Source organism: Neomonachus schauinslandi, chromosome 14, assembly GCF_002201575.2.
Source record: "Neomonachus schauinslandi chromosome 14, ASM220157v2, whole genome shotgun sequence".
In the NCBI taxonomy this organism is placed as follows: Eukaryota; Metazoa; Chordata; class Mammalia; order Carnivora; family Phocidae; genus Neomonachus; species Neomonachus schauinslandi.
The window spans coordinates 81,734,718-81,806,530 of record NC_058416.1 but is presented as its reverse complement, the minus strand read 5'-3'; positions in this window follow the sequence as shown (position 1 = coordinate 81,806,530).

Below are 71,813 nucleotides of genomic sequence, written 5' to 3'. Positions count from 1 at the left end.
GTACAGATGGGGAAACTGAGGTTCACAGGGGCGGTACAGTGATTAGAGGCCCCGCCCTGCCCTATTCCTGGAGTCAATATTCATAAAAAGAACTCGGCTGTCTAAGTGTGACCTCTAGCATCCTGGGGGCATTCTTGGCCCCAGCTAGGCCAGTGCCCTGGGTCTCCGCGGCAGGCAGGGCCCCCAGCAAGCCCGGCCTCTAGTCTTGGGGCCTGCTCTGCAGGGACCCCAGCTCCCCATCACCTGCCCAGCTGTTGATGCCTCCCTGACTGGCCCTGCCCTTCTGCTGTGATGGGCCCCCCCTCCCCTGCCTCCTACTGCACTAGAGGGGGGCGGGGGCGGGGGCGGGGGTGCGCTGGCCAGGAGAGAGCTGCCCAGCTTCTTCCCCCTGGAGAGAGGCGGCCCCCAGCCAGGCCTGCTGCAGGTTAGATAAGGAGGCAAAGCCACACAGCTAAGCTCATCCTCTTTTTTGTAATCTCCTCCTCTACCACTGCCCCTCCCCAGCACCGACTCCCCCACTTTTTTTTTTATATCATCTTTATGGCTTTGGAATTATCTGGGCTGACACTGCATTCATTTAGCCAAGGGCAGGTGGGGTCGCAGGAGACAAGTTACTCCTATGTGTATATATTCTCTGCGACCCCCCACCCCCACTCCCTGGGGGGGGGGGCTCGGGAAGAGGGAATAAGGAAGCCGGATAGGGGGGGGGATGGGGACGCAAGTGACAACCAGTCCAGGGCAGACAAGAGGGCCAGAAACTCCGTAGTGGCAGAGGCCAGTTCTCCGGCAGCCGTGACTGATCGGCTCCCCTTCTCCCTGCCCTTGGTTCAGGAGAATCATCTAAGGTCTACGGAGGCATTGAATGGCGAAAGAATTGAGTTGTGTCTCTAAATACGCCTTTCTTCTTTTCTTTCCTCAAAATAGACCTTGAATTTCAGAACGTGTGTTTAATCGCCACCTCGTTTGAGTCCTGGCTTCTGCAGGCTGTGTGACACCAGGTAAGTGGTTTCGCCTCCCTGAGCCTCAGTTTCCCCAGCTGTCAAATGGGACAACAATAAAGCCCACTTCCTTCCATATTATGAGGATTAAATAAAAAATTAATGGAAGTCCTTGGCACGTTGCTGAGGATGTAGCAGGAGTGGAATCATTGCTGTCCTTAAAAAATAAGAGTTCTTGCTTGTATTATTTGTTGCGTGCTTACGGTGTGCGGGTGGGACCCAGAGATGGCTCACACAGCCTCTGCCCCCAAAGGTGCTCACTGACATGAAACAGTGGCCCTCATCAGCAACTGCGGGTTAGGTTTTTAAAATAGTGTTTTATTTCTAGAAGGGGATAGAGATGAGCTCACAGGGCTTAAAAGTGATACGGAACTTATGAACCAGATAAATTAGGGGTGATTCTTTTCATCACAAAAGGATACACTAGAAGCATTCTTTAAGTGGGGAGTCCTCGAATACTGAAAGCTGAAGCCTCGGCTGGAGCTCTCTGCCCACAACCTCTCTTTATGGTGTGCCATGAAAGGAGTTCTGAGCCTGGAGTTCTGGGTTTGCACCTCCCCGGTGACTGGCTGGGCAGCCTGAGGCAGGTGGCTTCCCCCCTCTGAGGCTAGTGCCCGTAGGACTGGACTGGGTCACATCCTGCAGTGCCCCACATCCACCCGAGGCCAGGACTCCTGCATGGTTGCCCCAGGTCCTTATCTTGGCCTTCGAGGCTCTGCATGACCTGGCCCAGCTCATCTCATCTCCTCCCACTCCCTGTCTTGTTTACTCAGCTCCATCCACTCCAGTTCGCTTCTACCTCAGGGCCTTTGCACTTGTTGGTCTTGATTGGACCACGTGATCCCAGGCCACCGTGGATCTTTCTTATCCCCATCTCATGACCACTGATCTACTAGACCTTGAATACTCACTGTACCCTCTTCGTCTTATCTTTATTATCTTACATCTGCTTCACACTATCCGATATGAATTCATATCTCTGCTTGTTTAGTGTGTCCCTCCTACCACATTGTCAGCCAAGAACAGGACTGGGTCTATCTTGTTCAGCTGGCGTCTCAGCACCTCATACCAGGACTGGTGCATGGTAGGGGCTCAGTAAGTATTTGTCAGATTAGTCATCGTGACACACTCATCTGCACGCCTTTGAGGTTATTCACAGCTGACTGGGAGTTTCCTGACTTTTGAAAAATAAAATGTGAATCCAGACATGTAGGACAATCTCACTGAGCACCTCCTTGCAGGCTGCGTGCCATTCCCAACCAGCCCTGAGGTGACAGGCGACCCTCAGCCCAGCCCACTCTGCCACAGCTCCAGGAAACATTCACGGGGGTCCTGTTGCTAGAGATCTTGGTGACAAGTTTTCGTTTGCCTTCGCAGAATCTGAGCCTACCTACCACGAGTACCATGCTGGAAAAGGAACTCCAGCAACTGGCCTGAACCATTCCCGCCAAGTTCTATGAATGAAGGTGCAGAATGAAAACAGGCTCTCAGAGGGGCTCCTGGGCAGTTCTGCGGGGCCAGGGAGGAGGCGGGGGAGATTCTGATGGGAAAATCTGGAAGGAGGAGGCTCTGATGAGATGGGGAATCGGTAGGCAGAGATCGGGTGCATCAGTGCCTTGTCTGAGGAGGTTAGACTGGGTCTTTGCTTTCTGGAGTCCTCTTGTTTTGAATTGATTCTGAGACTCTTAGGTGTTCCTGATCACCTTGAAATGATTATATTGAAGTAGGTGCCAGACGGATCAATATTTATTGGGGACCTACTATGCCCTGGACCCACATAAAATATCATACCTAAGAACTAGTCTTCACAACAGTCAATGCCAGCCAAGTCATGGTATCTGCATCTCAGGGACGAGGACACAAAGGCTCAGAGAGGTTAAGTGACTTTTTAAGGACACACAGCTAGAAGGTGAAGCTGGGAGTCGAACCCATCCGTCTGATTTCAGAGCCAGTGCTTGTGTTTGTCTTTACATCAGGTGTGTCCTAAGCTCAGGGTTGGAGATGAGGGAGATGTTGGGAGGGGAGGAGGAAAGGAGGAAGAGTGACCCTGGGCGGTGCGCTAGCTGATGAGATTTAGGAGCAGAAGGTACGCTGGAGGAGGGCAGGATGGAGGAGGGGCTGGGCCCCGAGAAGACGTCCTGCATCCGCGTTCTGTGCCCCGCGCCATCAGTCCTCTCTGCCCCAGCCCGGAGCCTCCGGTGGGGGAGGTGGGGAGGGGAGCTAAGCATCATGTAATTGCCCTGGCTCTTCTGTGAAATTTGTTTCGGGACACATTAGTTCCAGTGAATTTAGCTGAACAGCGGGGAGCCCTGAGAAATGATTTGCAATTAGCCGCAGCCCCATGGCCCCCCGTTGGGATGCCAGGCTTGGGCACCGAGTGGGGAATGGCCAGGGGGTGGGGCCGCCGCCCAGTGCCCGTGGAAACGCTCGCAGGGGTGGCTGAACTTGAGCATCTGGGGCCCGGCTCGTCTCGGAGCCTGGCGGGGCATGACTGGGGCTGAGGCAGGGGCCAGAGGGGCATCAGGGATGGTCCGATCCCACCTTCTCCTTGGCAGAGGGGGTGCCGCATGGGCAACCCCCCGCCCGGCTCTCCAGCCATCGCACACCCTCTCTCTGGGAGGACAGCGACTAGAGCACCTCTTTGCCATTGCCGTGCCCCTCGGTGTCCTTGGCACTGTGCTGGCGGCTTCCCCTCTGATCGTAAATCCTCCCTAATGGAGGCAGGTAAGGAAATGGGCACACGGAGAGGTTAAGGGATTCTTTTTTTTTTTTTTTAAAGATTTTATTTATTTATTTGAGAGAGAGAACACATGAGAGGGGGGAGGGTCAGAGGGAGAAGCAGACTCCCTGCCGAGCAGGGAGCCCGAAGCGGGACTTGATCCAGGGACTCCAGGATCATGACCTGAGCCAAAGGCAGTCGCTTAACCAACTGAGCCACCCAGGCGCCCAAGGTTAAGGGATTCTTGCAAGGTCCCCAGGATGTGGGAGGAGGAGGAGTCAAACCCTGGCCCGTTGGACCCTCGTCACTGCCTCGTCACAGGAGGGGGCCAGAGCGTATGGGGACCAGGACTCTGGAGTCAGGCACATCATCTGGTGTGGGCCCCCGCTCTGCCACTCTCCGGGCTGTGTCGCCCCTGCTGGGTCACTTCTGCTCTCTGAGACTCAGTTTCCTCATCTAAAAAAATGAGACTACCACTGTCCATGTCATGGTGGCGTTTCGAGGATTCAATCATAATATTAAGGATTAGGTCAGCAGAAAGGACTCCAATGATAGATATTATTATTATTGTTTTTGATGTTGTTGTTATTGTTGTATTCCCATCGAGCTTGACTGGAGAGGAGAGAAGAAAGTGGGGAGGGGTCCTGTGGGTCCCTGGGTAGGGTGGGGGGCTGCTTGTCTGCAAACATGTACCCCCCCCAGCACACTCAGCCCGTCGCCTCTGCCTTCTGCCCCTGACGTCCCCCTCGAGTGGGTGTGGACGTAACCAAGGCAGTCCTGGCCTCACAGGAATGCTCCCTAATGCTTCTGGAATGAGCCAGGCAGGAGGAGCTGTGACCCTTCATGGCACACAGAGGTCTTTGTGAGCCGGGGTGGTCAGGGAGGGCTTCTGGGAGGAGGTAACGTTGATCCAGAGTCGCCTCTGTTATGGTTGGGGGATCCACACTGCACAACCCCGCGGGGCGCCCTTTGCATTGTGTTCCATGTCAGACAACAGGGCGGCTCTAATTTGATAAAACTGGCAAATGGTCGCCCCGTGCCAGGCGTCGTTCTAAGTGCCTTACAAATATCAGCGAATTCGGCTCCTCGCAGTCCTCGAACGAGATAGGCCCTATGATAACCTCACTTCTCAATGAAGAGGAAAATTAAGTACTTTCTAAGCACTTAAGAATTTCCTTAGGGGGGCGCCTGGGTGGCTCAGTTGGTTGGGCGACTGCCTTCGGCTCAGGTCATGATCCTGGAGTCCCGGGATCGAGTCCCGCATCGGGCTCCCTGCTCGGCAGGGAGTCTGCTTCTCCCTCTGACCCTCCCCCCTCTCATGTGCTCTCTCTCTCTCTCATTCTCTCTGTCTCAAATAAATAAATAAAATCTTAAAAAAAAAAAAAAAGAATTTCCTTAGGAAATGCTAGTGTCCTCCCTTCACCTTAAGGAAAGCTTACGTACTTTCTTCTTCCCTGGCCACACAGCCGAAGGTGCTGCTGGGGTTCAACCCTGGGTGGCTGGTTCTTGGGCCCCTGCTGACTTCCCCACTGCCTTTCTCGCTCCTTCTAAAGCAGTCAGAACAAGCATGTCATTCCGGCCGCCCACATGCCCCGAGGACCCTGGGTAGTGACTCAGGAGTGGCGGCGACCCCATCCTGGAGTCTGACCTCAAAGCCAGCCTGCTTCCTGTTTGGGGTGGGGGTGTGTGACCAGGCATTTGGCCAAGGGGGCCTAGGACCCTGAGGCTGCGTCGGGATTCTCAGGGGCAGAGGAGGCTTCTGGCTGTCAGCTGTCCTTCTCCCGGGCCTCCTGGCACAGTGCCCGGCACACAGTAGGCCTTCAGTGACGTGAACTTGGCGATGGGAGGAAAAACATTTCCCACTTAACGCGGGCATCTCAGCGGCTTGGCCAGCCCTGGCTGGTAGCAGGGAGAGGAAGCTCGTGATTTCAAAGCAGAGGTGATGGGAGGACACGAGCATTTCTTAAACCACCTCTTCTGAGTCACTCGGTTCTAGAAGAAACAGGCAGTTTCTTCTAGGAGCTGAGGGCCTTTGCGGCACACGGAGGTCTCTGTGAGCTGGGGTGGTCAGGGAGGGCTTCTGGGAGGTGGTGGCCTTGATCTGGAATTGTCCTTCTTGTGATGGGGGCGGGGGGGCTCTGCACTGCATGACTCCAAGGGGCTTTCCCTTCCTTCCCCCCCATGCCAGTGAGGTAGGTCAGTTCTCCAGATGAGGAAACTGAGCACCAGCTGGGGTCCAAAGTCATGCGGCTCCCACGTAAGATGGCCAACCTTCCTGACTTGCCTGAGACCGCCCGGTTTTAGCACTGAAACTCCCGCATCGCAGGCAACCCCTCAGTCCTGGCAAACCGGGTGGGTGGGTCACCCTCACTCCTAGCGACGGGGCTGGGATTTGAACCCAAGACCGCTGCCCCCATGTCTCCCCCAGCAACATCTCGCATTTTCCATCTGTTCCTCCTGAATTCATCAGCTCGGAGGTCCCCATGGTCCCCAGAGTCCTGCCCTGTCCCACGCCTTCTGCGGATTTCCCCAATGCCCGGGGCTGTGCTTTCTCTCCCTCTGGCTTCTTATCTTGCCTTGTCTTCTTGTGGAAGAAGAGATAAAAGTAATTCTTATATGGCCGCTTCTCCAGCGGCGGCGGCGGCCGGCCTGTCCCCGTCCTGCAGTATTTCCCTGGCCCGGCCAGATAAAGGGTTAGGCCTAAGCACATGTCATTTTCTTTGTGTGAAATCAATATTCAGCAAAGTTTATCTGCCCGACATAGCAGGAAGTGCTAATTTCATCCGTGTCAATTATTTTGATGAATGTTCATAATGCCCAGGGTGTGAGAAGAAGATAAAAGAATTACTGGAATAACGCACACGTACTCCACACACACACACACACACACACACACACACACACACACACACACGCACACTCACCCAGGAGTTCACACTGGGGCACACGCAGACCCGGCGAGGGGAAGGTGTTAACTCACAGCCGCCCCATCTGCCCTGGCCGCTGATGAGGCAAAGCATCTTGGGAAGAGGGAACAGGAGGGGGGTGCAGGGGGGGCTGTACCAGGAGTTATGGGTTCCTGATTTTTAGGCTAGAACAGTGTTTCTCAACTGGGGGTGATTTTTGACCCTTAGAGAATATTTGGCAAGGTCTGGAGACGTTTTTGGTGGTGGAGGGGAGATGCTCCTAGTCTCTAGGGGGTAGAGACCAGGGACGCTGCTCAGCACCCTGCCATGCACAGGACAGCCCCTGCTGCAAAGAATTCTCCAGCCCATGTGCCCATGGTGCTGAGGCTGAGAAATCCTGGAATCGAGTTCTTCTTAATTTTATTTTTAAAAGCGTTTCTCTGTAAATATATGTCTCTAATTTCTAGCAGTAATGGCAAGGAAATATGTGTGGGCTTGTACATAAATTTTTTAAAGACAGGATTAAGAAACAAAAAGATCAGATGCTCAAGAGTAAAAATACATACATATTTCAGTAATTCCACTTCTTGGTGAGTCCCTATGAAATTTTAAAGAATACAGTAAATAAAGACAAGTCTGTTTTTAAAATACTGGCCTGATAGAAATTCTCATGAGGGAGGCGGGCTGTAAGCCCCCACCCAAGCAATTGTCAACAGAGCGGAAATGCCTGGTACTCGCCAGGGTCCAACTCTGGAGGTTCTGAGAATCTTCCCAAAGTGCGTGTGAGGATGGTGGCCCGCACCTGGGTGCTCCTGTCACTCGAGTGGGTCATGTGTGGCTCTTGCACGTCTGCCATTGTGAGCCGGCCCTGCATAAAGACCCAGGGACGCTCTGCCTTCCACTTAGAAGCAGCTAAACCCCACCACCTCCTCAGCTGCAGCCTGGCTCAGCGGGTCTTGGGCGAGGCCTGAGCCTGTGCATTTCTGTCCAGCTCCCGGGCGAGCCAGGCGTCTGGAGGACGGCGCCTTTCACGGTGAGGGCAGAGGACGCACCACTTTGTCAATGTGGATTAGCTTCTCCAGTCACCTTTCGGTCTATCTTGGGGTGTAGTAAAAGTACACGGGGGTAAATATTTCTCAATCGTGCATGTCCGGGAGGTCTCGATTGCTAGCAGGCAGTGGGCCAGACACTTATGTCCCGAGTCAGGCTGCGTGGGCTCCCCCAGGGACCGCATCCTTGACTTGGGCATTGCTAATGTTTTCTGTTTGTTTTTTGTTGTTTGCTTCTCCCTGTAAGAATAGAATTCCCACACCAATAGGGATCTTTGTCCACTTTGTTTAGTTGCCATATCCCCAGCCCCCAAGATCATGTCTGCTGTGTGTAGGTCCCTAGTACCTGTTTATTGACTGGATCCATGTGCCTCAGTTTTCTTACCTGTAAAATGGGAAGGATAACAATCCCATTCATATCATAAGGTAGTTTAAGCAGTCCCTAAATGTGGATGGTGATTATTATTATCGTTGTCACTATTACTGTCCTCCTCTACCTGTCTACTCGGCCCAGTTACCTTTGCTGCCTAACTAAGTGGCCCCCAGGGTAATGACCTAACACAACCCCAGAATCTGTGGGCTGGCAATTCCAATAGGGCCCAGTGAGGATGGCTTGTGTCCGCTCCATGCTGTCTGGGACCTTGGCTGGGGTCACTGGAAGGCCGGTGATAACACAGCAGCCGGGGGCTGGAATCATCTGGAAGCATCTTCACTTGCACGTCTGGAACCCGGGCTGGAGTGCCTCGAGGGAGAGGCTTGTCAACTGGAGCGCCTACACGTGGGTGGCCTCCCTGTGTGGCTCGGGCTCCTTCACAGCACGGTGGCTTCAGACTTCTCGTGGCGGCCCAGCATCACCTCCTCGCGACTCGATGGGTCTTCACAGTCACAGGCCCACATAGAAGAGAAAGGACACAGACGCCTCCGCTCAGTGGAGAGACGTCCAAGAATTTTGGGACCACGTGTTCAAACATGCACACACAGTAACTGATAGGTACCCACTGCTTCACCAGCTTTCTTTTCACGGGGTTTGAGCACACGAAGGTATTTGCCATCTGTCCAGCCTAAACTCCGTGTCGTGGATGAGGAGCTACAGGCAATGTTGTGTTAGGGTCCTTCTAACTCCCTTCAAGCCAGCCTCCAGGACTGGTGGCAAACTCCCCACGGTCTAAGAAAAATCAGCAGTACCTTTTTTTTTTTTTTTAAGCAAATATATCTGAGGACGCTCCTTCTAAGAGGAAATGCTGAGTGTCGATCACATAATATATGATGTTGTGAGCAGATGTCATGATATTATATGATAAAATATTATGAGCAGATGATATGCTATTTATTATGAGCAGGTGATATATGACGCCGTATTACGATTATGGATGATGATGTATTGTGTATCCTGGCACACGCGGGAGATTATGTATTCACACACTCTGGCATGAAGAGTCTGATTTAAGAACTCCTTTCGACTTACCCACCTCTGGCTCTGCCAATCAAAGCCTCTTGCTGAGCGGGACGAAGGATCAAAACTCTTTAATCCTTGGGACTAAGCCATGTGTGGATTTGGGATTTCTGGAGACTTTCGGCCCATGGACCGTGAATTCTGAACATCTTACAATGTGCCCAGGGCTCTGGGTCTGGAAAAGTGGGTTCTTGGTTCTGTTTGTAGTAAGAGTACTATTGAGAACGAAATTGCCGTGGGCCGATGGCCTGGTCCAAGGTGTGTAAAGACAAAGCTGGCTATACTAATGATCTTGAAACTAAATTATAAGGAACAGAAATGGAATCAGGAGGGACTATGCCTGAGTGAGAACAGGAACCCTTCAGAGTGCATTTCATCAAAGCGACCATCACGTGAATACCAACGCAAATACTCTGCAGGTAAACAATCACTCCTGGCCAATTTGGAGCCAGGGAAGGAGCAAAGAGGAGATTGCATGAGTAGCAGGCCTGAAAACCAAACATCCCCCAATCAATACAAATCCATTTCCTTATATAAAATTCTAAATTAAGGTCTCGCATTTCTAAATGCAGAGATAAAAGTCACTGGTAAGTAACAGTTGTGGAGGACATAGGGCGCAGATGCCTTGGGGTGTGGGCCCTGGAGGCAGTTGGCCTAAGTTCAAATCCAGATTCTAACACTTCTGGGCTGGGGGACCTCAAGCAGGTTCCAGAAACCCTCTGGGCCTCAATTTGCATATCTGTCAAATGGGCACAATGGCAATTCCCATCCCACATTGTGGTTATGAGGATTTAAGAGATGTAGAGGGCTTAGGGCAGGATCTGGTGTGTAGGAAGCACTCAACAAATGCCTAGTTTCTGTATAATCACCAACGAACCTGGTGACTCAGCAATTAAAATGCTACATTCTTAAAAGAATTCCTCCTTTGAAATAGCTGAAACATGCTCCCAGAAATCTTGCCTCAACACCAGAACTGTGCCCAGTGCGCTGCTCTCATTTCTAGAGCGGAGGTAGCATTATCACAAATGGTAGAGTGAGTGGGGTCCTGGGTAACTCCAGTGTAAATGAAGCGCTTAAAACCTGTGGACATTAATCACGCTCCCCATTTATGAAACCTTCTTCTTTTTTTTTTTTTAATAACCTAAGAGCTAGCCTTCGAAACTCAGAAGAGAAACACTATAAGACAGTCTTATTATAGTGATTCTCACTAAAGTGGACATGACTGTCTTTGGTGAGACAGAGTAAGGACCTAAAAGACTGATCCCTTTTCATTCCCAAACACCCCCCCCCCCCCCCCCCCCCCCACACCCCCCAGGGGCTTGTCTTTCATCTAAAACAGGATTGCTCAACTTTGGGTCACATCATTCTTTGTTGTGAGGCGAACTTGTGCGTTACAGGATGCTTCATGGCATCCCTGGCCTCTACCCACTAGATGCCAGTCGCACCATCTCCTTAAGCTGTGACAACCAAAAATATCCTAGACATTGTCAAATGCCCCCTGGGGAGGCAAAATCGTCCCCAGTTGAGGACCGCTGATCTAAAGACTCCCAAGGTCCTCAGGGTCTCCAGCTGTCGTATTTGTGGGAACCAATATACTCTGAGACAGGCCTCCTGAGTGTTAGTCAAAGGAGGGGCAGATCCATAGTCCACGTTATCACCGAACCCATTGGAGTGGGAGGCTCCTAACACAGTGCTCCCAGTCTTTGATGGGTCAATTAGGTAGCAAAGAAAAAAGAGAGGGTCTGAATGAGGCAATTAATAAAGGTAAATGAAGGGAGGCAGAAAGTATGGTGAAGAGCAGGGAGATTCCGGAGGCAGACAGACTGGAGTTGAACCCTGGCTCTGTGAACCTCCCAGGTCTGAGTTTCCCTACGATCAAGTGTGCCTCTGGCAACGAACTATGATGCCGCAGACAAGCCTTTACTGCAGTGCCTGGCCCTCAGTAAGCGCTCCGCACTAAGCAGTGATTGTTACAGTGTTGTCTCTGTATCCCGCAGACGTTTGTGACTGTAGTGTCATCTACATCATGTGTATTTCGTGTCTGTCTCCCCACTGGACCCCAGTTGGACTTCCTGCAGTATCTTCACTCTTAGCACCAGCCTGGCCCATCACTGCAGTTCTGTGTTTGCTGAATGACTGCTCAACACTGTGTAAACATTCCGATGCGTCCTATGCCCCCAGGGAGCTCAGCTCCTGCAGGCAGGGGGATTTCCATTCCCGTGGAGGGCAACGTGGAGGTGTCTGCCGTGGTGATAAGCTCAGCCGCCTTTCATGAGCATTCGCTATGCACCAGGCTTAGAACTTGTGTCAGTTACCTGTGGCCACATAACTAATTCACTTAGGGGCTTCGGTCCACACATGTGTATTCTGTCATGGTTCTGGGGGCCAGGGGTCCGTCTGAGCATGGCTTAGCTGGGCAGAGTCTCCTACAAGGCTGTGATCAAGGTGCCAGTTGGTGCTGAGGTCTCATCCGGAGACTTCACTGGGGAAGGATCCACTTCCTAGCTCATGGACTTGGCTGTTGGCAGGATCCCTTTCCTTGTGGGCTGTTGGGCTGTGGGCCTCAGTGGTGCGGCTCACGGTTCCTTGCCACATTGGACCTCTCCATAGGGCAGTTCACAACATGGCAGCGGGCTTCACCAAAACCAGCAAGGGAGAGTCTGCGGGCAAGATGAGTTACAATCTTACGACATCTACCACCTTTGCCATATTCTATTGGTTAGAAGCGAGACACAGGTCCTGCCCACGCTCAAGGAGAGGAGATTATACAGGGTGAATCCCAGAAGGCTATGATTATTGCGGGGCATCTCATAATTTGTCCGCCACAGCACCTTAGAAGCATTAGCTTGTGGGGTGCCTGAGTGGCTCGGTCGGTTAAGCGGCTGCCTTCGGCTCAGGTCATGATCCCAGGGTCCTGGGATCGAGCCCCGCATTGGGCTCCCTGCTCGGCAGAGAGCCTGCTTCTCCCTCTCCCTCTGTCTGCTGCTCTGCCTACTTGTGCTCTCTCTCTATCTCTGTTAAATAAATAAATAAAAATCTTAAAAAAAAAAAAAAGCATTAGCTTGTGAAACCCTATGGGACAGGTCCTTTTAATGTCCCCATTTTACAGATAAGGAAAGGAGGGAAATTGTAGGTGTCACAATGACCCTCTGGCTCAGTCAACAGTGACCCAAGGGCACAGTGTTCCAACTGTGGTTTCTGTGCTCAGTTAACATCCTTAAATGAATGTTTTACTATTCATTCTCAATGTTAAACAGATCTTTACCAAACTGTTAACAATGACAAGCACTAGGTAGAGGGACTGCAAATGATTTTTTTTTTATTAACCTTGTCATATATTTGTTTTTAAAGTCATGCACACAAAAACATTATTTATAAAACAACAGAGATCAGTAAAGTAGAGGTCAAGGCTGGGTTGACCAGTGAAGTCAAGCCCGCAGCAATGGTGCCAAGGGCAGGGATCAAGGCTTGCCCTTCTGGAATCTTCCCAGTACCCGGTCAGTCTCACCCAATGGCCAGATTCTCACCCCAAATGTCAAATCTCTATTTGGGGGAGCCAGGAGCCATCACCCAATTTCCCCATAGACCCAAGAGAATCCTGAGAAATCCAAAGACCAGAGCATTTTCTTGTTAGTTTTGTTATTGTTGCTCAGTTTTTTCAAATAAGGGAATGACAAATATCATGCAAATTACACAACTAGTACAGAATGTAGTTTTAGCCCCCAAACACTTGAAGCCAACCAAAAAAAAAAAAAAAAGAGGAAGAAGAGAAGAAAGTCAACAGTCTACTGAAGAACAATTCCATTTAGCAGATAACTTAGAATTTCATAATTATTTTCTTAGTCTTCTCAAAACCAAAAAATGCTAACAGTGTTTCAAAGATCTTACTGCTGTTACTAACTAGGAAGAGTGTTTGCATTAATTAGCAATGTGGCTCTTAGCAAGAGCAGTATGTCCCTCTTATTTAGAAAGAGGGGAATGAATTCTCTGTGGTGTCTTGTTTGTTGATGTGGGTTTTTTAAGGCGTCACCACTAATATGTTGCTGGACTTGAGCCAGATCACGTAATATTTGGCAGGCATTTGGCGCAGGCAGGGAGGAGGATGTTTGGTAAAAGGCTGGATGGAATTCCCTTTATCTCTTGGCATTGGCTGATGAGGTCTTAGTTTCCCAAGTAGGTCTGGGTAATGCACTGGATCACGGACCGGGTTTGGGTTGAAATTCTGGGGGCACAGGAGGATTGATGGCTTTGGTGGATCTGGAGCTGGTCATTCTTTCATCACTGGTGTGAGGGGGCAGGGTCAATGCAGCAGAGAGCCTGAATGCTGCTTCTGATGTGCAGCCTTTGGGAAAAGGCGAGCCGGGGTGTATTAGTCAGCAGGGGCTAGGTCATGGTGTCATAACAAACAGCTCAGTGATCTCACAGTTTAAAATAATGGAGGTTCATTTCTCGCTCATCCCATTTGTCTAGTGCAGGTCATCTGGTGCACCCCTCTGCTCACCAAAGTCACTCAGGGACCCAACTGGAGGACCAGGCACCCTGATCTAAAACTGTCACATCAACTTACATTTCCACTATCCATGCAGTAGAGGAAGAACAGTAGAGGGCAAGCACGGGGAATTAAATGCTTTGGCCAGGAAGCAATGCAGTTACTTTTGCTTACATTTAATTGGCCCAAACCGTCATGTGACCACACCTGATTTCAAGGGACAGAGAACTTGTAACCCCCTGAACATCTGGAAGTAGAGACCTAGATATTGATGAATATTATTGATGTCTACCACACGGGGCTTGGAGTGTTGGCGGTGGGGGATCAGAGGTTTTGGGGGTCTGGGAAATCGGGTGCCCAAGAATGGTTTCTCCCAGGAACATTAAATGTATCAGCCCTTACTGGTCGCAACATTCCCACCACCATCCTTGTTGTGGTACCTCTTTATATTCTGTAGAGGGTAACCACAAATACCTTGCTTAATCTTTTCGATAATAAGAAGAACCGATGTGTATATTTTACCATTAACCATGTACCAGGTATTTTACATAAATTGCCTCACCTGATCCTCTGAGCACTGTAGTATATGAATCCCCATCTTACCGGCAGAACAATGGAAGCTCAGAGAAGTCAAGCGACTTGTCCCAAGTTGCACAGCCCCCAAGTGGCTGAGTTAGGATTTGAACCGAGATATTAAGCAGCCACGCTTCCAACTCTGGCCATGCCTTTCTCTTAAGGAGGGAAAAAAAAGAAGGTTGGACAGAAGAGACTGGTTGATTATGGGAAAGTGGACGCCGAAGTCAGCTGGAAAACCTCTGATTTGATGATCAAGCAGACTCAGTGACCACTTTGGGAAAAATCTTAATTTCTGAACAATTTACCTTTTTCCTTTTCCCACAGATATATCTTGATTTGTCTCTAAGACAGGCATTAAGAGACAGAGCAGGGTTCGGGTGGGTGTTCTGGGTGCCGGGGGGTGAGGAGGGGGAAGCGGCCTTGAGGGGTGTGGCACAGCCCCAACCTCAGGGAGTCAGCAGCGAGAGGGCCTTCCCTCCAAGGATCCTGAGGAGGGAGGGGCTCCTTGGTGAGTGCAAGGCCAGAGGTGGTGACCCATCTGCCTCATTGCGGCCTCAGCCCCATCTGTTTCTCTGTGGTCTCTGGAGGCTGCTGACCTGACCCCTTTCACCAGCACTTAGAGAAAGGAGTTTTGAAACATGCTTGCGTCACTGAGCCCCCCACACCCCCCGAATCAGAGGGAAATGCTTCCGAGCAGCGTTGTTCTGTGGAACTTTCCGCAACAATGGAAATGCCCTGCACTGTCCGATACGGTAGCCAGTAGCCACGTGTGGCTAAGGAGCCCTCGGAACATGGCTAGTGAGACTCAAGAACCGAATTTTTCAAGTTATTAAATTTAAATTAATCGAAAGGTAAATAGCCACATGTGCCGATGGCTAGCCTATTGGATAATACAGGGCCCCCTAAAGAACAGGACATGGCTATAAGTAGTTCACAGACACAGTTTTAAATAACCTTGAATCCCATGGTGAGAAATTATCCCTTTTCTCTTGTCTTTCTCTCTTCCTTTAACTGTGGGATTCCAGCAAGGAGAAAGTCTCCGTTGGTGCCGATAGATCTTTAACACCTTTTTAATGACTGCACACCTCCCCTTTTAACAAAGAGCTTAGAAATGGGTCTGGAACCTTCAGCAGGTAACAGCATTTGGCTTAAATTAATAGTTTCAGTTGTTGTTATTTGTATTTATTTGTATGGTGGCCATCAGCTTGTGGCAAGGGAAACTGGCTTTTCATTTATGATCATGATGTATGGTTTCATTTTAAAAGAAAAATTTAAAAGTAAAAAGAAAATGAGTTTAACAGCATGGTGACTAGAGTTAATAATATTGTAATGCATGCTTGAAAATTGCTATGAGAGTAGATCTTAAACGTTCTCACCGTAACAGCAACCACAAAATGGTAATTAGCTGGGGTGAAGGATGTGTTCACTGACCTTAATTGTGATGAACATTTCACAATATATACATGTATCAAATCATCACATTGTATACCTTACACTTGCAGCATGTTACCTGTCAATTGTATCTCAATAAATCTGGGAGGAGAAAAGAAACATACTGTAAAGTGGCAAAGCAAATTGTGTTTGTACATTTAAATTCTATACGGTATGGAGAATTAAAGCACCCACCTGAAGGAATCTCAACAACTGAATTCTAAACTAAAGAAATGACAAGGTTCATAAAATGCAATCAGAATGATTTCCTTCATGTAAGGGTCGAAAATAAGCAAAATCGCATGTTTTACATGCACTGCGGGTTACGTGCATTGTGATAATATACAGAGAAGGAAGGGATATTTTTAAAAATGTGGTGATATTTCTATGGGAAGAGAAGCAGGGGTTATGTATGGATAGAAGAAAGATAAAAAAGTTCTTCAGAATTGTTAATGCTCAATATGAAGTTATTGATGGGAGTTGGCTGGGAGGTACATTATACATAGACTTTAGAAAACTGTGCATATAGTCAATATATTCTCATTTGTTGCATTTGCATTGGTTATATGTAAACGAAGATTTCAAATAAAATAAAAAATGAGTACACTTCAATAAAAATAGTCCATGGAGAAGCAAACACATTGTGGATAGATATAAAAGGATTATGATGGACTGCTTTAATGGGCAAATTCCTTCCGAAGCCAGTTTTTTTTTGCTTTTTTAAAATAACTGTTTAGTTTTGTAATAACCTCAGATTTACAGAAAAATTGCGAAGGTAGTAGAGAGAGTTCCCAGAGACCCTTCACCCAGCTCCCCCTAATGTTACTACGTTGCTCATCAGGGCAGATTTGTTGCAACTAAGAAATTAACATTGGTAAAATACTGTTAATTAAGCTCCAGACTTTTTTTTTCTGGATTTCACCAGCTTTTCCACTAATGTCCCTTTTCTGTTCCAGGGTCCAATCCAGGGCACAGCATTGCCTTTAGCTAAGCCAGTCTCTTGGATTCGGGGCCTGTCTGGGGAGGAGATGCAGGACCCGGTCCAGATCCAGTTACTTCCCTGTACATTCCTACAGCCCTGCTCGGAATGTTGTCGTCATTGAGGATCTCATGGTACAGGGCAGGTTCACCGCCCTTTCAAGCCTGAAAGTGGGAATCTTTTGTCTTTGTTTATTCCCTGTGGGCGGCAATCTGGCCCCTTACCTGTCCCATTCCGACCAGGGGCCATTGGTTTGGTTTGGTTTTCTTTCTATTTTGGGAGCCATGTATTCTGTGGACTGTAAGCACAAGACTTGGCATTTATCCCTCCTATCTTTCACTTTGGTAGATTCAGCGTAAACACTCTAAAGAGAACCCCAGGAGTTTTTTGATTTCAGTGCGGGAGAGCTCGGCGTGGGAAAGACTAGTCAGGAAGCCTCTTGGGGAGAGTGAGCTGTGCCTTGAAAGTTGGTAGTTTCTGGGCTAGAAGAGAAAAGCTGACAGGGTTTTCCCTGGGGGTGAGGGAGGGTCCTGTGATGGAAATCTCCATTTTATGTAGTATTTCATCGCCACTGGAAGTTCATCCTCAATTTTTGCTTTCATGCCATCAGTAACAAGGAGATCACTCCCTTTCAAGACAACTCATCTCGTCTTTGGACAGCTCTGAATTGGATTCACAAGGTTCTCCGTGTCTCTCTGTGTCATTTGCTCATGCGCTTTCTTCCAAGGAACAGCCTTTTATTCTTTCAAGGCCATAGTACGTTCTCCAAAAGCCTTTCATTTCTCAGTAAGGTACACTTTCAGGATCTTGTCTCATGGCTGCTCTTTGCAGAACGAATTCTTTCCATTGTCTACTCCTCCTGAAGTTTGCCGTCCAGAAGGAAACAGAATATTCTGGATGTGGGGCCAAGGATGACGCCAAAGAGCCCACAATAACCAGGACAGGCCCCCACCACAAAGGATCATCTGGCCCCAAATGCCAACAGTGCCGTGGTTGGGAGATTCTGGAGTAGATGGTCCCAGTCCCCGCTTGTATGCTACCGTCAGTTGCCATCAGGCACATAGCTCCATGATTTGGGGTAAGTATGCTGTCAACTGAAAATCTTTTATTTTTTTCCTCACACAGATCAGGTCTGTGAAACAGCTGGTCTACCCCAAAGCTGAGCAAACCCAGGGCAAAGAGAGGCCAAGGGCCAACAGACTCTCCAAGAGTGCCTGTGCCCTCCGCTCCCCCTGCATTGTCACCCTAATGCAAGCACCTAATGGGCTCTGGCCTGAATCACTAGCAACATGCTAATAGGGAACGAGCAGATACCACTTAAAACGCATACGGCGTTATTGCCCTAGTTGTTTACATATGCAGATTATTTTAAGCCTCAAAACAAACTCTACCAGGTGAGTATAATTGTCATCACGTCCATTTTATAGATGAGGACACTGAGGCCCCAACTTGTCAGGTGACTTGCCTAGGGTCACATGACTGGGAAGTAGAGAAGTCTTTAAACCCAGGTCCTCTGGCTCTGGAATCTGAGCTTTTGACACCACGTCAACCACTCAGGTTCTTCCAGCTTCCAGTGTGACCCGGTCTCCACCCAGCACCAGTGATCTGGTAAAAATGCAAATGCATCCTGTTTCTGTCACTTCCTTGCAAAAACCCTCCCATGGTGACTTCTGCATTCGGGATTTCATAAAGCTCTTACTACGGTCTACACCCCGCAGACCAGCCTGACCTCCAGAGCTTGCCCTTTGCACCTCTGCCCCTTCCCATCCAGTTCCTCTCTGCTCTTCAAACACACCAGCTCCTTTCCTCCCTGGGGGTCTCTGCATTGCTGGGCCCTCTGTCTGGAGACCCTTCCCCATGCCCTGCTCCTCCCAAGCTTGGCTCCTTCTCAGCCTTTGGGTTATACTTTGGGGACACTTCCTCAGGGATGTCTGCCCTGATTGCTCCATCATTGCAAGCCCTCCCTCCCTAGTCTCTACCACTTGTTAACCTCTGTCACCTTGCCCTCTTGATGTCTCTTATCTCAATCCCACCATCTGCCACCATTTTGTTTACTGGTTGATGTCCCTGGTCCCCACTAGCTTGAGAGTCCTGAGAGGGGGAGAGGGTCCATCCCTAGTGTCCAGCACAGAGCTTGGCCGATAGCAGGTAATTAAAAAACAACAAAAAAAAAGAATGAAGTACCTATTGCTATTTCTGATTCCTTCCCATTTTACAGATTAGAAAGTTGAGGTTCAGCCAGGTTTAAGGATCCCCCCTAAATATACATATGTAGTGTGTGTGTGTTGCAGGTGGTGGGGTGTGGACCCTGGAGGGGTCCGAAGTGAGGGTCCAAACTGCAGCTCTAATTCAGGACCACCTAATCTAGAACATTCCACCTTTACCTTATTCCCTAACACATCAGGAAAGCTGTGGCTAGGAAGAGATTGGGGCCAAGCAGAAAGATAGAAAGGCGCAAGAGAGAATTAGCAAAGACATAGAAAGAGAGGCCTGATTTGGAGCGTGGAGAGTGGATCGTGGGAGGGGATATGGCGGGGGGGGAGAGATTTTTCCCATCAATTAACACAGGCTTCATAGAAACGGAAAGTATTCCTGGCAGTCTTGCCCTCTTAATACATCATATCTCTAATCCGCATAGCCCTCTGACCTTACCCATAATCCCTTCTCTTTTGTACTGCTGCCTAAAACCTTCCTACCCCGGCCCAAGTGTTCCATCCCTGGTGGGGTCTGAGCAGAAGAAAGCCGGTAGCAGGGAGCGGGTGGGGGCGGGGGAGTGGAAGAATACATTCTCCCCAGTGTTTGACCAACAAAATCTAGCTAAATTCCCCAGCCCGCGCAGTAAACTGTTCTTCTGAAAGGCCCAGGAGCCTCACCCCGTCTCTTTGGAGCCTCCCCAGCCCCCTCCCCTTTCCTCCCTGCTCCCCTGCCGTCGCTGAGACACAAAGCTGGGCCCTGGATTATCTTAATTTCCATATGGAGAGCTGTGTAAGCCAGTTCAATGCATGGCCAGTCATTTTGTTCACAACTTTGCAGCAAGCAGGAGCAAAAGCCGCTGGGAAATTAGCCATTCATCCTATCTCACCTTGTGTGTGCATGCATAGATCAGTAAATACAGAGGCACGGGGAAATCGAGGCTCCTTTGTTAATTACCGCATCGGGCCCTGGCTCGCAGGGGCCGCTTCCCCTGACGTGCACCGTGACTCTTGATTTTAAAGGAAAAAAAAAAAAAATTATACACACACACACACACACACACACAGAGGCACACACATAGAGCATCTGCTTTTAAGCAGCATTGGGCAATAAGGCTTATGTATTTGTGTTTTCTGGAACTGAGCAACCAGGAGGAGTCCGGGTCTTCTCTTATCTGCCTCCCTTACACCGGGTGCAGACCAGCACCCCCTGCCCCTGCGCCCCACCCCCTACAAACACACACACACACACACACACTCATGGTCTACTCTTCCCCTCAAGCCCTCCCCAGTTGATGAAAACTCTGATTTAGGTAAAGCCATTTGGCTGAGAGATCTCTCATCTTCCCTGTGGCCCCTGGCTTCTCCCCACCCTGGAATCCTCCCAGGTCGCTGGTCCCCAAGGGCGTGGGCCTTCAGCCAGCCCCCACTGCCTCGGGGCCCGGGTTCGCAGCACCCCCTGCTGTCCCCAAGCCTCCCTGCACCTGCCTGCCCCTCCCGCTTCCTCAGAGCTGGAGGCCTCCCCAGGCACCTCCTTGACCTCAGGGAGGCTCCCCCACCCCCGACGCAGTGAGCCCAGGACCAGAGAGGTGGCGCTTCCCACCCCGCTCTGCACCTTCCCCAGGGTTGCTGCACGGAGCCACCTCACCCTGGCCCCACCGCCGAACGCAGAACCAGGAAGGTTCAAGTGCCCAGGAAGGGGAGAGAAGAGAGAGTAGCTGGGGGTCTCTGGGGAGAGCGGGAGAGAAAAGGGAAGAGGGCTAAAGAAATAAATCGCCCCAAGGACCCCAGGAAAAAACCTCCAGGAGGTACAGAGAGGCCCAGATGTAGAGGGAAATGGAGACAAAGAGAGGAGGGGGGACGGCTCAGACTTGGGTATTTGGGGTTGGCCCCTTACAGGGGATGAAACTCCAGGTCATCCCGTGTGGCGTCCTGGGGGGCGGGGTGGGGGTGCTCAGGCTCGATCCAGAGGCTGGAATGCAGCTGACAGCTGGTTCCACAGGCCTCCTGCATCCATCTGAGCTCCACTTACCTCATCTGAGCAATGGGCCAAGGCCAGGAACTACCTTGGCGGTTGCTGTGAGGCTTGAGAGAACAATTAGCCAGGGTAAGTGGCTGGTATAGTCGGCACCCTCCATGAACTGGGGAAGTAGAGGTGGCAGAATCTGGAATACAGTAGGTGCTCAATAAACCGTGGCAATTGACATCACTGTCACTACAACGCCGGCATCCAGCAGGTGCTTAAAAACTGAGCGTGGTTACTCTTGTGGCTGTTGGTGTTGTAATGCCCTAATACTCCTCCTCCTACTGTTACTAATTCTGCTATATTACAATGCCTGGAATGTACTAGGAATATACTAGGTGCTTAATAAATGGTAGCTAATATCAGACAATTAATTCAGAAACCTAGGGAAATGGCCCCGGCACAGGGTGCCCCGCCCAGGGAGAAATGACTCAGAGGGGGGCAGTTTTGACCACAAAAGCTTCCCGGGAGTGGGCATGTCCCGGTTGGGGGCTGCAGGAGGGATAGGAGCTGGCTGGCAAAGGGAGGCAGGGAGCCTCACTGATGTGTGGGACTAGGATGGGACAGGGTGAGGCCACTGGGAAGGTGGGAGGAGCTTCCAAGTGAGCTGGGAAGGAAGCCCCTGCCCAGCTCCCTAAAGGAAGCCCCCTAGACAAGAAGGGGCTTTGCAGCTGCTGAGAGTTTGGGCTCTAAAGTCAGACAGCTGGCAAGAGATTTTACCTCTCTGAGCCTCGTTTCCTCATCTGTAAAATGGGGATGATAATGCAGTCTGTCTTAGGAGGTCAGTGGGAGGAGATTGGTGGGAATGGGAATGGTGCTCGTAAAGCATGAAGCACAGTGTCTGAAACCAGGAAGCGGGCAAAGAATGGTGGGCATCATAACTTTGAAACTGACCAACTACCCCCCGAGATGATCTCATTTGAGATGGCTGTGTTGGCTTCATCATGAAGAGCTGGACCCTCCCTCTTCTGGTCATAGGTTTGTTGTCGAGCTGGTTTGTAAACCCCGACCTCTGCAGAGACCCTGTCTTCTTCCACCCTGCCTAACACCCTCAGCTCCATCCTCTTCCCGCTCCCAGGCTTTGCACGTGCTGGTGCCTCTGCCTGGAACACCATGCCTCCTCTCCTCTCTCTGGTTTGTTCCGTCCCATCTTGTGGGGCCCCTCAGAAGCGAAGAGGGTCTGAGCCCCTCCCGGGAGCCCCTGCAGTTCCCTCTGCTTTCCGCCAAGCACTTGTACTCTGTGTCATCACTCTCCCCTGCTTGCCTGTGAGCAATATATGACCAGGGAGCACATAGCAGGGGTCTGGCACACAGTAGGTGCTCAATAAGAAAAACTCTAGCTGCACAACTGATCCCTGGGGAACATTTCTGGGCCTCCTCCAGCAGAGCCCTCATGGTGAGTTCAGATTAATGGCCAAAAGGTCTTGGTCTGAGTCCTGTCCAGCTAAATAACATGCTCCAGAGTGCCCATACCTGACTTAGGCATCATCTCCGTGGGTCCCCATTCAGCGCCCACTCCACCTCCAGGAAGCCTTCCCTGATACTCTCAGTGGTGTGTGCTTGAGTTCTCCTCTGATCTGCCAGAGCCTGTTGGGGTGGCTATTTCCATTTGGGGGGTGGTACTAATTCTTCACACCCTAATTAGGGGCTTCCACAGCTGACACTCCACTCCCACACTCTTTATGGACTCTGGGACATTCTACTAGTTACTTAACGTCTCAGAGCCTCAGTGTTCTCATCTGTAAAATGGGGATGATGGCACCCCCCCCCCCAGGGTTGCCAGAGGATTGACTGGATTCCTGCATTTAACTGTTTAGCAGAGAGAAGCCTCCTCGCAAAGCCAGTTGCTGCATAAAGCCATGCTTTTGTAGCTCTTAGAGCACCTACAACAAAGCCTAGCATACAGTAGGTGCTCAGTTAATGCCCAAAGGATGCATTATTTTGTTATTTTTTTTTAAAGTTTTTTTTTTAATTAATTTATTTGACAGAGAGATAGCACAAGTAGGCAGAGCGGCAGGCAGAAGGAAAGGGAGAAGCAGGCTCTCTGTGGAGCAGGGAGCCCGATGCGGGGCTCCATCCCAGGACCCTGGGATCATGACCTGAGCTGAAGGCAGCCGCTTAACTGACTGAGCCACCCAGGCACCCCAGGATGCATTATTTTGATAGCTGGATGATCTTGGGCAAGGTTCTGAGCCTCAGTGTCTGCATCGGTAAAATGGGAATAAAATTGTACTTACCTCTGTTGGGTTTGGTGTTGGGGTATATGGTATAATGTAAAAAACCATGAGGCCCCAAGCAGGACCAGATGGATAGAAATATGTAATACTTATATGATCCGTCCTAAGTGCCAGGCCCTTCGATGAGGCACTGAATCCTCCCAGCAATCCCAGGAGGGAGGAGCTGCCATTATTCCAGATTAGGGAACTCCAGCACAGAGGGGTGAAGCTAACTGACCCAAGTCACACAGCTTCGGTGGTAGAGCTGGGGGCTCAACTCTACTCTCTTGCCTACCGTGATAAGTATTCCTTTCTACTGCCCCCCATTTTCCCATTAGCCCATCAACTCCAGGGTGGAGTAGGGGGGATGGCTGGTAATGTCTCTTAGTGTGTGCTCAGTGTCTAGAACATGGTCCTGCAGCCCGGACCACCATTCCGTGGCCCAAACATGCACCTCACTTCACTGTCCTGCAAAAGCAGGTTCTGGGAAATAGCATCACCTGGTATTTAAGACCACAGGCTTCGGAGCAGACGGACCCGGGTTCGTGGCCCGGCTCAGCCCCTACTGTGCTGTGTGACCAGGGGCAAATGACTTCCCCTCTCTGAGCCCATTTCACACCTGCAAAATGGGGGGTTTGAAGCCGCCCTCCTGGAGAGAGCTGGAGTGTAGGTGACACGAGCCAGAGCCACGACCGGCTGACGCCCCGCAACCCGTGCCCTTCTGGCGGCAGCTAGAGGCCGGGTCACCTCCTCCCCGGGCCTGGTCCTGCGCAGAAGGCCAGGGCGGAGATTCCGAGAGTGGCCCAGCGGGCTTTCCGGCTGCCGCCCGCGTGGTGTCAGGCGGCGGGTGATGGATCGGCTCGGACACACACCACAATAGCCCGCAGACACTCTATTACCCGGTGATTGTCTGCCCGGCGGCCCCGCTCGGGCCGCGCGGCCACACATAATGGCCCAGAACAAAGATGGCAGCTGCTTTGTAGGGGAACAGATTTGTGGCAAGTTGAGATAAAATAAAGAGGAAGGAGAAAGGGGAGAGGAGCTGGCGGCGGGGTGGGGTGGGGGTGGGGGCAGAAACATAAAAGGGAGACGGAGGGAGCGAGGGGGAGAGAAGGGAGGGACAGAAGCCAAGATGTCTCGGGGAGAGAAGGGTGGTGGGGCTCAGGCTGCTGAAAGCAACCCGGAGGGCCGCCTTTGTCCAACAATAATGACGATAATGATGGCATAATAGTAATGAGGATAACGCGCCGCGAGTTCTTGGTGCTGTCCGTGGAAAGCGCCCCGACAACCTGGCCGAGATCATTCTCATCCTGGTCCTGACTCGCGAGGAGCCGGGGGGGGGGGGGGGCCCCGCCGCTCTCCTGGGGCCTCTGGAGGTGGGTGGGGGGCGGAGGAGGCGGGTTTCCAGCCTGCCACCCCGAGTCTAGGTTCCAAGAAGGTGGAAGGATGGAGAAGGTAAAGGCAGGCGCCCGCGTTCAGCCAGGACATCTCCTTTGGAGGAGCCTCCTGAGACCCCCCCCTACTCAGTGACTTGGGGTGACATCTCCTTGGCCAGCCTGGCTGCAAACAAAGCTGCCAAATGCATTCCTTCAGCGGGGCCAACGCTACCCCGAATAAACCCCAGGTTCTTTAGCAAGGAGGGTGCTGTCCCACGGTGCTGGGTAGGCCATTAGCTCTCCAGCACGCGTGCGTCGTAGTGAGCACTGGCAAGAGTGCTCTCAAGCAAGGTGATTTTGTGCTCCTCCATTTCTGGAAGCACACTGCCAGGGCATAGTCCTGGACACACTCTTTATGGACTCTGGGACATTCTACTAGTTACTTAACGTCTCAGAGCCTCAGTGTTCTCATCTGTAAAATGGGCATGATGGCACCCCCCCCCCCCCCGGAGGGTTGCCAGAGGATTGACTGGATTCCTGCATTTAACTGTTTAGCAGAGAGAAGCCTCCTCACAAAGCCTATTATATACCTAGCCCCGCAGCCTCTGCAACGTGACCGCTAGAAAAGAGGCGGCGGGATCATCCATTTTGCAGAGGGGACAGCCGAGGCTCAGAGAGTGGGAGTGACTGCTCGAGGCCACACATTTGAGGCAGTCCTCAACCCCACGGCCACGCCACATGCAAGTCCATTCCCATGAACACAGCACGGTCCAGATTTCTGCTGGATTTCTCTTCCTTCACCCCAAGAGGTGCCAAACGAGGCCACGGTGTTAACCTTCAGGGCCGGGGGTTAGGGCTGGGCGAGAAAATGGATGTTACGACCTAAGGAGGGAGAAGGGGAAGGGCAGGGACTGAGGGCAGAGGGGCGGCAACCATGCTTGTGAGGATGAGCTGCAACCCAGAGCTGGTACCTAGTAAGTGCTCAGTAAATGCAACCTCAGCAGCAACATGGGGGACCAAATCGTCCACCCCTCGGGCCTCTGTGCGGCTCAACAAACCGGGCCACCTGAACACAGTGCTCAGAGCACAGCCTGGAAACGGAAAGTATTCCTGGCAGTCTTGCCCTCTTAATACAGCCTATCTCTAATCCCCATAGCCCTCTGACCTTACCCATAATCCCCCCTCTTTTGTACTGCTGCCTAAAACCTTCGGACCCCGACCCAAGTGTTCCATCCCGGGGGAGGGCTGAGCAGAAGCGAGAGCCCTTGGCAGGGAGCGCGTGGGGGCCCGGCAGGTGGAAGAATACATTCTGCCGAGGGTTTGACCAGCAAAATCGAGCTCAATCCGCAGCCAAAGCAGTAAACCATCCTTCTGAGAGGTGCAGGAGCCTCACCCCCATCTCCCCGGAGCTCTGAAGCCTGTTCCGGATTGGGGGACCGCATGGAGGAGCCACCGTCCGCCCGCGGAATGTCCCCTCCGGTCCGGGCTTCAGCGCGCTGGCCTTCGGCTAACCTTTGCGCCAGGCCGCCACTCAAAGGCTGGAACAAATTCCCGTAATTTGCTGCACTTTTAACCAAACAAGTGCGTGCAGCGGCTCTCCCAGCGCCTACTGCGCCCGGGACGCGGGGTCTTCAGCAGGACCATCAGGGGCAGAAATGGAAACGGGCTCACGCGTATCCTTGCAAACGTCCCAGCGCCCACGTTTTACAAAGTAGAAGGGAACGGGTGACATTCATTTAATAATATGTTTCGCTTAGCCCAAGATACCCCAAAATACTGTGATTCCAACCTGCGATCGACATAGAAATATTTTGAATGTGAGATGTTACATTCCGTTTTTCTCCCCTCCCCCGACGAAGTCTAAAAAATCCGGAGTGTATTTTGCATTTACCACGCATCTCAATTCAGGGGCGCCCCGTGGCGAGGGTTGGGTGGCCACGTCTGGCTCGGGGACCACCAGGGCAGGCAGTTCAGCTCTGGGACAGAAATGCTCTTCCCACCAGACCGTCAGCCACGTCGTCTTTGTTTTTTGTTTTTTTGTTTTTTAATTTAATTTTAATTTTAATTTTTTTTAAAGAAAGCAAGCGCTGTATTTCATTCTTTAGCAATCTCTTTCTCTTGCTCTCTCTGTATATACACATATATATTGCTTTCTTAAAAAATCCATATATGATCTCTCTCGCATACATATATAGAGATTTTTTACAGATGTGCATGTGTATATACATATATATATTATGGAGCTGTTACACCAGAACATTCTTCGAACTGACCCTGAATTAGTTGGGTGATTTCCTTGTCCAGAGGATCGGAACCACGGGGCCACGCTCAAGAGAAATTGGGGTTTCCTTGTCACCCCAGAGCCAGAGCGCGGTGCCTGCCTCCTCTCCGGAGAAAAAGATATATAACGCCAAACGCTGTGAAATTTGCCGCTGTGAGAACAGCTAATTTTTCACACCCAGACGAACTGGCTGGGTTTGTTAAAGCCCAAGATAATCAAATAATCATTATAACTCATCTTCGCCCCTCCTGTCTTTCGCTCTTTGTACCATTAATGTCCCAGTGGGGAGCGGCTCTGGTGAGTTCAGACCTAGCCTATTTAGATAACCTTCCGGTGGGTCTTCTGAGAGCAAAATATCCCTCCTGGAGTATCTTACAACAAATGAACCAATCCTCCCTAATCTTCTTATCGTTGCAGCCCCTGCTCCAGGCTTGGTTATCTTGTGGGCTTGCAAAAGAGAGAAAGAGAGAGATTTATACATATATATTTATGTTTCATAGAAATTTATATAAATATATGTGTATGCATGAAATAATAAAAGGGAGACGCCAGGCAAGAAGCAGAGCTCTTTCTCCCTCTCCCCTGCGAGGCAGCCCTGCCACAGCTGGCCAGGAAGTCCGGGGGAAGAGAAGGTTCTAGTGGCTGCAGCTGGGGGACCGGCAGGGCTGGGGCAGGGAGTGGGGGTGGGAGGGGGCAGCACCCACGCGGGGCGGTATCTCCCTGGGGACCCGGCTCCATGGGCACTGAGGGTCCTTCCCACATTGATGGAGCTCCCCTCCACTTTCCCTTATTCCCTGCTGGCTGGCTGCTCCCCTCCTTCTTTATTCCCTCTGACTTCTCTCATTCTCTCCCTCTCCGTATCTCTGTGTCTCTCCTCTCTGTCTCTAGCTCTGTCTCCATCCTAGCCTCCCTCTCTCCCATTTCCCCTTTGCCTCCCCAGCACCCTGGCCCCCTCCCCTCCCACTCCCCTCCCTCCACACCCCTCGCCACCCCCCATCCGTCCCACCTCCAGCCCTCCCTCTGCCTTAATTTCTGATTAATATGTTCTTAGCCAAGGAAAGCAGAGAGAGAGAAAGAGGGAGAGAGAGAGAGAGAGGCATCTTCTAAATAAATCATTTCGTCATGTGAAGAGCTAATCTGCAAATGACGGTCGCTATTTATCGAGTTTTTAGCGGTGCATGTTAAATAGTGATATGGAGGCCACATTTACAAAACCCCATTGGGGCGCTGGGAAAGGATTTTTAACTTCATTGCCCAGAAAGAAAAATGGTGAAGACAAAGATAAGACCCGCTGTGAAGCTTTGGCCCTGAACCGTTCTCGGGAGCAATTAAGCGGGCAGGGGCAAGAGGGTGAGGGGCAGCCACTGCTCCCTGCCCGCCCCCCGGCCCCCAGCCAGATGCAATCCCCACCACCACCCCTACCCGACTCGCTCCCTTGCCACCAGCCACTTCCGTTGCCAAGCCTGGAGTCGGACTGGTGGGGTTTGAACACAGCTGCTACCACTAAATTTGTCTCCTGGTGCCTCAGTTTCCCCACCCAATTCCTCAAACAGGAATCCTTGACACCTGATGGGAAACCAAATGATTAGCTCTGCTATAGGAAGAGGAATTTGCAGATTCAAAATTGGTAGTAATATCCGAAGCAAAATTGCAAACTGCCTTCCAAATTATTTTTCACGGAAAATTGTTTTCGTGTGGGATGTGGGTCCCTCTTAATGTGTTGGATATGCCGTGGGGTGGGCTTCCAATTGTGAGCGTGCTGAGGGCCCCTGGAGTTCTCAAAAAGCTCCTGCTGATAATAATAATACCAGTAATAATATAATAATACCGGCTTCCCTTTTTTGGAGTGTGGGCCACGCGCTGGTGACTCCGTTCTGTACTTTCCATGTGCTCTTTTATGTGATTTCAGCTTATTTCCTTCCTTGTCTCTCCACCTACCCCCACCGCTCCCGCCCCGAGAGATTAGGTTGGGTTTTTTTGTGCCTCACGGGACAGAGGAGGACTAAGGTGTGGGATTTTCAAAGATAGGCACTGTGGCTCAAAAGGATCCCGTCCGTGAAGGCTGGCCGGGTGTTGGGCTGTGAGAATTCTGGGTGGGACCCAGGCTCGAGGCTTGGGTCCCTCCTCCAGGGGCAGGGAGAACACATCGAGGGCTGCCCTGCAGCGGACCAGCATGCTTTGCAAGGTGAGAAGACCCCCCCCCCCCCCACTGACTGGAGGCAATCAAGCTCAGCTGTCCTAAAAGGAATTCCTACCTGGTGCATGAAGGTGGGTTTGATTCTGGGTTTGAATCCTGGCTCTGCCATTTGCTTGGGGAAGAAACTTAAGCCTGCTTACGTTAGTCTCCTTGTTTGTGAGACGGGTGTATGAACACCTCATAAGGCAGGTGGATGTGAGAGCTATAGACGGTTTATGCAAAAAGTGCTGGCAAACAGTAGGTGCTCAATCAATGGCAGTGATCATCATTTCCCTATCTTTCTTCTGCTTGCTGGGCTCCAAAGGGCTAAAGGAGGGGGTAGTAACTGAGGCTGACTCACAGGAAGGCAGCTGACTTGAATCTCTAACCCCAGCCCTGGCTCCCACTTGCCCTGGGATCACGTATCCACTGGGCCTCAATTTCCTCACCTGTAAAATGGGATGATTGGGGTAGACGTAGACTGTACTCACGTGATGGGAGGGTCATTGGCAGGTGTAATTTAACAGCTACCACTAATGGTGTGCAGATCAGGGATTGGTAGATGAGAGTTAAGGGTGTGGCCCTGGGTTCAAGAGCCAGCACCGCTGCTTATTAGCTGTGTGACCTTGGGTACATCACTCCACCTCTCTGTGCCTCTGCACCTCATCTGTGAGATGTACCTGCCTCCCTGGGCTGTTCTAGGTGTTTGTGTCTGGGTTCCTTAGCTAGAGTTTCTGTTCCAGGAGAGCAGGGCTGAGGTCTTGGGCTTCTCTGCATCCCTCAGGGCTCAGGGCTGACCTCACGATCAGGATTAGTAAGTAGAGTGTTTGTTGACTGACTTATAAATATGTGCATGGTAATAATAGTAACAGTAATAGCAATAAGCCCGTCGCAGAAACTGTCACTTGCATGCATGTCACTTGGCCTACCGTGGGCAGTTCAGAAGACAGTTCTCAAACATGATGTTGGGATCCTCCCTCCAACACCTGCTCTTCTCTGCCTGAGGGCTTCCAGTGGCCACCGGTGTGGACTTGGTTCCCACGCAGGGTAGGTCAGAAGCGCCAGGAAGTTGGTGGCCCCAGGAGCAATCCTCCATCAGTGAGCTATGGGAGTGAGTGGCCCAATGTCCCTGCTTCCTTGCAGCTCGGGGGTGAGTTCTGCCCAGTCTCCCAGACGTCCCCAGCAGGACTGAGCCCCCGTGGCCCACGGCGGTCCCCTGCTCATTAATGCACCCTGCGTTGTTTCCTTCTTCCCTGCCTTGCTGTCTCCCTCCCTCCCATATGCTTCTTGGGATCACCTCCCATAGAAACTACTGGCTCCCAGTCCTTGTCTCAGGATCTGCTTTGCAGGGACCCCAGCCTAGGCCAGCAGCTTACATTTATATTCTGCTGATGCTCCTCAGTTCACCCGTTAACAAAAAATATCTTCTCACATTTTTACATTTTTACATTCATAGCTCCTATCAGCACTGTGCAAGAAATACAAGGAGTGCTGAGGGCTTCTAAAAAGTAGATCTGCCTAGTCTTGGGGTGACATTATGGAGACATTGAATAGAAATCTGGAGGAAGGGGAGGGGTTTCCAGGGAGTGGGATAAAGGGCATCCAGGCAGGAGGAACAGACCATGCTAAGGCCCGGAGGGAGGAGCATGGTACATTTTTATCGGAGAGGGAAGGAGACACACCCCTCAACTTACTGTGTGACCTCCAGAAAGTCCCATCACGTCCCTGTGTCTCAATTTCCCCACCTGTCAAATGGTCCAAAGCCACCTGCTCCCTCCCATTACTTCTGCAGAATGGGGTATAGGAACTTAAAGATTCAAAGTGGTAAAGGTGACCTAGAAATGTCACCCAGTATCCCAGTGTGTATATGCTTTCAATGGCCACTGGGTCGTGTTCCTACCCTTGAGGCACCACGAAGGCCCTGCTTTGCTCCCTGCTTTTTCGCCAAAGCCTTTGCCCTCATGGAGTGACATTCTAGTGGAAGAGTGTGTAAAAGAGACAAATATGCAAATAACTGCAATATAATACAAATGCAGTGATGAATTTTTATGAAGGAAAATAGAATGTGCAGACAGTGTGGGAGAGGAGATGCATTTTAGTTAAGGCCTACATGTAGGAGCAGAGACTTGAAGCAGGTGGAAGAGCTCACTATGGAAGTATTGGGGAAGGGCCAGCTGGGCGGGGCAAACAACAGGTGCAAAGGTCCTGAGGCACACTGACTTGTTGAAGGTATAGCGAGGAGGCCAGATAGCTAGGACAAGTAAGCAAGGAGGGGTGGGAGGTGAGAGGAGTGGAGATCAGAGAGGTCCCGGGGGTTTAGATCCCACAGAGCACTGAGGGCCTATATGAGGAGTTTGGCTTTTAACCTGAGTGAACCAGGATCCAGGAGTCAAAACAGGGGTGGACGACATCATCAGATTTATATTGAAGGATCACTCTGGCTGCTATATGGAGAATGGTCCATCAGGGGCAAGGATGGGGCAGAGAGGCAATCGATGAGCCCCCTTCTTAGCCCACTTCTCGCCCCATCCCATCGGATCCTGTTTCTCACACACGTGTCCCTCCAGTGCCAAAACCCCAGGCTGTGCGCTGGCCAGGGGGTGATGGGCTGCAAATGAGTGGGCAGGCAAGCGCCTCTAATTTCCACAAGTGCCGTGGGTAAAGGCTGTGGCGGTGGGCAATTAAGCTCTGAGCTTTAAAAACATGGTAATAAGGGGATACGGGCCGAGGAGGCAGTCTGGTAATTTAAATGATATCCAGCTCGAATATGGAGTGTCTAAATGTTCTCTTCCAGAGATTTATGTCAGCATAGACCTGCCTCATTCATTTATTTAGTTAACTAGCTACTTATTGGCATGTCCTCCCAGCCGCTCTGGGATGGAAGAGACAGAGGCCTGGGTGGCCGCTCGGGGCATCTCCGTGCAGGGCTGGCCAGCCGGGAGCGCGATAATGACCGCAGAGACCATTTTCCTGTGCTGAAGGCCTACTATGTGCCTGGCATTTGGAGGATCTATCCTGAGAATTAAGAGTGAGTCCGTATGAGGAACCTCCTGGTGCCCACGAGGAAACTGAGGCACAGAGAGGAGAAGTGACTCATTCAAGGTGACGCAGCTAGTGAATGGGACAGATCCCAGGCTTTGCCCATGACCTGATGTTGACGATTGCTTCTGGGCTTTTGGTCCTGGTTGTTTGCCATGGAATGGTTGCGCAGCCATCGGAAGTCACCTGAGGGTCTTGCGCCCAGATTCATCACCTCATGCAGACTCTTCAACCCGGGTGGGACTCTCTAAATCATGTAAGTCAGGGGTCTCCCACTCAGATGCCTTGAGGGGGTCAGCTGATGACAGAGGTCTAAGAAGGCCCCGTGCAAGGAAAATTGGCTGGCATCTTGGCCTTGCTTTCTTTTGTCTTTCACGGTTGTTAGAGACCTGGGTATGAGAAAGAGGTAACTTTCATTTCTATGGAGGAAAAGCAGGAGTGGAAATGCAGTGGTGGGTGTCACTAACACGCTCCTTCAGCAATCGGAGAGGCAGTAGGGAGCGGTGGGGACTGGGGCGTCCTGCAGGGCCTATGGGAGCAGCTGCAACTCGGCCCTGCCCAATTGCTGGCCCCTGACATGGGGACCCACTGCTGCCCAAACTTCACATTGTTGAAAGATGCTGGTTGCATAAAAAAAAAAAAATTCCTCTTCTTATTTGTGAGGTCAACATGTTAGAAGGCACCGCAAAGGAAAATGCATCTGCAGTCTGGCTTCTGGTCAGGGAACCGTGTTGGCAGCATCTCGTCCAGCCCGGTGGCTGCATTTTATAGGCAGGATGGCTGAGGGCTGGAGAGCGGGTGTGCTATCCCCAAGGCCACACATTCGAGAGGTGGAGCCTGGATGTAGACCCTTGGCCTGCATCAAGACTGCCCATTGGCCTGGTACCACTCCCACCAAGGAGCCTCTCCCTCATTATCCTCTCGTACCCCTTGCCGTCCTTCCAGGTCCTTGTCCCATCCCTCCCCCGCTGGGAGGTCTGCCTGACCACTCCCGCGGTGACTCCTCCAAGCTCCTGAACCTCATTCATTTGGTATCTCCTTCATGACTTTTACTCTGTCCGAACACAGCCTGTACGGTTATTACTGAAAACTTGCTTTGAACTAATAAACAAACAAACAAACCCAAAACACATTATTTTAAAAGGAAACTGAGGAACCGTTCTGTATGTGGACTATCAACTTGCCATAAAGAAAAGGTAACAAATGAAAATACAGTGAAAACAAATCAATGCTATTACATTCCAGTAAGATACAGTTTGGCATCCAACCATGAGTCCCGTTCTCTCTCTTTTTTTTTTTTTAAGATTTTATTTATTTATTTCAGAGAGAGAGAATGAGAGAGAGCACATGAGAGGGGGGAGGGGCAGAGGGAGAAGCAGACTCCCTGCCAAGCAGGGAGCCCGATGCGGGACTCGATCCTGGGACTCCAGGATCATGACCTGAGCCGAAGGCAGTCGCTTAACCAACTGAGCCACCCAGGCGCCCCCGTTCTCTCTCTTTACTGGAAAAGATGCGAAGCAAACCGACCTGGTGACCAGCAATTGCACACTTGCCTAGAACCAACTGAAATAAGGTCACTACAAGGCGTGTACGAGAATATTCACGGGAGCTTCACTCCTAACAGTGCCGAAGTGGAAACTCTCCAAATGTCCAGCAACAGGACTCTGGGTAATAAATACCGTTGTGTCCATGGGATGGAATATTATACAGCAGTGAGAAGGGTGGGTTGTGAACACACTACAGTGTGGACCACAGCGTGGTCAGACACACTACGGACGTAATATTGAGTGAAAGAAGCCGACCCAAGAGGGTACGTACTTGTTGACCCACTGATGAATGGGTAAATCCACACACACAATGGAATACGATTCAACCATAAAAACACACGAAGTACTGACACCTACCACAACATGGGTAAACTTTGGAAATACGATGCTAAGTGGAAGAAGTCAGACACAGAAGGTCACCTGTCACATGATTCCATTTATACAACATTTTCAGAAGAGGCAGATCCATAGAGACAGAAAGCAGATTCGGGGTTGCCAGGGGCTGGAGGGAATGGGGGGTGTGGGGGGTGATGGCTGAAGGATATGAGGTTTCTTTTTGAGGTGACAAAATATTCTAAAATCGATCGCGGCTATGGCTTTACAAGATTGCGAATATAATAAAAACCATCGAGTTGTATACTTTAAATGGGTGAATTGTATGGTATGTGAATTGTATCTCAATAAAGGCTTTTTTTTTTTAAAGGCATATACTCTATGATTCCACTTGGCTGAAGTTCAAGAAGAGGCAAAACCGATCTTTACCTGTTCAGATGAGCCCTTTTGATGGTAGACATCACTTCCCCCTTCCGAGCCCCAATTTCCTTATCTGGAAAACGAGGACTTGAGGGGGCGGCTTTCTCAACTGATTGTGAGGGTCAGATGAGTTCTGCGTGAGGCCAGGAACATTACCTGGGAGGTCCTGGCCAGGTCTGAGTTCTGACGGTGACCCTGGTGTACCAGCAGAAAGCTGGCGGGATGCTAGGCCCCCGAGAATGGAAGAAAGACAGCCCTGGCGCTGGACCCAGAACCGGAGCTGGTGTTGTTGGTGCTCCGAGAGAATTTGCCAGATAGAGGCACGAGTCAAGGCTCTGTCCTGTGCTAGCTGTGTGACCTTGGGCCAGTCACTCGCCTCACGGAGCCTTAGTCCTTCTTCTGGCAGGTGGAGATCATCACAGTACCTCCCCCACGGCCTCATGCGAGGCTTCAGAGGGATCTTGCCTTCAAGCCACACTTCTCAAGCTTCAGCATCTGCATGAATCACCTGGAGATCTTTTTTCTTTCTTTCTTCCTTTCTTTCTTTCTTTCTTTCTCTTTCTTTCTCTCTTTCTTTCTTCTTCCTTTCTTTCTCTTTTTCTTTCTTTCTTTCTTCTTCCTTTTTTTTTAAAATGCAGCTTCTGATTCAGTAGATCGTGCATTTCTAAGCAGCTCTCGCAGGGGATGATGCTGAGGCTGCAGGTCTGTGGACCACACTGAGGAGCAAGCATGGAAGCGCTTAGCACATCCGAAGTGCTTCATAAATACAAATCGTTTTCAGCAAAGATTGGGCACCCCTGCAGCCTGAAGTTTTTGTCTTTCCAGTCTGCTCCACTCACCCTCCCCTCCCCTCCACTGCTCCCTAATTCTCTGCCTCCCGAAAGGCAGCAGACCCCCTTCACCCCCCAAGTCCCTTGCCCTCATCCCGCCCCCACGTGCTCGCAGGGCCGGCTCACCCCTCCGGCCACGGGGGCAGGTTCCTTCTGCCCGGAGATGCCTTGGGTAGGTTTTTAGGAACAGCTACCGGCAGCTGAGATATAATGACTGCCTGGGGAGTCGTTAGGAGATAATTAATATTTGCAGCACCGAGCTGTGACCGCCGAGCTGCTCCCGCCCACAGAGCGGGGGCCTCTAGCCCTTCTCCAGCCAAGGACCCCACACCTCAGGGCAGCCGCATCCTTGGGGCAGGAGAAGGACCCTGGATGCGGGATCTGGCGCGGGACCAGTGGGGCATTTGCGGGCGCTCTCTCTCCACCCAGCTGTCAGGGTTGCTGACTTCCAGAGGCTGCCAGGATGGACACATCATCAAGCGGTCAAAGGGCACCAGGGCCAGGGTTCAAGGTGGCCATGGTGCCTCCTCACACCTGAGGCCAGCTGGCCTTTGGCGGTTGCCATGGCGATGGCCGTCCCCAGCAGTTGGGCAAGGCAGCTGTGTGTGAGTGTACCTGCTCCCTCCGGCTTTCCATCTGTGAGGGGCAGACAGCTCAGCCACCCAAAGCCACCCTCCTTGACGCTCAGAGGTGGCGCAGCTGGAGACCTGGCTCCGGTCTGCCACAGGGCATTGGGTTGGCGCTGTGCGTCCACCGGAGCCTGACTGCTCTCCCAGCTCAAATGCTTAGCAGTTTTGAGCCCCACAGCGGACGATCGAACTTTCCTGAGCCTCAGTTTTCAGGTCTGTAAAATGGGGCTAATCATGCATGGTTGTGGCTAGGATTAAGTGAGATAATATAAGCAAGACACTTAGCTCCCCCTGGGAACAGGACCTCATTGCTCCCGGGAGGTGAGTCCCAGAGGTTTAAAGAGGAAGGGGCTTCACCTTCCGGGGTGTGGACGCCTATCATTTATTAGGGGCCTGTTGTATTCCAGTGCTGTGCTCCATTTGGAGACAGATATTCCTTCACTGGTCCCTTTCTGACACCAGGTGGCTCGTCTCATTTAATTCCCACACTGTTCATGCAAAGCTGGCTTTCTATCCCACCTGTGAGGAAATGGAGGCTCAGAAGGTCAAGCCGCTTGCATCCCCAGGGTCACACGGCAAGGACATGGCAGAACTGAGCCTAAACTTCCAAACCCACACTTGCCCCACAGTATCACAGATGTCCAGGCAGACCTGCATTCACGTCCCGACTCTGCCATGTCCTTGCCGTGTGACCCTGGCCAAAGTGCCTTGCTGAGACTTGGTCGTCTCTCCGTAGAATGGGGATAACAGCAGAACGTGCTTCATTGGGCTACTGTATGGATTAAAGTAGATGTGTGTTAAGTGTGCGGTATGTAGTTGTCTCCTAATGGCACCTATTATTTTCATTGTCGCGATCCTCATTATCTCATCTGTGGGGACTGGACCCCATCATCTCTCAGTTCCCGGCTCAGGCCAGCATCACTGCGTGGGGACAGCATGCCTCCGCCCTTTAGCATTTTGGATCTCTGGCTGGCTCACATGGCCTGGAGATGAGCCGCTTGGGGGAAGGCGAGGGCAGGAGAGGCTGCTTTTACACCTCAGTCTGCTTTCTAATCATCTGGCTCGGCCCGCCACGCAGCATCGGGCAGGGTGTGTGAGCATGCAGGGGGAGCAAGGGGGGCGCCTTTCCCCGGGAGGCAGCCTTCTGTCGCTAGGCAAACAAACACACAGCACCCACATTTGCTTGGAAATGGAGCGAGGCTTTAAATACAAGCACACAGCAGAGACCAAGGCAGAAGGCTGGCTTCCTTGGGCTTGCTTGGACCTCGCTGGCCGCAGCCTCCAGCAACAGCTACTCAAGACGCCGCTCACGTTCCCCGGTGCCTGCCGCCTGCAGCCTGGGCTGACCTAGCTCCGCTCCAGACAGCCAGTGGAGGGGTTGTGCTGGCGGCAGTGTGTGCCTGGCATCTGCCACGGCTCCACTGGAGGGCAGCGAGGGCTCTCCGGAGGCCACTGTGGCGGCCCCCCACTTCCGAGCAGCATCTCTAGGCTGAAGGGTATCCACTGTGTACCTCAGGCTGCCTAGCCCTTGAACGTGGGTCTGGCCTCACTGCTCCCCAGGGTAAACATGGGGTACAGCCTTGGGAGAAACCTGGGGTGCCAGACAGACCTGGGGCACACCCAACTCTGCCACTCAGACGTTGTGTGACCCTGGACAAGTTGCCTCACCTCTCTGAGCCCCCCAAACTTCCCTGTTTGTAAAATGGCAAGTGTAACATAGTATCTACACATTGGGTAGTTATGACAGCAAACAACCAAGTATACGGAGCTCCTGACACACAGATGGGCTTGCCCGGTGATGTATGTTAGCATGATCATTATGTTTTTAATGGTTTTTAAAATATTCTATTTATTTACTTGAGAGAGAGAGAGAATGAGTGGCGGGGGGGAGGGGGCAGAGGGACAAGCAGACTCCCTGCTGAGCAGGGAGCCCGATGCGGGGCTCAATCCCAGGACCCTGAGATCATGACCTGAGCCAAAGGCAGACGCTTAACCGACTGAGCCACCCAGGTGCCCCATGCACAGGATCACCTGGCATACATGGGGTTCAATGCAGACTCCGAATCAGGAGGTGTGTACTGGAGCCCAAGACTCTGCATTTCTATATTCCACTGTCGGTGGACCACACTTTGAGTAGCGAGGGTCTAGAGCTGGCCTGCCCAGTACAGTGACCACTAACCACATGTGACCTTGGAGCGCTTGACATGCGATGTATCCAAATGGAGTCGTGTGGTAAGAGTAAAACCGTGCACTGGGTTTCAAAGGCTTCGTGCCAAAAAAAATCTCCGTTAATACTTTTAAAAATTGATTATATGTTGAAACAATATCCTAGATATATTGGGCTGAATAAAGTATATTTAAAAAATTAATTTCACCTGTTTCTTTTTACTTTTTCTCTTGAAGAAGGCCAGTAGAAAATTTAGAGTCACATCTGTGGCTCCCATCTTTCTGTTGGACAGCATTGATCTCGGCCTGTCTGAGCGCTATTTATGAACTACCTCATTTCAGATGTAGAGTTTTAACCAATACATCTTCACCTTTTCCTATCCTGTTTGGTTTTTTTCTCCTGCCCCTGAGTTGTTTCCTGGGCATTTCTCACTCCATGCAAAGGGTAAAATCCTTGATAGGAGGGGCTGTGTCCATCTGCCCCTTCCTACCCATCCCAGCCTAGAACGTCACCCCCACTGGTTTGAACCAGTCCAGCAACACTGGCTCTTCCTAAAGAAACATCAGATTGACCTTCTTTTCTGAAGCTCTCTCTTCCCGGTGCTCAGGCCACACGATTTCAGCACGGCTCACCCTTCTTCCTGCTATGATTGGTCAAGTGGCCCAGGTTTTGACCAATCAGAGCACTCCATCTCCAGATCATTGATTGGTTTGGGGCCAAGCACGTGACCTGAGCGGGCCAATGAGATGCAGCCCCTGAACTCGGTTGAAATTGCCAGGAGATTTTGACCGGACTTGAAAGATGCTAGGGGATATAAACCCGCAAGACCCGGGCCACCCAGCTGAGTGAGCCTGTCTAAGAATGAAGTCTGTTGACACAGGAAGAGATGAATTCTTGGCAATATCTGAGCCCTGGATGCAGCCCTCTGGGTCACCCGGCTTCATCTGGCTTTTTTCACTACATGCTCCCCCTGTTCTATTATTTATGAATTTTGAGCTGTGTTTTTGCCATTTTTAACCAAAAGAGTCTCAGAACTAGGTACCTCATGTATGTCCAAGAGGAACTTAGGTATTTACGTCTTGGCAAGAAGGGCACGGAAGACGGATCAAGTCTGAAATCTCAGTTGGAACTGCTAAGAGGATGACCTTCTGACAATCTTTTATTTCAGTGTGGAAACATCTGGCGATGGCTGGGATGTATCTCAGCTCAGGGGGAACACCTGGGAAGGGGTGGAGTCTTTAGACAACCGACATCTTTCCCCCCACCCTGCAAAGAGAAAACGTCCACTATTCTTTCTCCCTGAGAACAGAAACAGGAGAACTGAGTTGAATTGAACTCTGACTGTTATTTTGAGTCAGAGAATTCTGCCCTCTTCCTGTGACGGGCAGGGAGGGTCTGAGGCTCCTGTCCGAGGAGTGTCCAAGGAAGAAATGGAAGAGGGGACTTTTGGGGGGAGGGAATTCAAGAGGGCGAATTGGTGAAAAGGGCCCCCCACTACCAACCAGTCCTGTCCCCTAAACTGCAAAACACTCTGCCTTCACCTCCTGCTAGAACCTTCTCTGATGGGTACTGTGCTACACTGTAGTTTCCAAAAATGGCCATGGCCATATTTCAGATCCTACATGTTCTTCCAGAGTCTATTTTCCTTCCCTTAAGGAGGTTGTTGCATGACTTTGTGATAGCCTCAACAAATAGGATGAAGCAGAAATGACACTGCATGACATCCAAGACTAGGTCCACTTGACTCTCATTTTGTCTCGGACATTCACCCTGGGAACACAGCACCCTTCAGATCATTCCAGCCCCAGCCGCTGGACTTTCTATCTGATGCCGAATGCAACAGAGACAAGCAGTCCTCATCAAACCCTTCTCAAATTGCATGTTCATGAGCAAACTAAATGTCATTGTTTCAAGCCCCTGCATTTCGCCAGTAGATGTTTGGTATGTGACAACGGGTGACCAAAACAGGCACTCTCCATGCTGATTGCAGTGAGGTATTTGCTATTTCGCCACTGATCTGCTCTTTGTCTCCCTAGATTTCCCTATTCTGGACATTTCATATACATGGACTCATACAACACGTGTGATATTTTGCGTCTGGCTCCTTTCACGTGTTTTTGAGGTTCACCCATGTCATGGCATGCATTGGTACTTTATTCCCTTTTAAGGCTGAAAAATAGTCCGTTGTATGGATATGCCACATTTTGTTTATCCTTTTATCCATTGACCGGCACCTGGGTTCTTTCTCTTTTGCGCTGCTGTGAACATGGGTGTACATGGACGTGAGTACCTGTTTCAATTCCTTTGGGTCTACATGGGAGTGGAATCGCTATGTCATATGTTATTTCTTCCTCGCCAGCTTCGTGACCACAGCCGGCCCCCCCCGCTGAACTAGCCGGTCTGGGCAGTGGATATATTTGGTCAAAGGGGGAAGAGGACCAAATATCAAGTCCATGTTTCCGGATCTCCTTCGTTCATCTGACAAATATTTATCGAGCTCTAGTCCACAGTAGTTGCCTGGGAAGGAGTAAGACAGAAGTTTGCTGCCTCATGGAGATGATATTCCAATTGCAGGGAGAGTTGGACGGTTTCAGAGTCGCGGGTACCACGAGGACGACCAAGCAGAATTCCATGACAGCTGCTGTTTTCGGGGTTGTCAGGAAGGACGCTTGGAGGACATGATATTAAAACTGACACCTGAAGGCTGTGATGGAACAAGTCATTAAGACCTGAGGAAAGACCCTTCTTGACAGAGAGAATGAGCAAGAGCAAAGGCCATGGTGCCAAGTCCTTAACTTTCCTGGGAGGTTCAAGTTCTAGCTCCATTACTAACTGCCTCTGGGAGAACCTCAGTCTCTTCATCTGGAAAATGGGCATGGTATCCACAATCTACCCTGTCTCCCTGAGCCATTGGAAGGATGGCAAGAACCCACGGGTGGGGTGGGAGCATGCTGTGGGTAAGCCAGGGGCGCCAGGCCTTGGGGGGCGGGTCAGCTGGGACACTGGGGGGGTGGGCCTTCGGAGTTGCTATGGAAACGGCCTCTGGGATGCCAGGCGGAGCTAAGGCAGCCAAGGACAGGAGGAGGAGACATTGTAGCAGAAATGGAGGTTGGGAACCAGGGTGGAGCTCCCTTCCCTTGATTTTAAATAAGAATGCAAGTTTAGAGTGACTGGTTCTTATGAGGTACTTGGTGCTGTTCTGAGCACTTTCCGCATATGATACCAGGTTAATTTTAACCGTATGAAAGAGGATCCACTATTCTCCCCATTTTCCAGAGGAGATGACTGAAGTTCATGCCCTCCCAGCCCCGGCCTCCCTGACACGTTGAACTCGCCCCTTTAGTTGCCAGGTGAGAGCGGGGACCCTCCCTGTTCTCTGTCCTGCTGGGTGCCTGCCCCGCCCGCATGCTTCCTGGCCCCGGCTGAGCCTTCGTGCATGTCCGCAGCTATTATTAAGGACATGCACTCACGCGTGTACCTGTGTGGCATTTGTCCATCGCCCCCACAAGAGCTCCATGTCCATAGGGATCTTTGCTCCATTCATCCCTGTATGCCCAGTGCCTAGCACGCACATCCATGTGCTTCATCGGTCGCTACTGAATGAGAGATTCTACCTCCATGGTAGAATCCTGACTGATCACTGGGTGGGATCCTTTGGCCTGTCCCTTTAAGCACCAAGTCTTTCTTTCGCTGCTCTTGTCTGCAAAGTTAATGAAGTGCCCGGCCTCTGCAGGGTTCCTCCTGTTACTGGCTGCCGGACACAAATGGGCTGTGTATTTACCTGTTTATGTCTTCTTCCACCTCCGGTCAAACTCGGGGACCTGTCTGCCTTATGCACTGCTAGAGCCGACGGAGCCTGGCACATAGTAGGTGTTCAGTTCCTTTATGCATGAATGCATGAGTTGACATCTCCCTTATTACAAACCCATGCAAGGGAGGAGGAGAAGAACCCATTTAGCTGACGTCTCCGGACTGGGAAACGATGTGGTAAAGGAAGATGATCTCCTGGTCCACAGAGCCAGCTGGAGTTGGCTCCTTCGTCTCGAGGTGGGGATGGGCAAATGTGAGCCCCACCTGTTCCCTAATGCAGGTTTGGGGCCCCAGACCTTTTGAGAGGCATGCAGGAACAGAATGGCCTTTGGCATTTTTTTTTCAATCCAGGACATCTATATTTGGGAGATGAGGCCACGCAGAAGAGCCTCTCTATCTGGAGATGACCTTTAAAGCCAGCAGCCCCCGATGGCGTCCGGGTGTTCTTTGGTGTTTGCAGGCATCCTGCAGCTGCCCCGAGCGGGGAGGAGGACAGGTCTCAGTGTCCTCTGTCATTGCCGGAACACCGAGCGCCCCTGACGTGGAGGATCGAGCCGCTGGCCCTGTCTGGCTCGGGGCTGGGTGACTCGGTCCCCTCAGCCCCTGTCTGGCCCCTCAGCAGCGTGGCTGGTGCTACCGGCCAGACAAAGGAGCCTTCTCCAGTTCACTCCTCTCCTTGCCGCCCCCACCAGCCATCTCTGGTCTCCTTGGCCCCCCTCCCCACTTGCCTCTTCCCAGAGGACAGGTCATATGTCCTTGTGGAGGGCTTTGCAACCCAGGCTTCATGCAGCTCCAACCTCCCACGGGTCTGCCCCCCCCACTCCCCGGGCAGGGATTCAGCTGCAGTGGGTTTCTGCCCACACAGGCCGAGCCACCGTGTGTTCCTGAAACAGAGCTGCTTGGCCACCTGCGTCGAGCCTGGCTTCTGGGCCACTGACCTCACCCCTGGTGTTCCAGGGGGACTGGGAAGGGAGACACAGGGAAGGACAGGGGCGGGGGCTGAGGCGGTGTTCCGATCCCACAGGGCCTCTGGGGCGTAAATTGCACCCTAACGTTGTCTGTCCTTGAGGAAGGTGGCCGGGCTTCCATACGCCTGTGTCTGATGGCCATCGGCTGCCCCCAGGTAGGGTGGGCGCATGACCACCCAGGAGTGAGCTCCTGTCAGTGGAGGGCAGTCCCCTGAGCCAGGGGCGGTGCTGGTTGGTGGCAGCTGGGGACCGAGGGTGCCAACGGCATGCCCACCCCTGAGCTGGAATGAGGCAGCCCTCCCACCCAGGGGCACCGTGGTGGGGCCATTGCTCCCAATAAGAGCGTGTTCTCATGAAGAGGATTTTGCCTTCTGCCCAGAAAGACAGCAGAGTCCCAGACGATGCGGGCCTTCCATCTCCCGCCACATCCCTCAGCCTTCTCCCCCATCCTGCCGGGCCCCAAGATGACCCTGGGATCTGTGGGGTTGAGGCCCTGTCTCCTCAGAAGCACACGCTGGGACGGTCGGGCCTTCTAGCCAATAGGATGGGGTAGGGACGCCCCCGTGTCCCTGCACCCCGTGGGCCTCTCTGTAATCGCCCCTTTGTCTTGTCCCACGGCCCTTGTCCTCACAGCCATGTTGAAGGAGCCTCACCTCCCACCGTCACCCTGGACCCGGCAGTTTCCTGCTGATACCAGTTTCTGAGGTAGGGCTACCTTCATCTGGTAATGAATCGAGTGGCAAATCTGTGGGAAGTTTCCAGTGATCAAGAGGTAGGGACTTGGGACGCCTGGGTGGCTCAGTCGGTTAAGCGTCTGCCTTCGGCTCAGGTCATGATCCCAGGGTCCTGGGATCGAGTCCCGCATCGGGCTCCCTGCTCCGCGGGGAGCCTGCTTCTCCCTCTCCCTCTGTCTCTGTCTCTCTCTCTGTCTCTCATGAATAAATAAATAAAATCTTAAAAAAAAAAAAAAGAGGTAGAGACTTGGCTGTGAGTTAAGGGATTAAGGTAAATGTGATTGTGTGGGGAAATACAATTCTTGGATTCCCTCCTCTCTTTCCCTGGTCTTCCTCAGCCCTTCGGGTGGGACTGCAAGTGTGTGGGCCCAGGGGGTCCTTTTCTCCTGAAGGCAAGTCCTCGCGGGCCTCAGTTTCCTCATCCAGAAAATGGATGCATTGGCTCCCTACCCCCCACACTCTGCAGTTGGCTGCAGCTCGGGGCGGGCGGGTTACTGTGTGTTGGGTTTTCGGAGCACCCAGTGCGCCTGGAGACAAGACATGTTCAAAATCAAAGAGGATGTGGGGAGTATCTGGCCTGCCCCTTTGATTTCTAGACGGGGGAGTGGAGGCCAGAAGAGACCACGCTTGCTCAGGGTCACGGGGTGGGGGTGGGGGGGGGGGGGGGAGCGCACCTGCTCTGAGGAAGAACCTGGAGCCTGGAGGAAGGAAAGCTGAGTTTCCATCTTAGCTCTGACGCAGGCTGTGGGACAGCAGGGAAGTTGTTTGACTGCTCCGGGCTTTAGCTTACTCATCTGCAAAATGGCTCCAAATAGCAGAGGTAGAATGACGGCTCTTTCAACTTTGGAAAATTGATTATTTTGTAAACTGACATTTACACCTTCCCAAAGTCCTAGAGAAACGGGCAGGAGAGCTCTCAGCTCATTTTGTGGGATGAGAAAATGGAGATTCAGCGATGTCATGAGGGTTTCCCCCAGAGTTTTCTGGTTATTACTAAGCCCTGGGCTAGGATCCAAGGAATCGTGGGTTCAAATCCACACTCTGCCCTTGGCAAATCATTACTGAGTGTTCAAGAGGAATCAGGCACTGGCCAGACAGTGAATCCCCACACCACCTCTCTGAGATGGATATTACCTCCATTTCTTGTAAAGGGATTGGAGCTCAGAGAGGCAGAGTGACTTTCCCAACGTCACACAGCTAGTGAGCAGAGGAGACGGCATTAGAAACTGGGTTGATCTGATGCCAAGCCTGCGCTTTCAGCCACCTCCCTACCACTCAGGGACAGCCATCAACAATAATGCTTGCATCAAGAAGAGATGCTGGGAGCAGAGAGGGTGCCTGCTCATTTCCACGGGGATTCTTTTGTGGCTCAGCATGCACGCCCCCGCCCCGCCCCCCTGCCCGCTGTGGCAGGTGCTGCTGCTAATCATTCACTCCCGCAACTTTCCCTGTCGGGCTGCCCTTGCGTGACTGGAGCTGCCTTCCCGGGGTAGCCTAGGAGTTACATCGCCTCCCTAGGCACCCCGCGGTGGCCTGTAGCCAACAACTGACTCGAGTCTGGGTTCTAAAGCCCCGTTCCCTTGCCTCGAGGTGGGACAGACCCACTCTGCCGTGCTGTTTATGTTCCAGAGCTCAGGGCTGGGCCACTTCACCTGCAGCCACATCTTTGCTTGCCCCCCCCCACCATCCTTCCTCCCTCAGTACCTTCCAGGTTTGACCCGAGAGCCTTCTCTATCAGTCGCTTGCTTAAGAAGGTTGCCTAAGCTTCCCTGGGATAGGGGTGGGAGACAGACTCCTGGGAACTAGCTGATGGTTTAACCATAAACTGGGTCTAACCACCCCGGTTTTTGGCTGAACATTTGAACTTTCTTCTCAAGAAGCCCCGACAAGGTCTTCAGAAGCAGAGGTCACACCTCACTGACAATCGTATTAGGTCTGGGGCAGGGCCTGGCATAGAGCGGGGTGTTCGAGAAATGCTTGTTGAGTGGAAGACCTGAATGATTAGGCATTTCTAGTGCTGGCGACATGGGGATTTCGGGAAGGACGGAGAGCGTGCAACAGCCTTCCTGGGGCAGATCTCCAGGAAGCAGGCGAGTGAGCCCAGGGACAGGCTGGGGATATTGAAATGCAGGGTCAGGTGCTCAGATATTCATAGCTCCGGCAGAGGCTTAGTCTAAGAGGCTGCAGGGCCCCAGAGGAGAGCCCATCCTGGAAAGGGAGTCGTGATCACAGCAAAGATTACAAGAGCTTGTTAAACAGCAATCCCTCCTGGCAGACGGTCAGCTGGCTCCCAGGGCCCAGCCGTGGGAAGGAAAGCCCTTTCCCACGGGGAGTCCAAGAAGCCTTGAAACGAGTGGATCAATCCGTGCCTTCCTGAGTTCATAAGAAATAATGATAATGACAGGGCATTTCTTTAGCAGCTACCATATCCAGGGACGCTGCGTAAACTTCATAATATCCCCTGCAAGGGACACACTATTATTCCCATTTCACGGATGAGGAGAGTGAGGCTCGGTGAGTGGAAATGATGCGCCCAAGGTCACGTTGCCAGCAGGTGATAGAGCAGGAATTAGGACTGAAGGGGCAGGACATCACAGCCTCTACACGATTGACAGGTGCTGAATTTATAAGGATCGTAAGGAATGGGTTGGGGGCCACTGAGGCATAAAAATTATTAAAATCATAGAATATGTCTGGCCAGGTGTAGAAGAGTGGTTGCCATGAGTTGGAAGTAGAGGGAGGTTTTTAGCATATACCTTTTGTACTTGTTGAATGTTGAACTCTGTAGATCACAGAATTCATCTGTTTCCCCATTCACAACTTCTGCCATGTGAGTCTGTGGTCCTCAGCCCCTCTGATTCTGGGTTCACTTGTCCAGCTGGTGTTGGCTAATGGGGTGATAGAAAATATGACACAAGCAGAGGCCTGAAAATCACTTGTGCAGTTGGGCTCGCCCTGCGGGGTGCCCTTTTGCATCCCTATGCGGACGTGCCTAAGCTTGCCTGCAGGAGGATGAGAGCCACGTGGAGCGGGGCTGAGCCATGCTAGTCATCCAAATTGAGGTATGACAGCCAGCCACACCTGAATGAGCCCAGTCAATGTCAGCAGAGCCGCCTGGCCACTGACCACCACTATTAAGGTTTTATGATTGTTTGTTATGCAGCATGATGTGGCCCTTGATAGCCGATACCCATGCGGGACACATTGCCTCTTTCAAGATTAAAAAAAAAACCCCACAACGTAAAGTGTAAATGTATAAGACAGTTTCTGCTCTACAGGAGACCCTGAAATAAGCATTCTCCTGCTCCCCTTAAATGTCTTTTTCCATTCTGACTTCAGTGCTTTTATTTAAACCTTTCCCTCAAAATCAAATGTACTCCCTTGTTCCTCCAAGCCCCACCTTCTTCAGGAACCCCTCCTTACCTTCACAGTCCCTGACAAGACTGTCAGGCTGACTTTTCTAAAATGTAAGAGTATTGCAGAGAGCGGCTACTGTAGAGTTAGGGCTGACCATGGCCAGGGACCGCACTCGGCACGCTATAAGTTCCATCTCATTTAACCATCACTAGACACTGTAAAGGAGGGGCTCATACCATTATCCCCAAATTATAGACTGGAGACTGAGACCCAGAGAGCAAGCAAATTCCTGAACTAAGATTCTTAACACCCTCCCTATCGGCTTTCTCATCTCCAAGCTGGAGGAAACTGTCCTTTTGTTCTATCTGCTTTGACAGAGGGACCTAATGCTCTCATTGGATCAGCCTGGGTGTGAATAGCACCTGTTCCCATCTGATCCTCAGAACAGCCCCCAGGGGCAGGGAAATGGGGAAACTGAGGACCACCTTTAATAAATAAACTGATGTGTCTAAGGTCTCATGGCTAGTGAGGCACAGAGTGAGGGCTAGAGCGGGGGTCTCTGCTCTCTGGGCCCAGGACTCAGCAATCACAACCCTCTAGCGTGCACCCACATTTCAAGCCTCTGGGCCGTTGCTCAACATCTCCCCTCCTTCTAGTTTATTCTTTCCTCCAGAGGGGACAAGCGGAAACTTGAGCACACGCAATCCGGGGAACCCTGGGGTATGTGCTCTTCTTCCCTCCCTCCTCCCTCCCTCTCTCCCCCGTTTCCTTCCTTCCAGAATTGATTCAGCAAACACGCATTGTGCACTCACTCTGCCAGGCACTCTTCTCGACTCTGGAGACAAATGGGAGTAAAACAGATGAACAGACGTGGACGGTGGCCTTGATCTCGTGAAGCAGCAGGGAAGACAGGGACTTAACTAATTGTACAAATACTTAACTCATTACATTTGGGGGACAGGCAAGTGAAAAGCAAGAGGTATCAGTCAGACCTGACTCGGAATCTGAGCTCAGCCCATTTCATTAGCTGGGCTGCCCTGGGTTGGTTAGCTGATGTCTCTGTGTCTTGGTTTCCTTGTTCGGGGACAGTGAGAGTTAAAACAAGATGTTGACTGAAAGCATTTAGCACAGAACCTGGCACCTGGTAGGCGCTCTGGACAGCAGGTGTCTTCCCCATTGTTACTGCGGCCCCTGCTGTTGTTGCTGGACCCCGACTGCCCCTTGACCGGCGAGTTCCCACCTGCGTGGCCATCTTATCTGGGAAGAGGGCTGGCTTCGTTCACCCTTCTCTAACCCCCTGAATTATAATCCATCTTTAATGTGGCTAGAGGAAGGAGCTTTGAACAGGAACCAGCTCCGGCCGCTCCTGCTGTCCAACGGCCAATCCTTGCCTTTCAAAGGCGTGACGAGGCTGCCAAATCCGCCCCAAGGGACCTAATGCGATTGTCTCGCTTCTGCAACTCTGCTGGGAAGCCTGAGCTTGGGGCTTCCGGCTGGGGCTTCCTGAGGCCCCCAGAGCAGGGGGAGGCCCAAGGTGGGGGGGGGGCGATTGGGGGTAGACCAGCAGGCCAAGGATCTGAGCCTGGAAGGAGCAGAGGCTGGCTAGGGGAGGCCATGAACTGAGCAACTACTATATGCTGGCAAGACTCCATCCATGGAGAGACCTTTTCTCCGTGTCAGTGGGTCACATGGACATAGCCACCTGTGATGACAAGAATACAGAGCAGGGGGTCCTGATACCTGAGTTCAATCCTGCACTGGGTTAGTGCCCTTAGGACTGACACACGCTAGGTCTCTGTTTTTCCCATCTCCAAACTGTGCATCTCTTGTATAAGGCAGTGGGGCTGGTGTTGAAGCGCTGAAGCTCTGGATCCAGACTGCCTGGATTCCAAGTCATTTAATGTCCGCGTGACCTTGGGCTGGCCGCCTAGCCTCTCTCTGCTTCAGGCTCTGAGACTATATAACACTATTATAGTAATAATGCCTTGCTCTGTTGCCTACCACCTGGATGCCCTGAGGCAGGTTGACTCAGTTCTCTGAGCCTCAGTGTCCTCATTGTGAATGAGGACCGGTGAGAATGCCTACTTCATAGGGTTGTTGCAAGCCTTAAATGAGATGATCCACGCGGACTGCTTCAAACTGCACCTGGCATGGAGTAATCACGTCAGCGTTGGTGAACCCCTGCTCTTGTCCTTTCCTTCTCTCCTTCCTGGTTTCTCCCTCGCCTGCCTGCTCCCACCTGACTTCCACAATCCTCTATTGGACACCTGCCATGAACCAGGCACTTTTCTAGGCACTGGCCATCTCCAGAACTATTTTAAGAATCGCATGTCCCAAATGGGAAAGCACTTTGGCTTTATTGGGGCTGATCTGTCATGGAGGAGGAGAGGTGATAAATTCACACTGTGGCTTGTGGTGACTCCTCTTTCAGCTTCCTCTCATCTAGGGTCATTAATTTAGAGCCTTGACTGGGATTTCTATCATCTGTGGCTGTAGTGACATTAATTTGATATTCACTAACCTCAGTTACTTGCATATGATCATCATAATGACTATTATTGGCCGTAGCCACATACCACATACAACTATGCTTTATTTGATATTGTGCTCTGAATCACTCATTTCTTTAAATGTAGATTTAACCTTAACCTAAGCAATACTATCGTGAAACCAAAAGTTAGACCGGCACACAGTAAATACTTAGCTAGTAAGTGGAATAAAAAAATGTCCCCCCCTCCCTCACCCCAAATCCCCCTCTTTGGTGCCATATCCCGACAATGGGCTGCTCTGCCAGGCATCATCCTCTCGCCGTCCAGCTAAATAGAAACCTTTGATTCATTGGTTCATATTTATCAACTCCTATCTTCCTTTCCTGAGCTGAGGACTCGCTATGACATGTGGTTGTAATGGCATTAATTTGGTAGCGCTAACTACAGTTACTTGTGTATCACATCATCATCATCCTCATTCCTTCTTTCCATAGCCACATGCCAAATACAAGTATTACTCAACATTTTGTTTGGGGTTCCATTTATTTTTTTAACTTAAATTTAGCTTCAACATAAGCAACAATGTCTTTGCAATCATGAGTTCAGTGGGCTGGTTACGTATTTCTTTCTAGCATACATCAAAGTGAACACTTAGCTATTAAGTAAAATAAAATATTTGGTCATCGGCCACGCAAGAGCATCTTCACGTGTGTCATATTCTGATAGGGGACTGCTGTCCCAAGCGTCACCCTATAACCATTCAGCTGGTTAGGGAAGTCTTCCGATTTAGGGCTCCATATTTACTGAGCATTAGCCCATTTTTTCCGAGTCTTGAGGTCCATAAAGGCAAAGGGAGGTCAAAGCTCTTGTTTGGAGTGACACGGTAAACCCAGAAGCCAGAAGTCCTGGTCCTTGGAGTCCTCCCTGAGGCCGTGGGATGCCTAGCCTTATTCTGACCTGTCTTTTGGCTCATTAAAAACACTTACTCAGTTCCTTTGCTTTTCCATCCTTATCTGTCTCCTCCCTGGCACTCAAAGACACAAAAAGGGTTAACATCCATCTCCCACTCTTCTTGACACATCCCACCCTGGGTTCCCGTGGATAATCACCAGCTTCCCTTGAGCAATGACCTTGCCCCCCACCATGGGGGCTATCAAGAGACAGATATAAACACCTCAAAGTTCCCAGCGAGTCCCCTTAATTGGCACCTTTCTGTTCTGCTTTAAATTAATCAAAGCCAGTCCGATATTAATACTGTAGGGGGAATTAAAATCATGCAACGCATTAAAGATGTAATTTAAAATTAATAACTCATAATTATTTATCATGGCGTATCAGTGGAGCTATGAATTTTCCCTTCTAACCCAGCGCACATTCTCTTGCCTTTGCTTTTAATAGCATCTGGACCATTACCGCGCCCAACCTCGGTTCCTGCAGATACCCAACCTAAGAGACGTAATTCATTTAATTTAATTTTGGGGGGCTTAATTGTGGTAAATCACTACTTAAGAAAAGACATCTATTTGAAAGGACAAATTGCGATAATTTAATAAAAGCTGGAGTGAAGAAGCCCAAGGACTTAATGATGCGCTGTAGGTTTTGATCAGAAAAGCTCCCTATTCTTTGACTCGTTTATTGAGAGGTGCGAGGTTCAGTTTCAAAGACTTTAAAACAATGGCACCATCTAAAAGTTTTAGTGAACAATGGAAAGAGCCCACAAGTCCATCAATATGGGACTGAGCAAATAAATGCTGGTCTATCCGTCCAGTGGAATATTATGCAGTCGTAGAAAAGAATAAGGATGGATTTTTATGTATTGGTGTGGAAGAGCACCAAGATAGTTTTAAAAAATGTGAGAACGTGCTCTCATGACAAAAAGAAAAATATATACATAATTATGTAGATAGTGTAGAATATCCCTGAAAAGGGAATATAAGAAACTGGTATGCAGGTTGCCTCCAGGGACAAGATTGGGTAGCTGGGGGATGGAAAGAAGAAGGAGAGTTTTCATTTTTTATACACCATTGTAGCTTTTGAATTTCGCACCATATGCAAGTATTACCGATTCAAACAGATCCAAAATTAAAATAGTAGGAGTGGGAAAGATTTGCCAACTTGGGTCTTGAATACCTCGCACACTCTCACGGTCCTTTCCAAACGCTGCCCTGTGCTCTGTGCACCATCTTTGCTTATTGTGGTGATTGTTCCTATGTGTGGTGTGTCCTCTCTGGACTGGTCACCACGCAGACTGCATCCCACTTGGTCCTTACATCAACCTTGTGAGGCAGGTTTTGTTAAGCCCTGTACCTCCAATTTTTTATCACAGAAAGTTTCAAACATAAAGGTGAAAGAATTTTTCAGTGAACTCTCTGTATATTCGCCACCTAAATTCTAACTTAAAAAAAAAAAAAGATGTATTTATTTTTTTGAGAGAGAGAACACAAGAAGGAGGGGCAGAGAGAGAGGGAGAGAGAATCTCCAGCAGACTCCCCTCTGAGTGTGGAGCCGGGGCTCCACTTGGAGTTTGATCTCACGACCCTGAGATCATGACCTGAGTCAAAACCAAGAGTTCGACGCTTAACCAATCGTACCATCCAGGTGTCCCTAAATTCTACCTTTAACATTTTTCTATATTTGCTTTATCACAGACTGCTTCATTTATCTGTCTTCCCATCAACCAGTGCATCTCATTTTTTAAGCGCAATTCGAGTAAAACTGCAGGCTTCTATATAGCCCCCCCATGTCTATAATTAAATGGAATGTAATATTTGGTTAGGTACCTTTTTAAAAAAATAAAACTGACAAACAGTGAAGAACACTAATCTGAAATATACTATTTTCTGAGTTTTGACGAATAGCTACATTTGGGTATCACAAGCCCTGTAACTTTAGAGAACATTTTCATCTACCCAGAAAATGCCCTAATTCCCCTTCCCGATTAATTCAAAGCTTCGAGAAGCGATAATCATTCCAGGTTTTTTTCCTACCACAGATTCGTTTGTTTACAACAGAACTTCATATAAACGCAATCCCACAGTGTGTACTCTGGCTGGTATACAGCTTCTTTCATTCAGCATAAATTTTGGAGATCTATCCATGTCATTATGTCTATCGGTAGTTTGTCCCTTTTTATTGCTGTGCGGTATTCCATTGCTTGGACACACCACAAGGTATTTATCTGTTCACCTGTCGGCGGGCATTTGAGCTGTTTCTGGTTGGGGGCTATTATGAAGAAAGCTGCCATGAATATTTTGTACAAATACTTTTGTGGACATGTGTTTTTATTTATCTTGGATAAATACCTAAGAGTGGGATTGTTGGATCATGTAATAATTATAGGTTTAGTATTTTTGTTCTTTTTTTTTTTTAAAGATTTATTCACCCACTTTAGAGAGAGAGAGAGCACGCACGAGCTGGGGGAGGGGCAGAAAGAGATAGGGAGAGAAGCTGACTCCCCGATGAGTGCAGAGCCCCCATGCGGGTCTCAATATCACACACGACCCTGAGATCATGACCTGAGCGGAAATGAAGAGTCAGACGTCCAAATGACTGAGCCACCCAGGCGCCCCTGTAGGTTTAGTTTTATAAGAAACTGCCACACATACCTCCAAATACCACTCTACATTCCCACCAGCCTTGAGGGGTGACTAAAGAAGAATTACACATCGCTGTGTGGTCCAATCACTGAATGGCGAATCATTTGGTTGCTCCATTTTCTTGCCAACATTTGATAATGTCAGTCTCTATTTTATTCAGTCTAGCGCACATGAATTTTAGTCAGTCTTGTGCTATTTTAACTTGCATTTTCCCTCATGCCTAGTGGCATTTTCTAAATCCATTGTAAAGATAAAAAAAAAATATGGAGGCTCAGAGAGGTTAAGTAATCTGCTCAAGCCTGCACAGTTTGAGGAGTGAGGGTTCAAACCCACTTCTCTTGACTTTAAAACGCCAGCTTCCAACTACAAAACTGTGCTGGATCAGCCTCCCAGTGGATTCCCCACGGAATCTCTAACCACAGGGCACCTTCTCGGTGCTCTTCTATCTTCCTTATGCTGATACACATTCCCAACTCGTTCCAAAAAGAGTTTAAGGGCATTTGCAACATGATAGTTAGAATTAAGAAAAAAAAAAAAAGTTAAACGGAAACAGAACCAAGGAAAAAAAAAAAAAAAAAAAAACACAAAAACACCAAAAAGCAGAACAAAAACCACACAGGCATCCAGACCCACAGAGTAGCTTAACTAAGTGTAAATTTTAGGTTCTGAGCTCCCTGGCAGCCAGGATATCAACCACTGACAGACATTGGAAAAAAAAGAAAAAAAGAAGAAAGAAAAAAAGAAAGAATTCTGCAAGCAGCAGAAGGCTTGGATTGGATGGAGCCACTTATTCTCCACAGCATTTTTATAGCAAATATAGAAGTGGATTTTGTTATCAAAAACCAGGTTCCACGAGGACAATTGCACCTGATGTTTTTGAGCCACATCTGTCCATGATTGATGCATGTGATTTAGGGATTGTCTTCAGCCCCACTTGGAGGCAGGAGGATGGGTCCAAGGACCTCTTGAGCCCCTCTTGGCAGGGACGGAGTGGTATTTTGCCAGACGCTGCTGGCTTTGCAGGATTCAGATCACCCTTCCCTGCTAAGCATCGCCTTGCTATTGTTTTTGGGTCATTTTCATGAGTTCAGACTTGGCAGGGGTCCAGGTGGCCTTGGGGCTGATGGCTGAGACAAACATTGGAAAGCTTTATGTTTATGGTCCAGACTTTGTTTGCAAACAACTATAACTGTGCTCCCAAGTGTTTTTGCCCTTGACCGTGTTTTGTGAGCTCTCAGGTTCTGACTTGGGAAAAGGAGTGATTGCAGAAGCTAAGTGGGGTAGTTTGGGCTGTCCCTGTAGACTCTCCATTGGGCAGAGGTGGTCTGAAGCCCACCACTCCCGCTCCTCTCATAGCTCCCCCGCCCATCTTCCTTTGAGGGAACTCGTGTGTCTCCGGCAGAGATGCCCCTCTACCCTCGGCTCCAGGGGTAAGCCTGGGAACAGTCCCAGCCAATCAGAGCACATCATACCTCTGCCCGGAATGCCTGGCTAACAGATGCGCACCTAACCCAAGTGGGCCAATGAGATTCCATTCTGGTAGTTTTGTGGGCAAAGAGGTGGTCTCTTTCTCTTGGGTCACTAAGCTGGAAGGCTGTCAGCCTGAGGTGTTTGGTGGCTGTTCTCACCTGGTGGCAGGTGAGCCTGGCCGAGAGTAAGGCCACAACTGAGCAAAGCACAGCCCAAAGGTAGAGAGAAACAGATTTCAAATGAGAGCAATCGGGCTCCTGGATCTAGTTGTACCTGAAGCAGGAATTTTTCACTTTTGTCATCCAATCAGTTCCCTTAGGTACTTACACCCATCTGATGTGGGTTCCTGTCACTTGCAACTAAAACGGGTTCTGGCTTATCAGCCTAGGTGGTGGCGGGATGGGGTGGGGGGCGGTGGAAGGGAGGAAGGATAAGAAAGCCAGAAAACCTCAACTCTATCTTTAAAATCTCAGGGCAGGGAGGGAGCTTAGAGGTTACTGTGGGGTCATCTGGTTGGAGGACTTGCACCTTCCTGGAATATTGTCTGCTCCATCCCTCAGTGCATCAGGCTCTGTGTGGGTCCTTCCAGTGCTGGGAACTCCATCTCTCGGCAGGCAGCCTATTTCATGGTGGGACAGTTCTGATGGCTAGGAAGTAAGGCAGAATATTAAGCAATAAGGGAGTAGAATGAACCACATGTAGTCTTGCTTCCTTCTGCTCCTTTTTCAATCTGTTCTCCATACAGCAGCCACAATGCACCTGCTACAGGTCAGGTCAGATCCTGTGGCTTCCTGCTCAGAATCCTCCAGTGCCTTCCACCTCATTGTGGAGGAAAAGCCAACTTTCTCACCAAGACATGGAAGGCCCTATAGGATTTTTCCCCTGGAGCTCAGAGTCTTTGCACCTGCCATTTCCTGGCATGGACTGTCTTCTCTCCGATTGCCAGTGACTGCCTCCCTCACCTCCTCCAGGCAGCCCCCCAGTCCCTCACCCCCTCCAACACTGTGCTCAATGCTTATTTGTGCTTCAAATGTGACCCTGATGCCCCACTTGAAATTGTAGCCCTTCCCACCTCAACATTCACTACCCCCCTCAGCCTACATTATGTTTTCCCTTAGCGTTTGTCACCATCTGACATAGAGAGTTTTTTTTTTTTCTGTTTTCTCCCCCCTTGTCTCTCCCTCTACAAGGAGAGGGAATTTTCATCCCTGTTGCTCAAAGAGTGCCCGGCACATAGTAGGTGCTCACCAAATATTAGTTGAATGACTCACGCGGTGATTCCGCCTTAGGAATGGGGCCCAGCACACACTAGGCTCCCAGACACTGCTTAGGGCATAAATGACCAACCCCGGGTGGGTGCCGGTTTGTTCCTCTCCGGAACCCTAGCGGTGCCCGCGCCAGCCCGCCAGGGTCCCTGCAGCCCAGTGTGGCAGCCAGAGGCTGTGCAGGCCCCTCGGGGCTGAGGATCTGAAGCAAAACCAACGTGCTCAGCCTCTCCCAACGCCCAGTGCCTGCACCTGCAGGTGGAGGTGGAGAAATCAATATATAGATTGGCTTTGGAGGACAGGAAAAGAAGAAAGGGCCTTCTCTACTTCATTGAAGAGGCAGCCACCGAGAAGACAGGTGGCGGGGCTGACTGCGTGCAATGCACACGGACCTCTGCCTCCGCGCTCCCTGAGCCTTCGGCGTAGATCTGCCTTCCGGGGCCTCGTTCACAGAGATGCTCGGCTCTGGACGCCCTGAAAGTGCCTCCCAGGCCACATGTTCTCTGCTCAGAGTTTGGGTATTTATCGTAGGCAAGAAGGTGCCGTGTCATCCCATAGGATGTCAGCCAGTGGCTGACATCAGGGTGTAGGTGCTGGGGACACAGTGATGAACAAGACAAACAAAAATCCCCACCTTCGTGGAACCAACACTCTAGGGAGGGAGATGGATAATGAACGAGACAAATAAGTAGAATGTGTAGGGGGTTTGGTGGTTGCCAAGTGCCAAGGAGGAAAACGCTTCAGGAACAGGGTAAGAGAGGTTGGGTGTGAGATTGCAATGTTATACTTTGACACTTGGCAAAGGAGGAAGCCATGTGGTTGCCTGGAGAAGGAGGGTGGCCGGGAAGCTGGAACAGCCAGTGCAAAGGTCCTGAGGTAGAAACATGCTTGGAGAGCTGGAGCATGGCAAAGGGGCTGGCCTTGTTGGAGTGAGTGAGCCAGGGGAAATTAACAGGAGATGGGGTCAGAGAGGTCATCTGGGGTGTGTGTGTGTGTGTGTGCGTGTGTGTGCATGTAGGAACCATTATGACTGGTGACATTTTCTGATTGAGATGGGAATCACACAGTGCCTTCCATGCTGGTGGGTGAAGAGCATGGCAAGGGCAGAAACAGGGAGGCCGGTTAGGAGGTGGCTTGGACCAGGGTCACAGCGGTGCATGGTGTTGACACTCATTCATTAATTCATTCCAAACTCTCACTTAGAAATCGTTCAGTTTGCTGCAAACATCTTTTTTTTTTTAAAGATTTTATTTATTTGAGAGAGAGAGAGCACACGATCAGAGGAGCAGAAGGAGAGGGAGAAGCAGACTCTCCACCGAGCAGGGAGCCCGACATGGGGCTCGATCCCAGGACCCCGGGATCATGACCTGAACTGAAGGCAGGCGCTTAACCGACTGAGCCCCCCCCAGGTACCCCTGCTGCAAACATCTTCTAAAAAGAAACATAATAAGCTTGTGGCTGGAAAACTCCAAGGGGGACCTCCTATCCCACTTTCTTTGGCAACCTTAACTTCATCTTCTTTAGAACTTGTGACTGTTTGCACGGCTCCCTGTCCAGGCCACCCACATCTCTCCAGCCAAGCAACCATTTCTCATGCTTGGTCCTTGATTCTCAGACTTGCATCCCACCCTGTTACTGTCCAGTGATTCCACCGAGGGCCTAGAGGACCCAGCCTGGCCCCTGGGGAGCAGGAGATTTAGAGGCTGGATGGGTTGGGAGCTTTTCTTTTCCACAGGAAGGCTGCATGATGTGGTGGCCAAGCACTCTGGGTTCGGATCCCCACCCTGCCTCTTCCAAGCTGTGTGCCCTCAGGCACCTGAAGGACCTTCTCTGGGCCCCAAAGCTCTCCTCTGTAGAAAGGGCAAAATAAGACTCATTCCTTCTTAGGTGGATCCAAGTTTGGAGGGCCTGGAACTTATATAATTTTGGAGGATGTCATTAAGAAAAAAATATGTCTAATTATGAAAAAACATTAGATACAGAAGTGAATATTTATTTAAAAGGGGCCCATGCAAACGAGAAGCCCTGAAGTCTATGCTTCCAGAAGCCTACTGGTGAACCCCCCGCCCATCTCTGCCCCCTAACCATGTGTCCTGAGGCTCAAACGAGGTGACACTCATAAATTCTTCAGCGCAGCGCTGGGTACACAGTTCTCCACAAGCAGTGGGACATGCCGAGGAGGGGAAAATCCTAGCACTGACAGCCATAATGACCATGAGCGTGGGCTTTGGGTCATTGTCTGAGACGTGGACCTCTGGCTGTGGACTCCGGGTTCCCTCACTCTCTCTGGGCTCTTCTCTGGTCCTGTCTGTAGGGGGACAGAGCCAGGACAGGAAAGACTCCCAGTCCCTCCCCTCCAGCCTTCCCAGCCCCATTCCAGTACCGGGGAGGAGGAGGGGAGAGGCAGGAGGGGAGGGGAGCGGAGCCTGGGGTTCTGTCCCCACGCTGCTGGTGGTGCCTCCTCTGGGTTACTGGAAGGAAGTGGTTTGAGGGCTTTGCTGGGAAACGTTTTGCCAGGGTAATAATGAGTGCAGCTCAGAGATGCCAAGGTCTTCCGGCACATACTGCAGTGGGGGGCACCAGGCAGAGATGGAGTCAGGGCAGGGGGGGAGACGGGGAGGAAGGAGAGGGGAAGGGGGGAGATCAGGTGGAAAGGAGAGCATTTCCCTCGGTGGAGGAAGCCTGTCAGCGGCAAATGTTGGGTTTCCAAAGTGGACCTGCGTCCAGGAAGGATGGACGATGTGCAATGCGCACACGCAGACACGATCATATTAATGTCAAGCAACAAACTTCCCGCACCATCCATGGCCCAGCAACACCGAGCTAGAAACCACAGATGTAACCCCCAGCTTCATTTTACAGATGTACAGACTGAGGACAAAGACTGGGGAAGCATTAAGTCCATATTCTTAGGATAGAATTCTGGTTATGGTCACTGAGCCCTTACGACACGCCAGGCCTTGAGCTTGATGCTTTATTTTCAGAAATAGCACCTCTTGGTGGACAGTCTTCTATCTCTTTAGGTCTGGTCCTATTCACCTACATTGATTTATTTCTAGGCTCTTGTGTTTCTTGCAGGTCCAGGGCACGTGGATGTGCCCCTTTATCTGCTGGGGAAGCTCATGCTGGCATGTGTGTCCGCCAGAGTAGCCCTGCAGCCTCCTACCCGTGTTATCGCAGGAAATCCAACAGATAACCTGTAATAGTAACAATGTCTGGCCCATATTTCACTGCTGCTGCCCACCTGGCATTGGGCGAGGTGCGTTCACACAACGGACTTCATTTAATCCTTATAGTAAGTCCCCGAGGTAGCAGGGAGTTTTGCCCTTCCTCATTTTGCAGAGGAGAACATTGAGGCTGGGGCATGAACTAACTTGCCCAAGGCCACCCACCCAGCAAGTGGCAGAGTCAGGACTGGAACCCAGGTGTGTCTGGCTCCCGTGCTCGAGGTGAGGTCTTGAATGTCAAGTGTCCTGTCCAGATTTGGTGGTGGTGGTGGGGGGGGGACTGTATAGGTTCCCACTGAGAACAAGGGGCAACAACTGCAGCATGTGGGATTTAGGTCAGCTCTAAGGAGGACTTCCCAACAATCTCATGGGCCCTGAGGAGAGTTTCAGTGGTGTCCCTGAAAGAATCAGGCTGTCCTCTCTGCTCCTGCTTGGAGGTGGGGGAATGGCTCCCATGGCCTCTTGAGGTCATTTCCAGCTGGACTGAACTTTCCAGGCTCGTGTTTCTGCCTTTGCCTCTCAGAGCTTGTATGAGTTTGCAGGGCTGCTGTAACCAAGCATCACAAACAGAGGGTGGGGGGTGGGGGTGTGCTTAAAACAACAAAAATGGACTGTCTCACAGTCCGCAGGCTGCATGTCCAAGGTCAAGGTGTCGGCAGGGCTGGTCCCTTCTTCCGTGTCATCCTCTCCAAATGGAAAGTTTGTTCTTTGTTTCTCCCCTAGCCTCTGGGGGTTTGCTGGCGATCTCTGGCATTCCCAGCTCCCAGGCACATCACCTGGATCTCTTGTTCACGTGGTGCCCCCACCTTGCGTGCACAGCTATGCCCCGATTTCCCCTTTTTGTAAGGATACCAGCCATATTGGACTAGGGCCCACCCTGGTGATGTCATCTTGACTAATTAACATCTACAACAACCCTATTTCCAAAGAAGATTACACTCTGAGGTTCTGGGTGTCAGGAGTCCAACAAATGAATTTTGTGGGGGACACAGTTCAGCCCAAAATAGAGCTCGGTTAAGGTCCTGCTTCCCTCCCAGCCCCAGGCTCCAGGCTGGCCTCTCCCCTCCATGCTGCCCTTCCCTGAGACCACTACTCTTCTTTCTGTGCCCATCCAAGCCAGCACAGGTCACTCCCTTCTGTGCCCCTCTCCCACCTCCCTCTCCCAGGACCCTGCCCACCCCACCCTTCAGAACATTTCCTGATGCCCAAGCCAAGGCCTGGCTCAGAGAAGGTGCTCAAGAAAAAAATTTTTAAAGAAATGAATGAAATCAGCTTTAGATGGTCCCTTAGATATCCATTTATTTGACCAACCAATATTTACTGAGCACCTACTGTGTACCAGACTGTCCTGGGTGCTGGGATATGGCAGTGAACACACCAGACAAAAATCTCCACCCTCATGGAGCTCACATGCTCATGGGGGGAATGTAGAGAGCAAACAGTGAGTAAATTCTGTAGTATGTTAGGAAATAAGAGTTTTGTGGGGGGATGGAGCAGGATAAGGGGCCAGGGAGTGCCACGAGAAGGTTGGGATGCACTTTTGTGTAAGGTGGTCGGGGCGGCCTCAGAGAGAGAATAGGATTTCAGCCAAGACCTGAAAAAGGTGAGAGAGGGTTTGCTGTGAGGATGTCCAGGGAAAGAGTATTCTGGGGAGAGGGAAACTGTCAGTGCAAAGGCCCTGAGGCAGGATCTAGGAGCAGAAGTAGCTGGGGGCTAGAGTGGAGTGAGGGAGGGAAGTTAGTGGTGGGTAGTAGGGGAGGCCAGAGTTGCCAAAGGCAGGTCACACATCCCCTTGTGGGCCATGGGGAGGACTCTGGTTGCTTCTCTGAGTGAGATGAGAGCTGTGGGAGAGTTTTGAGCAGAGGAGGGACATGGTCTGACTTACTAAGTTTAAGAGGATACCTCTGGTGGCAGCAGGGAGAATGGACTGTAGGGAGGCAGGGTGGAAACTGGGAGACCAGAGAAGAGGCTACTGCACTAGTCCAAGCATGAGATGACAGTGGCTTGGACCAAGGGGGTCACCGTGGAGGGCAGTGGGCGGGACTGGATCTGTTCTGGATGTTTCCCTCCCACACTCATTCATTCCATTATCCATCCTATCAGTATTGAGAACCTCCTCTGTGCCAGACACTGGGGGTACTAAACACCAAGCAAAACAGACTCCACACCTGCCCAGACGGGAGTGGAAGTTCAGTGGAGAGACAGATTATTAATCCAATAAGCACAAAATAAACATATCGTTACACACTGCAATAAGTCACAGGAAGGAGCCGAGCAGGACCCTAGGAGGGAGACTGTCATGGCTGCATGCCCCAGCCTGGGGCCCTGCTCCTTCCAGCTCCTCATCATGTGCCGGGAGAAACTGAGGCATGCAGACAGACCGGGACTGGTTCAAGGTCACCCAGCAAGTCCTCTCTCCCCAGTAGAGCTGGAAAGAGCCCAGTGCCCATGCCTCCCCCTGCCTGGGGGCTCCCAGAAGGTGGCCGTGGGCACCCCACCCCTGCTCCCCGAGCCCGGGCCGCCCCGGGCCGCAGCCACCCGTGGTTTATGACTCCCGAAGCCCCTCGTTGGTGGCTGGTGAGTGCGGCCCTGGGGCGGTGGGAGGCGGCCTCGTCCCTGCTCAGCCGGCAGCCGCGGATCGATTGTGCGTGGGCCGCCCTGATACTTCATCTCATTAGGGCTTCTTTCCATCTCCTGGCTTCCTGGCAGCCTTCAAATTATCCCATAAAATTTATTTACTATTTCATGAATACATAAGCAGCAGGCAGGCACAAGCTTTTTATATATTTACACTGTATATATTTCACGGGAGACTTATAGCTGTCTCTAAGGCAGAGAGGGGGAGAGGGAGAGCGAGCGAGCAGACGGAGCCGGCAGCTGGTGGCAGAGGGAGGGAGGCAAGGGGAGGCGCGCCGAGGCCGGGCGCAGACGAGGCTCCCACAGAGCCCACGGCCACGCCGGGCGGAGGGAGCCAGGGCGCCTCCACTTTAGGACGTCGTCCTGGGGAAGTGGAGGCAGGCAGGGGTCTGAGCTCGAGGCTCAGATCAGCGGTTCGGGGTGTGGGGCTCCAGGCTTGGAACAGTTTAGCAAGTGGCTACTGAGGGGTCACACGGGAGTTCTGACCCTGGTCAAGGGCTGGACCCTCATCCTCGCCCCAGACTCAGCCCTGCCTCTTGCTCTAGACCGCTGCCTGACTCTGGTTGTAACCTGAGCCCGGATCCCAGTTTCAGACTGAGTCCTGATCCTAGCTGGGACCTTGATCCCAGACTCACACTGAGCCCCGACTCAGTCACAACCTGAATCCTGACCCCAGTCACAGATTGAGCCCCGACCTTAATCCCAGGCTAACCCCCAACTCTGGTCATGGATGGGGCCCTAACACTGGTTTCAGTCTGAACCCTGCTCCCAACCGCGAGCCGAGCCCCAGCCCCTGCCTTGTATGGCTCCTCCCCACCGGCCTCACGAAGTTTCTGTCGGGTACACAGGCAGCAAGTGGACAGCTCACGGCCCCAGCCACAGGCCCCTACTCCCTGCAGGTCTGTGCAGTGACCGTTTGTGGGGGTCGCTGAGATTCTGATGCACTTCCTCTGGCCACATGGCAGGACTGCCTTCCCTACCCCCTTCACGTTAGGCATGGGCAGGTGCCTTGCTTTGGCCAGTGAAATGTGAGCAGGTCCAAGGGGATCACTGCCACGTGGGATCTCCGAAAACAGGACTGTGTGGTTCTGCACCTTCCTGTCCCCCTGCCAGAGCAACTGACGATATTCCATTTGGGGCAGCCTCCACGGCAGCCTGGGACCCGAGGGAGGGCGGCGCGGGGTCTAGCCCTCAGCAGCGCGCATGGGACATGCAGCATGTGAAAGACGAGCCTCTGACCCGTCGTTCTGAGGCACTGAGATTTGAGAGCTGCTTGTTGCCGTAGCATGGACCTGAACGATACAGCCAGATGCCGCTTGTCCTCTGCAGGTCTTCCCTCTGGGTTCCGTCCCATCCTTATCACCACCAGTTTGCCCTACAAGAAGGTCTCAGGGTCCAGAAATCAGATGGAAGGTGAACAGAACATTGATCAGCAGGTCAGAACCACTCCTGCCCCCCAAAATAGGACTGGACACATAGAGGCACTCAATAATCACTTGTGGTTTTTTGGGGGGGGGGTTGAGAGAGAGAGAGAGAGAGAGCACGAGCATGGGGAGGGGCAGAGGGAGAGAGAGAATCTCAAGCAGACTCCACACTCAGCGCAGAGCCTGACGCGGGGCTTGATCTCAGACCCTGAGATCATGACCTGAGCTGAAATCAAGAGTTGGATGCTTAACTGACTGAGTCACCAGGTATCCCAATAATTGCTGAAAAATAGGAATTTTTCCCAGTACTTCTGCCTCAGCCCTCGAGAACAGTCTCGTCATGCTGATATAATCAGATGCCAGGTCAGGGCCCCAGAGGACAGAGCTGTGCCCAGGGGCTTGTCCTGGCATTGAATCCTGTCTCTGGTATCAGCAGTTTGACCCTGGAGGGTCTCTCCACTCTTGGGGCCTCACATTACCCCAATGGGCAGAGGGAGAAATCTGAGTCCCTGTACACAGGTCTCACTTCCTGGCTTCTCGAGGGATCTGGCTGGTCAGGTCCTCCAAACGTGAACCCCCTGGTCCCATCCACGGGCATTGGTGTTTGGACACGCTTAGCCACTCTGCCCACTCTCATCACCACCACGTCGTGGTCATCACTGCTAATGTTTATTGAGCACGTACTGTGTGCCCAGCCTGCTGCCTGTACCCATTTTAGTCTTCATAGTCTGAGGCCAGTTCTCGCTGTGTTGTCTGTCAGTGAGCTTACTGACTCTCCATCTAATGACCCCCTTCCCTCTTCCCTCCCCCGACCTCTTCCCCCTCCGTCCCTCCTCCCTCCCCAGCTTCCCTCCTCCCCTCTCCTTTCCCTCCTCCCTCATTCATTCAAGAGACAGTCCAGTGCAGTGGTTCGGAGCAAGGGCCAGACTAGGTCTAAATTCTCGCCGGATCCCTTACCCAACTAAATGACCCCGGGCAAGTTACGTAATCTCTCTGGCCTGGCTTCCGCATCCGTTAAATGGAACAATAGCAGTCCTTCTCCCCAAGAATTGGTGCAAAGATGAACTAGTTGGTAGACGCACGTAGATGCTTGGGCCAGCCCTTGGCAAGAGTGAGCTGTTGGTAAATGCCGGCTGTGATGATTCATAGAGCCACTGATTTAACCCACACGTACCAAGTGCCTTCTCGGTGCCGGACTCCAGGCTTTCCGGGATGAGCAAGACACAGGAAGGTAAATCACAACAAAGAACATTGGGATGGCCACCGTGTGCAAGGCATTTTACACTTGTAATCTCAGAAGGCCCATGAGAGGAGCACTAGTGTTATCACCATGTCACAAATGAGTGAACAGAGAGGTTAAGTGACTTGTCTGAGGACACACAGCTCATCAGTGGTGGAAGCTTAGATCAGAACCCAGACCGTCAGGCAGTTGAGCCCGGGTGCCTGGTCATCGGGCAACACCACCCCTTTGTCATCACGGGCATTCGAGGTGAGCGGCGCTCTCTGAGAGGACGTGCAGAGGACTATGGATGGGGGAATGAGCAATGAGCTCTGCCCAGGGCCAGGTGGGTGTGAAATCCACAGAGCTGGACCATCCAACAGAATCTTCTAGAGTCACCTCATAAACAGCCTTCAGGGATCTCTTCGGGCCTCCATCCCACCCCAGAAATACCTGTGTTCCTTATGGACCCCCAGCTCTCTCTCACCCACCCGGGGAGGCCTTGAACAGGCAGGCAGGGGCAGAGCCATCAGAACAGCCCCCGCCCGGCCTCCTCGGTGCAGAGAGGTGCTCTGGAATGGCACAGGACTAAGACCGAGGCACACTGGGCCAGCTCGCCAACACACCCAGGCCTGGGCTCCGAGGCAGGTGCCTACTCCATCACGGCTTTCTTGTCCAAATCCTGTAGCATTTATTATTAATGGTAATCATAATTATAGTTGCTTATTGATCTCCCCGATGCACCCGGCACTCTACCCAGCACTGAATTCGGGTCACTGCCCAGCAGACTCACAAATCTATACCCTGTGCAATGCATCGCACGGCACTTCTGCTCAATACATAGCTAATAATGTGGCCAAGTCCACATGAACGGCCCCTGCCTGCTTCGGCCAGGAGCTTCCACATCAGCTACACGGAATCAGCCTTTGACCACTAGGCACTTGTTCCTTGCTTTATGCTCTTAGCATTTGCAACAGAGTAAGAAAAATGCTCTCCTGGAACATAAGAAAAACAAAAGGAAGGCAACCTCTTGGTCCTCAACCATTATTTAGGACCTTGCTTGCAACATTTAGCAGGCACATGGATGCCCCGGGGAGCTCCTTAAAATGCAGGTTCTGATTCTGTAGGTCTGGGGCCCCAAGACTCTGCATTTCTAACAAGCTCTAGATTTGATGCTGCTGGGCTGCACGCCATGCCCTGAGTATCGAGGATCTAGTTGAGGACTGGCGATATTCACCTGCGGAGTAAGCGAAGGTCAAGACAGGCCAGTGGGATAGGCAGGGAAGAACACGGGTTTTGGAGCCCAGTGGTCGGTCATTTATTAGCCGTGTGACAGTGGGTAAGTAACTGCACCTTTCTGAGCCTTAGTTTCTTTGGCTTTACAAAATCATGGATGATGTTACCTACTGCGTGCATTCCTTGTGATGGTTTTAATGAGATAATGGATATGAAAGCATCATGTGCACGGGAGGTACTTAATAATATCTATCCCTCCCTCCCCTCCTTCCTCTGCCCCTCTCTCCCTGTGGCTTTGTTTAGCACATGTAATCTAAAGCCATCAGAAGAATTCAAATCATTGCCTCTCTTTAAAGGGAAGACGGGGAAGGCCAGGGTGGATGGAGAAGAGGCCTGTGGGCGGGGCTGGTTTTGAAGGACAGCTGGGCTCAGCTCACCTGCAGTGGTGGCCGTGGACATTCTGTGAGCTGTCAGCTGCCAGGAACACGCCCAGCACCCACGATTCCCTGCTCTGCTGCCCGTGGGCTCTCTCCTAGGCACCCAGGGCAGCTGGGACGTGCTGGAGTCTAATAGCTCCAGGGCCAACCGTCCACCGATGAAGGACGGCAGCTGGTGGAGAAAGACCCCAGCTTCTGTGTCCCTCGGTGGCTCAGTACAGAGGCGGGTGCTACCTGGCTCCTCCAAGGTCGTCCGTGGGACCCTCAGTTGCTCACAGCAGGACCCTGCTCTTGAGCACAGACGTCTCTGTTTTTCTCACTTCTCTGTCCCATTCCCCCATTCCCTCCTACTTCCAAATAAACCACCTGCATCCAAGTCTTGGTCTGCAGGCTGCTTTGGGGGGACTCCAAATTGAGGCGGGTGGCACTCTTCCTGAGGGTGGATCGTCACCCTTTCAGAGCTCAGGGAGCAGAGCATCCCTGGGCTTCTCTGGGCCTCGGCTTGGTTTCCTTGGTGCTTATTAACATGGAGGTTCTCTCTCTCTCTCTCTCACACACACACACACGCACACACTTCTCTGTACCTTCCATCCTTCCATTTCTGATGTCATTTTGTGTTTAGACTTCTTACGCCCTGCTTTACCTTGTCCTCAGAAGGACGGCTGTTTGCTGAATTGCCTCAAAGGATAGCGGGTAAGGCAGGGATGATCATCCTTCCCATTTCACAGAGGAGAACACTGAGGATATAAAGGTTTCACTACATCCAACAAGCATATACTGGGTGCCTGTTCTGCTCCAGGCATTGGGTTAGGATTGCCATGGACAGAGGCCCTGGAGCTAAGTGTTCCTTGGCCATCTCGGAGCATCAAGATCCTTCAGAGAGCTTGTTAAAAGGCAGATTCCTGGGCCCCGCTCCCAGAGATGGTGATTCAGTGGGTGTGTTTGGGAGAGGGCCGGGCATCTGCATATCAAAAAAACCTGCAGGTGATTCTGGGACAAAGGGTCCTCCCTGCAAAGATTTTGAGAAACACCAATTCAGAGGAGGAGGTAGACTCGGGCCAGGACAGAGGATGCACTGAACCCAGGGATGAGGCTGAGCTGCACCCCAGGGTGAGGGCTGGAGCTTAGCAGCCCTTGGCTCCTAGGCCCTGGAGCCTTTCCCAGCCCTTCTGGGCACCCGGTCTCCCCTTGTCATTGGTCTCTGTACTCCAGCCTCTGAGTTATCCACACCACCCCAAAGGGAGGCTTTTTAGGTGACTTGGGCCAGGCAGGGACTGGAGCTAGTAGATTTAAATGTGATCATGTACCTTCCAATTTGTAAAGCCCTCTACAGTTTATAAAGTACTTGCCCACGTTCTGAAGCACTTCCCAGTTTGTAGAGGACTTTCCAGAACGTTCATCACCTTTCATCCCCACAGCTGCTCTCCAAGGGGACTTCTCATCTGCATTCGGCAGTCGAGACAGAGTTTAAAGTACCCAGCTTCTGGGTGAGTTTGCTGAGACCAGAGCACACGTGCTCTTCATCTGAATTCCGGATTCCCAGCTCCGTCCCGTCAGGGGACAGCGAAGGATGACACATTGCCCAAAGGCGCTTCCAGCCTCAGATGACCAGCCCCGCTGCCCATGGATGGGAAAATGCCCCAGCCCCAAGGGCCCATCTGCTCATCTCACTGTGCCTCCCTCTCTCCTGGAATTCTCTGGGTCCCAGTACCTGTGGCCACACGTGTCCTGGTTACTGGATGAGGCCAGCTGCCTGCCCTCATGCCCAACTAACCTCTCCCTCCACTTTTCAAAACCCTCTGGTCAGGATATCAGCCCTGGGCTTTTCCATCTCATTCTCACAGCCCTGCAACATGGCATCCTTATACCTGTTTCACAGAAGAAGAAACAGAGGTTCTAGGAGGTCATGTTGCTTGCCTGAACTCACATCTACTAAACAGATGTGGCAGATATGAATCCAGTTCTTTCTAGCAGCTATGTTTGTGCTCCTCACTGCTGGCTCGCAGGTTCTGCCCTGTCCCTGAAGGCCTGGATCCTGGTCACAGTCCTTGGAACGACCCTCAGGTGAGCAGGGATGCCCACCGGTCCTTCCACCCGCACCTGTCTCCAGTGCAGAGGGAAGGGGGCTGCATCTTATCATTCAGACTGCCACCTGGTGGAGCCCACATCACGGGGACTTTGGGGTGTTGTTATAGCAATTCATCGTGGAGGAAGACAGACTGGAGGGAGCAGCGGGGAGAGGGGAGGAGGGGGAGAGAAGCTTCTGGGCCAAGAGAGAGCCCTTTGCAAGCTTCCTCTGTTGGCAGCATGGGAGACTAAGAACAGACTCCCGCCAGCCTGCTGGGCTTATGATCTGGAAACAGCCAAAGCATTACCTAAGGAGATCAGGGACTTGTGACCCGTGACAAGGCCACAGGCCACAGAGCCTCTGAGACTGAAACAGACAAGTCCTGGGGGGTCAGACACGCAGAGTTGGGCAGATTGGTCCCCATGCAAAGGGCCCAGTCGAGGAGCTGCCCGGGGGTCTCGTGGCCCCAAGGCCATGCCCACCTGGAAGAAGGTCTGCCTTTTCCTCATTCTCACAAAGGTGCCATATGGGCCAGCGAGTTCAGAGGCAGAGAACCTAATGATGGTCAGCCAGGGAGCTGCCCCCAAGCCATCAAGAATCTCGAAGGAGAAGGCTCCATTTCAGCCCCACTGAATTACAGGGGAGAGAAACAAAGAACAAGGAAAGGGGAGGGGGGTGATGACCATTTTGTTTTGGCTTTCTAAATATCCTCATCTGCCTAAAGATGAGACCTATTGTTGCGAGGTAAATGCTCTCTCTCTCTTCTTTAATTTTCTTCTTTCATAAGGAACCTTAACTTCCTTCAGTTCTGATGGGCATGATGTTTTAAAGTGGAGACTTTCCTTTGACGCCTCACGCTGTAGAACAGGAAAGCAAGCCCTTCTCAAACCCTCCGGCTGTCTACAATCCACCAGGGCTATCCATCCATCTATCCATCCTTCCACCACTCGCCCACCCGTCCATCTAAGCAATGCACACACTCATTCATTCACTGACTTAACAAATGGCTAGTAGGCACCTGCCATGTGCCAGGCCCTCTGCAGACAATGGGGATCCAGGGTTGAACTATGCAGACAGGATCCCTTATGGGGCTGACATGCCGGCGGGGAAAAAGGTCAGAAACAAGTCGACAGATAAGTGAGATCATCTTAACCAATGGTAAGTGCCACACTTAGAATGAGGGCCTGTCAATGTGCTGCAAGGGTCCAGGAAGGCCCCGGGGGGTGACACGGATAGGAGGCCCGGATGGGAAGCAGAAAGCTCTTCCGTGCAGTCACCCAATATTTGATCATTGCCGTACGGTGCATCGACAACCTCAACAGGAAACCCTCCGGAACTTGTTTTGAACCCCAATATATTCGCAGCCAGGCCTATAAGGGTCCACAAGGTCAGTCTCTCAAAGTGACAGGGAAAACACACCGGGTCTTTGGTAACCATCTTGAGCTGACATCAAAACCCAAGTATTGATTATCCCTGGTGACAATGACATCTGTCATCGGAGGGGTGGAGTACAGTGCAGTGCGGCGGGAGGGTGACGGGGCTGAGTCCCCATCTCTTCTTCCGTTGCGGCCGCTTCTAATCTCCTCGTTTCAAGCTGCTGACAGCAGGGCCCTCAGAGATCTGAGCTGTCATTCTGGCTCAGTCAGCGACAAGCTGTGTGACCTTGGACAAGTAACTTTGCCTCTCTGAGCCTCCATTTCCTCAGCTGAAATGGAAACCTGCCTGTGTCCTTGATTCTAAACGTTTGTTTCCACCCATATTCGAATGATCCGAAATCAAGATAGGTTTTGCAATGTGCACACATCGCCTGGGGATCGTTTTAAACCGCAGATCCTGATTCAGTAGGTCTGGGTGGGACTGGCATTTCTACCAAGTTCTCCTGTGGCAGTGGGTGCTGCTCACCCTCCGACCACCTTCTGAGTAGCCAGGAAGCAGTTGACTGATACATTTCATGTGCTTGTGATTACATCGAGAGGACAAAGCTACAGTTGATGGCATTTTCGATTTCAGAGGATGCATTAACCTCATGTTTCATTTTATCCGCCCCTCCCCTTGGGTCACCCCATAAAAATGTTTGTAAAGCACCCAGTCACACAGCCTGGCATGCTGAAAACATGAATAGATGTTAGTTCACTCCCTTGCACACCTCCAGTGCTGGTGTGGGATGTGAAGGTGGGCGCTGGACTTGGAGGTCCATCTATAATTGGATGTGATCCCCAGGAGGCCCCAGTGCAGAAGGGGGTGGGATGCTGGCAGGCTCTGTAGAGAAACACGTGAATTCCTCTCGCCATCCCTCATCCCATCCCCCATTCCATCCCCCATCCCCCATCCCCCCCCCCATCCCCCCATCCCCCAGCCCATCCCACATCCCCCAGGCCATCCCCCTGCAACCCCCAGCTCCTGGACATGTGTTTGATCAGGCCTGCATCAAACACCGCATTTACAACAAGACAAAACCCAGCGCAGGGGACTGGAGCCTGTTTGAATCTCACTCAACACCCCCAGCAGCCCCGCATCCTGACCTCCTTCAGACACACAGGTGCAAATGCTTGTCTCAAGCCACTGTCAAGCACCTGGCCAGTTCTGTCTGCTATTAGAAACTCAGAGAGGAGGCGCGGGGTGGAGCCAGAAGGGGGAAGCTGGGTTTTATTCAGGGACTGGGAACTTGGGAGCAGAGAAACGGAGAGGAAGAGGGTGAGCTGGGGAGTGGGGAAACAGGATGCTCTTTTATAATGCCCCCACTGCTCATTTAAGAATGATGCCATCTTGCAAACAGCATATTCAAGTTTGCACCTTCCAGTCCATCTCCACCCGATATGGGCAACAGCGCTAGAAAGAGGCAACAGCGCTAGAAAGAGGCAGTAAAGGGCTTTATTACCTTTTATTTTTCAGCTGAGGAGATTGCACCTTAAAGGTTTGGATATAATTACCCACCTGCAAGTGGTGGACCGGATTCAGTGGATGCAGGAGGGCAAGGCGGGGCCTGAGACTCTGCATTTCAAAGAGGCTCCCAGGGGACGTCAATGGGACCGGTCCACAGACCACACCTGGAGTAGCAAAGATATGTTGACTTATACATTGAAGAGACACAAACCAAGAGATTAATCGGCTGCCACCTCAAAACTGTGTCATTTATTCTGTGCATATGTATGGGGTATTTCTCATCTCCCAGGCATTGCACTGAGATAGAAGATTGGCCTGCTCCCTGGCCTGGTAGAATTTAGACCCAAAGCAAATAAAGTAAGCATCTACAAATTGTAAAAAGTGTGGTTATGTTTATAGCACCCAGAAGAACATTCTATTTAGCGGAAGTAAGTATTGTGCAGAGCGGCACCTACAGAGCCCCCAGTCAGTGTGTCAGAGCCAGGACGCTTGCACGTGCCAGAACCTCACTCCTCCTGGGTGTCTCTGAGTGCCTCATGCCTTGATGTACCCATAAAAGTGGTGAGAAAATCAACCCAAACCACAGTGTGGCTGTTGAAACCCCAGCCCTTGGTTTACTGTGCATAAGAGTTAGTCTTCAGATTTTTCTGGTTGGAAAGGACATCATCCACCCCAGAGCTTCCCTATCTCACTAGGTAGCAGAATCCTCTGGGTATATAGTTAGGAGATTTAGCAAATAAAAATGCAAGATAATCAATTAAATTAGAATTTCAGATAGACAACAACAACAACATTTTTTTTTTTTTGGTATAAGTATGCTGAATTTACGTTTACATGTCCTTAATGACAGATAATTTAATGTGCGGTAAGAGCATGCAATGCACAGGGTCTGGAAGGTGTCTTGATTTCCAATTCCTGCCATCTGGGCCCTTAGCTTTGTCCTCTGAGTCATCCTTCCTATTTTTTTTTTTAAATGAAAGGTGGCACACGTTTTCAACTGAGTAATTTTTTTTTTTTTTAATTTTTTTGTTTGTTTGTTTTATTTATTTATTCATGAGAGTCAGAGAGAGAGATAGAGGCAGCGGCAGAGGGAGAAGCAGGCTTCCCACCTAGCAGGGAGCCCGATGCGGGACTCGATCCCAGGGTCCTGGGATCGTGACCTGA